At 44.5% G+C, this 72,089-nt stretch overlaps 2 protein-coding genes and 1 long non-coding RNA gene across 5 annotated transcripts; 2 read left to right on the forward strand and 1 right to left on the reverse strand.

Moving 5' to 3' along the window:
* Positions 1 to 22,085: 22,085 nt before the first annotated feature.
* On the reverse strand, positions 22,086 to 27,537 carry LOC120976598 (uncharacterized). Of its 2 annotated transcripts, XR_005772485.3 has the most exons (3): positions 23,301 to 27,537; positions 22,970 to 23,197; positions 22,086 to 22,329 (listed from the first exon to the last, which is right to left on the reverse strand). It is a non-coding gene; the product is annotated as an uncharacterized lncRNA (long non-coding RNA). The 2 variants fall into 2 exon arrangements; XR_005772484.2 differs by lacking the exon at positions 22,086 to 22,329 and having other exon boundaries at positions 22,822 to 23,197; positions 23,301 to 27,440.
* Positions 27,538 to 27,547: 10 nt separating this feature from the next.
* Positions 27,548 to 33,084, forward strand: LOC109738914 (uncharacterized). Of its 2 annotated transcripts, XR_005772486.3 has the most exons (4): positions 27,548 to 28,246; positions 30,555 to 30,718; positions 30,890 to 32,562; positions 32,769 to 33,084. XR_005772486.3 is itself a non-coding variant. In XM_040403738.2 (3 exons), exons 1-3 carry the CDS (start codon positions 27,664 to 27,666, stop codon positions 31,979 to 31,981), a joined length of 1,839 nt encoding a protein of 612 aa, XP_040259672.1. In that variant the 5' UTR covers positions 27,548 to 27,663; the 3' UTR covers positions 31,982 to 32,680. The 2 variants fall into 2 exon arrangements, 1 of the variants encoding a protein (XP_040259672.1); XM_040403738.2 differs by lacking the exon at positions 32,769 to 33,084 and having other exon boundaries at positions 30,890 to 32,680.
* A 4,534-nt stretch (positions 33,085 to 37,618) lies between these two features.
* On the forward strand, positions 37,619 to 39,958 carry LOC141042812 (uncharacterized). The gene is made up of 3 exons (XM_073511708.1): positions 37,619 to 38,176; positions 38,339 to 38,419; positions 39,719 to 39,958. The coding sequence occupies exons 1-3, from the start codon at positions 37,619 to 37,621 to the stop codon at positions 39,956 to 39,958; spliced, it is 879 nt and encodes a 292-aa protein (XP_073367809.1).
* Positions 39,959 to 72,089: the final 32,131 nt, after the last annotated feature.

Genomic DNA, 72,089 nt, shown 5'->3' on the forward strand with positions numbered 1-72,089 from the left:
CCGCAACCTTCTGTACCCGTGAGATCCCATCTTGGGGCCTTTTCCGGCGCTCCGCCGGAGGGGGCATTGATCACGGAGGGCTTCTACGTCAACACCATAGCCTCTCTGATGATGTGTGAGTAGTTTACCTCAGACCTTCGGGTCCATAGTTATTAGCTAGATGGCTTCTTCTCTCTCTTTGGATCTCAATACAAAGTTCTCCACGATTCTCGTGGAGATCTATTCGATGTAACCTTCTTTTGCGGTTTGTTTGTTGAGACCGATGAATTGTGGGTTTATGATCAAGATTATCTTTGAACAATATTTGAATCTCCTCTGAATTCTTTTATGTATGATTGGTTATCTTTGCAAGTCTCTTCGAATTATCAGTTTGGTTTGGCCTACTAGATTGAGCTTTCTTGCAATGGGAGAAGTGCTTAGCTTTGGGTTCAATCTTGCGGTGTCCTTTCCCAGTGACAGCAGGGGCAGCAAGGCACGTATTGTATTGTTGCCATCGAGGATAACAAGATGGGGTTTATATCATATTGCATGAGTTTATCCCTCTACATCATGTCATCTTACTTAAAGCATTACTCCGTTCTTATGAACTTAATACTCTAGATGCATGCTGGATAGCAGTCGATGTGTGGAGTAATAGTAGTAGATGCAGGCAGGAGTCGGTTACTTGTCGCGGACGTGATGCCTATATACATGATCATACCTAGATATTCTCATAACTATGCTCAATTCTATCAATTGCTCGACAGTAATTTGTTCACCCACCGTAATAATTATGCTCTTGAGAGAAGCCACTAGTGAAACCTATGGCCCCCGGGTCTATTTTGCATCATATTAATCTTCCAACACTTAGTTATTTCTTTTGCCTTTTATTTTACTTTGCATATTTATTTCTCTTTATCACAAAAATACCAAAAATATTATCTTATCATATCTATCAGATCTCACTCTCGTAAATGACCGTTGAGGGATTGACAACCCCTTTATTGCGTTGGTTGCGAGGTTCTTATTTGTTTGTGTAGGTGCGAGGGACTCGTGCGTGATCTCCTACTAGATTGATACCTTGGTTCTGAAAAACTGAGGGAAATACTTACGCTACTTTACTGCATCACCCTTTCCTCTTCAAGGGAAAACCAACGCAGTGCTCAAGAGGTAGCACACCGCCGCAACCTTCTTTACCCGTGAGATCCCATCTTGGGGCATTTTCCGGCGTCCTGCCGAAGGGGGCATTGATCACGGAGGGCTTCTACATCAACACCATAGCCTCTCCGATGATGTGTGAGTAGTTTACCTCAGACCTTCGGGTCCATATTTATTAGCTAGATGGCTTCTTCTCTCTCTTTGGATCTCAATACAAAGTTCTCCACGATTCTCGTGGAGATCTATTCGATGTAATCTTCTTTTGCGGTGTGTTTGTCGGGACCGATGAATTGTGGGTATATGACCAGGTTTATCTATGAACAATATTTGAATCTTCTCTAAATTCTTTTATGTATGATTGGTTATCTTTGCAAGTCTCTTTGAATTATCAGTTTGGTTTGGCCTACTAGATTGATCTTTCTTGCAATGGGAGAAGTGCTTAGCTTTGGGTTCAATATTGTGATGCTCGATCCCAGTGACAGAAAGGGAAACGACACGTATTGTATTGTTGCCATCGAGGATAACAAGATGGGGGTTATATCATATTGCATGAATTTATCCCTCTACATCATGTCATCTTGCTTAAAGCGTTACTCCATTCTTATGAACTTAATACTCTAGATGCATGCTGGATAGCGGTCGATGTGTGGAGTAATAGTAGTAGATGCAGGCAGGAGTCGGTCTACTTGTCACGGATGTGATGCCTATATACATGATCATACCTAGATATTCTCATAACTATGCTCAATTCTATCAATTGCTCGACAGTAATTTGTTCACCCACCGTAATACTTATGCTCTTGAGAGAAGCCACTAGTGAAACCTATGGCCCCCGGGTTTATTTTCCATCATATTAATCTTCCATCAACTAGCTATTTCTATTGCCTTTTATTTTACTTTGCATCTTTATCATAAAAATACCAAAAATATTATCATATCATATCTATCAGATCTCACTCTCGTAAGTGACCGTGAAGGGATTGACAACCCCTTTATCGCGTTGGTTGCGAGGTTCTTATTTGTTTGTGTAGGTGCGAGGGACTTGAGCGTGGTCTCCTACTGGATTGATACCTTGGTTCTCAAAAACTGATGGAAATACTTACGCTACTTTACTACATCACCCTTTCCTCTTCAAGGGAAAAACCAACGCAGTGCTCAAGGGGTAGCAAGAAGGATTTCTGGCGCCGTTGCCGGGGAGATTTGCGCCAAGTCAAGTCAAGACATACCAAGTACCCATCACAAACTCTTATCTCTCGCATTACATTATTTGCCATTTGCCTCTCATTTTCCTCTCCCCCCACTTCACCCTTGCCGTTTTATTCGCCCTCTCTTTTCCGTTCGCCTCTTTTTCGCTTGCTTCTTGTTTGCTCGTGTGTTGGATTGCTTGCTTGTCACTATGGCTCAAGACAATACTAAATTGTGTGACTTTACCAATACCAACAACAATGATTTTCTTAGCACTCCGATTGCTCCTCTTACCGATATTGCGTCTTGTGAAATTAATACTGCTTTGTTGAATCTTGTCATGAAAGATCAATTCGCCAGCCTTCCTAGTGAAGATGCCGCTACCCATCTAAATAGCTTCGTTGATTTGTGTGATAGGCAAAAGAAGAAAGATGTGGACAATGATATTGTTAAATTTAAACTATTTCCTTTTTCGCTTAGAGATCGTGCTAAAGCTTGGTTTTCGTCTTTGCCTAAAAATAGTATTTATTCATGGAATAAGTGCAAAGATGCTTTTATCTCTAAGTATTTTCCTCCCGCTAAGATCATCTCTCTTAGAAACGATATTATGAATTTTAAGCAACTTGATCATGAACATGTTGCACAATCTTGGGAGAGAATGAAATTAATGATACGTAATTGCCCTACTCATGGTTTGAATTTGTGGATGATTATACAAAAAATTTATGCCGGATTGAATTTTGCTTCTAGAAATCTTTTAGATTCGGCCGCGGGAGACACTTTTATGGAAATCACTTTAGGAGAAGCTACTAAACTCCTAGATAATATTATGGTTAATTATTCTCAATGGCACACCGAAAGATCTACTAATAAAAAAGTGCATGCGATAGAAGAAATTAATGTTTTGAGTGGAAAGATGGATGAACTTATGAAATTATTTGCTACTAAAAGTGTTTCTTCTGATCCTAATGATATGCCTTTGTCTACTTTGATTGAAAATAATAATGAATCTATGGATGTGAATTTTGTTGGTAGGAATAATTTTGGTAACAACGCGTATAGAGGAAACTTTAATCCTAGGCCGTTCCCTAGTAATTCCTATAATAATTATGGTAATTCCTACAACAATTCTTATGGAAATTTTAATAAGATGCCCTCTGAATTTGAGACTAGTGTTCAGGAGTTTATGAATTCGCAAAAGAATTTCAACGCTTTGCTTGAAGAAAAATTGCTTAAGGTTGATGAATTGGCTAGGAACGTTGACAAAATTTCTCTTGATGTTGATTATTTGAAACTTAGATCTATTCCACCTAAGCATGATATCAATGAGTCTCTCAAAGCCATGAGAATTTCCATTGATGAGTGCAAAGAAAGAACCATTAGGATGCGTGCTAAGAAAGATTGCTTTGTGAAAGCGTGTTTTTCTAGTTTCTATGAAAATAAAGATGAAGATCTAAAAGTTATTGATGTGTCTCCTATTAAATCTTTGTTTTGCAATATGAATCTTGATAATGATGGGACTGGATATGAGTCACCTTTACCTAGAAGGCGTTCCAAAAATTCGGAGTTTTTAGATCTTGATGCTAAAATTGGTAAAAGTGGGATTGAAGAAGTTAAAACTTTAGATAGCAATGAACCCACTATTTTGGACTCAAGGAATTTAATTATGATAATTGCTATTTGATATATTGTATTTCCTTGTTGCAATCCGTGCTAAATTCTCCACATGCTTATAGTCAAAATAAAGCTTTTACCAAACATATCGTTGATGCTTTGATGCAATCTTATGAAGAAAAACTTTGAGTTGGAAGTTTCTATCCCTAGAAAACTTTATGATGAATGGGAACCTACTATTAAAATTAAATTTAAAGATCATGAATGATATGCTTTGTGTGATTTGGGTGCTAGTGTTTCCACGATTCCAAAAACTTTGTGTGATTTGTTAGGTTTTCGTGAATTTGATGATTGCTCTTTAAACTTACACCTTGCGGATTCCACTATTAAAAAACCTATGGGAAGAATTAATGATGTTCTTATTGTTGCAAATAGGAATTATGTGCCCGTAGATTTTATTGTTCTTGATATAGACTGCAATCCTTCATGTCCTATTATTCTTGGTAGACCTTTCCTTAGAACGATTGGTGCAATCATTGATATGAAGGAAGGGAATATTAGATTCCAATTTCCGTTAAGGAAAGGTATGGAACACTTCCCTAGAAAAAAATTAAATTATCTTATGAATCTATTATGAGAGCCACTTATGGATTGCCTTCCAAAGATGGCAATACCTAGATCTATCCTTGCTATATGCCTAGCTAGGGGCGTTAAACGATAGCGCTTGTTGGGAGGCAACCCAATTTTATTTTCTATTTAAGAATAAATATTTGATCTAGCCTCTGGTTATATTTGTTTTTATGTTTTAATTAGTGTTTGTGCCAAGTTAAACCTATAGGATCTTCTTGGATGATAGTTATTTGATCTTGCTGAAAATTCCAGAAACTTTCTGTTCACGAAAACAATTGTTAAAAATCACCAGAACGTGATAAAATACTGATTCCAATTGCAGTAGATCAATAAACAAATTTTCTAGGTCGTCCTATTTTGGTAGAAGTTTTGGAGTTTCAGAAGTTTGCGTTAGTTACAGATTACTACAGACTGTTCTGTTTTTGACAGATTCTTTTTTCGTGTGTTGTTTGCTTATTTTGATGAATCTATGGCTAGTAAAATAGTATATAAACCATAGAGAAGTTGGAATACAGTAGGTTTAACACCAATATAAATAAATAATGAGTTCATTACAGTACTTTGAAGTGGTGTTTTGTTTTCTTTCGCTAACGGAGCTCACGAGATTTTCTGTTAAGTTTTGTGTTGTGAAGTTTTCAAGTTTTGGGTAAAGACTTGATGGAGTATGGCACAAGGAGTGGCAAGAGCCTAAGCTTGGGGATGCCCATGGCACCCCAAGATAATCTAGGGACACCTAAAAGCCAAAGCTTGGGGATGCCCCGGAAGGCATCCCCTCTTTCGTCCTCATCCATCGGTAAATTTACTTGGAGCTATATTTTTATTCACCACATGATATGTGTTTTGCTTGGAGCGTCTTGTATTATTTGAGTCTTTATTTGTTAGTTTGCCACAATCATCCTTGCTGTACACACCTTTTGAGAGAGACACACTTGATTCGGAATTTGTTAGAATACTCTATGTGCTTCACTTATATCTTTTGAGCTATATAGTTTTTGCTCTAGTGCTTCACTTATATCTTTTAGAGCACGGCGGTGGTTTTGTTTTATAGAAACTATTGTTCTCTCATGCTTCAGTTATATTATTTTGAGAGTCTTAAATAGCATGGTAATTTGCTTAAATAATCCTAATATGCTAGGTATTCAAAGAATAGTAAAAATTCTTATGAGTGTGTTGAATACTATGAGAAGTTTGATGCTTGATAATTGTTTTGAGATATGAAGATGGTGATATTAGAGTTATGCTAGTTGAGTAGTTGTGAATTTGAGAGATACTTGTGTTAAAGTTTGTGATTCCCGTAGCATGCATGTATGGTGAACCGTTATGTGATGAAGTCGGAGCATGATTTATTTATTGATTGTCTTCCTTATGAGTGGCGGTCGGGGACGAGCGATGGTCTTTTCCTTCCAATCTATCCCCCTAGGAGCATGCGCGTAATACTTTGCTTTGATAACTTGTAGATTTTTGCAATAAGTATATGAGTTCTTTATGACTAATGTTGAGCCCATGGATTATACGCACTTTTCCTCCTTCCACCATTGCTAGCCTCTCTAATACCGCGCACTTTTCGCCGGTATCATACACCCACCATATACCTTCCTCAAAACAGCCACCATACCTACCTATCATGGCATTTCCATAGCCATTCCGAGATATATTGCCATGCAACTTACCACCGTTCCGTTTACTATGACACGCTTCATCATTGTCATATTGCTTTGCATGATCATGTAGTTGACATTGTATTTGTGGCAAAGCCACCGTTCATAATTATTTCATACATGTCACTCTTGATTCATTGCATATCCCGGTACACCGCCGGAGGCATTTACCTAGAGTCATATTTTGTTCTAAATATCGAGTTGTAATTGTTGAGTTGTAAGAAAATAAAAGTGTGATGATCATCATTTTTTAGAGCATTGTCCCAAGTGAGGAAAGGGTGATGGAGACTATGATTCCCCCACAAGTCGGGATGAGACTCCGGACGAGAAAAAAAAGAGAGGCCATAAAAAAAGAGAAAAGGCCCAAATAAAAAAATGATGAGAGAAAAAGAGAGAAGGGACAATGTTACTATCCTTTTACCACACTTGTGCTTCAAAGTAGCACCATGATCTTCATGATAGAGAGTCTCCTACGATATCACTTTCATATACTAGTGGGAATTTTTCATTATAGGACTTGGCTTGTATATTCCAATGACGGGCTTCCTCAAAATGCCCTAGGTCTTCGTGAGCAAGCGAGTTGGATGCACACCCACTTAATTTCTTTTGTTGAGCTTTCATATACTTATAGCTCTAGTGCATCCGTTGCATGGCAATCCCTACTCACTCATATTGATATCTATTGATGGGCATCTCCATAGCTCGTTGATACGCCTAGTTGATGTGAGACTATCTTCTCCTTTTTTGTCTTCTCCACAACCACCATTTTATTCCACATATAGTGCTATGTCCATGGCTCACGCTCATGTATTGCGTGAAGATTGAAAAAGTTTGAGAACGTCAAAAGTATGAAACAATTGCTTGGCTTGTCATCGGGGTTGTGCATGATTTAAATATTTTGCGTGGTGAAGATAGAGCATAGCCAGACTATATGATTTTGTAGGGATAACTTTCTTTGGCCATGTTATTTTGAGAAGACATAATTGCTTAGTTAGTATGCTTGAAGTATTATTATTTTTATGTCAATATGAACTTTTGTCTTGAATCTTTCGGATCTGAATATTCATACCACAATTAAGAAGAATTACATTGAAATTATGCCAAGTAGCACTCCGCATCAAAAATTCCGTTTTTATCATTTACCTACTCGAGGACGAGCAGGAATTAAGCTTGGGGATGCTTGATATGTCTCCAACGTATCTATAATTTTTGATTGCTCCATGCTATATTATCTTCCGTTTTGGACATTATTGGGCTTTATTATTCACTTTTATATTATTTTTGGGACTAACTTATTAACCGGAGGCCCAGCCCAGAATTGTTGTTTTTTGCCTATTTCAGAGTTTCGCAGAAAAAGAATATCAAACGGAGTCCAAACGGAATGAAACCTTCGGGAATGTGATTTTCGGAACGAACATGATCCAGGAGACTTGGACCCTACATCAAGCAACCAACAGGGAAGCCACGAGGTAGGAGGGGCACCTACCCCCCTAGGGCGCGCCCTCCACCCTCGTGGGCCCCTGTTGCTCCAACGACGTACTTCTTCCTCCTATATATACCTACGTACCCCCAAACGATCATATACGGAGCCAAAAACCTAATTCCACCGCCGCAACCTTCTGTACCCATGAGATCCCATCTTGGGGCCTGTTCCAGAGCTCCGCCGGAGGGGGCATTGATCACGGAGGGCTTCTACATCAACACCATAGCCCCTCCGATGAAGTGTGAGTAGTTTACCTCAGACCTTCGGGTCCATAGTTATTAGCTAGATGGCTTCCTCTCTCTTTTTGTATCTCAATACAATGTTCTCCCCCTCTCTCGTGGAGATCTATTCGATGTAATCTTCTTTTGCGGTGTGTTTGTTGAGACTGATGAATTGTTGGTTTATGATCAAGTTTATCTATGAACAATATTTGAATCTTCTGAATTCTTTTATGTATGATTGGTTATCTTTGCAAGTCTCTTCGAATTATCAGTTTGGTTTGGCCTACTAGATTGATCTTTCTTGCAATGGGAGAAGTGCTTAGCTTTGGGTTCAATCTTGCGGCATCCTTTCCCAGTGACAGTAGGGGCAGAAAGGCACGTATAGTATTGTTGCCATCGGGGATAACAAGATGGGTTTTTTTATCATATTGCATGAATTTATCCCTCTACATCATGTCATCTTGCTTAAGGCGTTACTCTGTTCTTATGAACTTAATACTCTAGATGCATGCTGGATAGCGGTCGATGTGTGGAGTAATAGTAGTAGATGCAGGCAGGAGTCGGTCTACTTGTCTCAGACGTGATGCCTATATACATGATCATACCTAGATATTCTCATAACTATGCTCAATTCTGTCAATTGCTCAACAGTAATTTGTTCACCCACCGTAAAATACTTATGCTCTTGAGAGAAGCCACTAGTGAAACCTATGGCCCCTGGGTCTATCTTCATCATATTAATCTTCCAACACTTAGTTATTTCTGTGGCTTTTACTTTGCTTTTATTGTACTTTGCATCTTTATCATAAAAATACCAAAAATATTATCCCATCTTGTATTATTTGAGTCTTTATTTGTTAGTTTGCCACAATCATCCTTGCTGTACACACCTTTTGAGAGAGACACACTTGATTCGGAATTTGTTAGAATACTCTATGTGCTTCACTTATATCTTTTGAGCTATATAGTTTTTGCTCTAGTGCTTCACTTATATCTTTTAGAGCACGGCGGTGGTTTTGTTTTATAGAAACTATTGTTCTCTCATGCTTCAGTTATATTATTTTGAGAGTCCTATTAAACAGCGTGGTAATTTGCTTTAATTATGATAGGCATTCAAGATTAGTATTTTTTCTTCTTATGAGTGTATTGAATACTATGAGAAGTTTGATGCTTGATAATTGTTCTGAGATATGAAGATGGTAATATTAGAGTCATGCTAGTTGAGTAGTTTTGAATTTGAGAAATACTTGTGTTAAAGTTTGTGATTCCCGTAGCATGCACGTATGGTGAACCGTTATGTGATGAAGTCGGAGCATGATTTATTTATTGATTGTCTTCCTTATGAGTGGCGGTCGGGGACGAGCGATGGTCTTTTCCTACCAATCTATCCCCCTAGGAGCATGCGCGTAATACTTTGTTTCGATAACTAATAGATTTTTGCAACAAGTATATGAGTTCTTTATGACTAATGTTGAGTCCATGGACTATATGCACTCTCATCCTTCCACCATTGCTAGCCTCTCTAATACCGCACACTTTTCGCCGGTATCATAAACCCACCATATACCTTCCTCAAAACAGCCACCATGCCTACCTATCATGGCATTTCCATAGCCATTCCGAGATATATTGCCATGCAACTTACCACCATTCCGTTTATTATGACATGCTCCATCATTGTCATATTGCTTTGCATGATCATGTAGTTGACATCGTATTTGTGGCAAATCCACCATTCATAATTCTTTCATACATGTCACTCTTGATTCATTGCATATCCCGGTACTCCGCCGGAGGCATTCACATAGAGTCATATTGTTGTTCTAAGTATCGAGTTGTAATTCTTGAGTTGTAAGAAAATAAAAGTGTGATGATCATCATTATTAGAGCATTGTCCCAAGTGAGGAAAGGATGATGGAGACTATGATTCCCCCATAAGTCGGGATGAGACTCCGGACTAAAAAAGGCCATAAAAAGAGAAAAGGCCAAAGAAAAAAATGAGAGAAAAAGAGAGAAGGGACAATACTACTATCCTTTTACCACACGTGTGCTCCAAAGTAGCACCATGATCTTCATGATAGAGAGTCTCTTATATTGTCACTTTCATATACTAGTGGGAAATTTTTCATTATAGAACTTGGCTTGTATATTCCAATGATGGGCTTCCTCAAAATGCCCTAGGTCTTCGTGAGCAAGCGAGTTAGATGCATACCCACTTAGTTTTTTTTGTTGAGCTTTCATATATTTATAAATCTAGTGCATCCGTTGCATGGCAATCCCTACTCACTCACATTGATATCTATTGATGGGCATCTCCATAGCCCGTTGATACGCCTAGTTGATGTGAGACTATCTTCTCCCTTTTTGTCTTATCCACAACCACCATTCTATTCCACATATAGTGCTATGTCCATGGCTCACGCTCATGTATTGCGTGAAGATTGAAAAAGTTTGAGAACACCAAAAGTATGAAACAATTGCTTGGCTTGTCATCGGGGTTGTGCATGATTAAATACATTGTGTGATGAAGATAGAGCATAGCCAGACTATATGCATTTGTAGGGATAACTTTCTTTGGCCATGTTATTTTGAGAAGACATAATTGCTTAGTTAGTATGCTTGAAGTATTATTATTTTTATGTCAATATTAAAGTTTTGTCTTGAATCTTTCGGATCTGAACATTCATACCACAATTAAGAGAATTACATTGAAAATTATGCCAAGTAGCATTCCACATCAAAAATTCTATTTTTATCATTTACCTACTCGAGGACGAGCAGGAATTAAGCTTGGGGATGCTTGATACGTCTCCAACGTATCTATAATTTTTTATTGTTCCATGCTATATTATATTCTGTTTTGGATGTTTAATGGGCTTTATTATACATTTTATATTATTTATGGGACTAACCTATTAACCGGAGACCCAACCCAAATTGTTGTTTTTTTGCCTATTTCAGTGTTTCACAGAAAAGAATATCAAACGGAGTCCAAACGGAATGAAACCTTCGGGAACGTGATTTTCGGAACAAACGTGATCCAGAGGACTTGGAGTCCATGTCAAGAAATCAACAAGGAGAGCGCGAGGCAGGGGGCGCGCCTACCCCCTGGGCGCACCCTCCACCCTCGTGGGGCCCACATTGCTCCACCGACGTACTTCTTCCTCCTATATATACCTACGTACCCCCAAACCAACAGAAGCATCCACGAAAACCAAATTCCACCGCCGCAACCTTCTGTACCCGTGAGATCCCATCTTGGGGCCTTTTCCGGCGTCCTGTCGGAGGGGGCATTGATCACGGAGGGCTTCTACATCAACACCATAGCCTCTCCGATGATGTGTGAGTAGTTTACCTCAGACCTTCGGGTCCATAGTTATTAGCTAGATGGTTTCTTCTCTCTCTTTGGATCTCAATACAAAGTTCTCCACGATTCTCGTGGAGATCTATGCGATGTAATCTTCTTTTGCGGTGTGTTTTTCGGGACCGATGAATTGTGGGTTTATGACCAAGTTTATCTATTAACAATATTTGAATCTTCTCTGAATATTTTTATGTATGATTGGTTATCTTTGCAAGTCTCTTCAAATTATCAGTTTGGTTTGGCTACTAGATTGATCTTTCTTGCAATGGGAGAAGTGCTTAGCTTTGGGTTCAATCTTGCGGTGCTCGATCCCAGTGACAGAAAGGGAAACGACACGTATTGTATTGTTGCCATCGAGGATAACAAGATGGGGTTTATATCATATTGCATGAGTTTATCCCTCTACATCATGTCATCTTGCTTAAAGCGTTACTTCGTTCTTATGAACTTAATACTCTAGATGCATGCTGGATAGCGGTCGATGTGTGGAGTAATAGTAGTAGATGCAGGCAGGAGTCGGTCTACTTGTCACGGACGTGATGCCTATATAAATGATCATACCTAGATATTCTCATAACTATGCTCAATTCTATCAATTGCTCGACAGTAATTTGTTCACCCACTGTAATACTTATGCTCTTGAGAGAAGCCACTAGTGAAACCTATGGCCCCCAAGTCTATTTTCCATCATATTAATCTTCCATCAACTAGCTATTTCTATTGCCTTTTATTTTACTTTGCATCTTTATCATAAAAATACCAAAAATATTATCTTATCATATCTATCAGATCTCACTCTCGTAAGTGACCGTGAAGGGATTGACAACCCCTTTTATCGCGTTGGTTGCGAGGTTCTTATTTGTTTGTGTAGGTGTGAGGGACTTGAGCGTGGTCTCCTACTGGATTGATACCTTGGTTCTCAAAAACTGAGGGAAATACTTACGCTACTTTACTGCATCACCCTTTTCTCTTCAAGGGAAAAACCAACGTAGTGCTCAAGAGGTAGCACTGTCCTACAAACCTCTGCACTTGGAGGCCCGACAACGTCTACAAGAAGAAGGTTGCGTAGTAGACATCACCGGGGACTGCCTGCCGAGCAGCTTGGCTGCGCAGAAGTGGGGAGGCTGATATTGCTCTGACCAAGATGTCGTGTGCATGGACAACAACGACGCCCCGCGTCCCAGGCCCCTTCACTACGTCCTCGGCCCCACTAGCCTCCCCTGGCGCCCCTCTTTTTGTCGGGTGTCCCGTCCTTTGCATTCTCTTTGAGGTGGCGGGCTTACATGCCACCGAGTCGATCCTTCGGGCAGCCACCTTCATCGGATCCTCCACCTTCGCCATCTCCGGGAGCTTTTTGTACAGGTCCATGCGACGGCTGAAGAGAAAAGAGCGGGAATTGGGGTGGATGGCAGCGCGATCGGAGCGGAGAGGATGGAGAAAGGGGGTGGCGTGGAAACATTGCGGACTGCCCCAAATGTGCGGGCTTCGCCTCGGTTTTGGGCGGGTCGAGAGTGTTAGAGTCCTATGTGGTGGATGTCCGGACTCCCGCAATGTCCCTATGGTTTGCTTTTAGTTGGCGGGAAAACAAACATGTGGACTCGTCCATGCACAAGTACATGCCCTTTTTGGATGGTCTGCAACATCTGGACAGCTCGAACCAGACCCTTGCGGAGGTTTTGAGGGTCCGCGTTGAGGATGCTCTAAATCCTTCACATGTGTGTAGATGTTTTGGTTCTGTGTCTACTCACATAGATACATACTACATGTACAACTTTTCTAATGCTATCTTCCTCCCTGTTTTTTATCACAATGAATTTTCTAAGAAAGATTAGTCTAAGGACTCACCGCTAGACGGTATGTGCCTATGTCAGTCGTCCAGGGCCTCATCGTGGATTGCAAGGAGAAAACTCTCGCGACTAGGAGGTATAACGTAGCTATAGGAGTAGGACTATATTGACATTGTCAACATCTCTGCCACGCTAACGGATCATCGAGAGTATGTTCGCGTTTGCAATGAGAAAACTCTCGCGACTAGGAGGTATAACGTAGCTATAGGAGTAGGCCTATATTGACATTGCCAACATCTCTGCCATGCTAACGGATCATCGAGAGTATGATTGCGTTACCTGCATCTGGATAGTGATCTTGGTTGGATTGTGATGGGAAACGTTGCAAGGAAAACAAAAAAGTCTATGCACATGCAATGATCTATCCATGGAGATGCATAGCAACGAGGGGGAAAGCGTGTCTACGTACCCTCGTAGACCGTAAGCGGAAGCGTTTAACAACGCGGTTGATGTAGTCGAACTTCTTCGCGCTCCAATCGATCAAGTACCGAACGCACGACACCTTCGCATTCTGCACACGTTCAGCTCGGTGACGTCCTCTGCCTTTTTGATCCAGCAAGACGGCGAGGTAGTAGATGAGTTCCGTAGCACGACGGCGTGGTGACGGTGATGGTGAAGTGATCTCCGCAGGGCTTCGCCTAAGCACTACGAAAATATGACCGGGGGTGTAAACGGTGGAGGGGGGACGTCGCACACGGCTAGGCAATTGTCAGTTGTGTGCTAGGCACCCCTTTCTCATATATATATATAGGTGGGAGGAAGGGAGGAGCGGCCAAAGGGGGCACCCAAGTAGGAGGAATCCTACTTGGGGTCTCTCCCAAGTCGCGCCCCCTGCCTTGTATAAGTGCGGGGAAAGGCAGGGGAGGGTGGCGCCCCCCCCCCCCCCCTTTCCTTTCTCACTTGAGGAGGGAAAGGAAGGAGGGGCCACCACTCCCCTTTCCTTCCCCTAGGACATGCTGTCTAAGAAAGGGGCGCACCAGGGACTGGTCTGTCCCCCCCCCTTTGGCCCATTAGGCCATACACTTATCGGGGGTGTCCGAAACCCCTTCCAGTGACCCGATGACTACCCGGTGCACTCCGAAACTCTTTCGGTGTCCGAATACCATCGTCCTATATATCAATCTTTACCTCTCGATCATTTCGAGACTCCTCGTCATGTCTGTGATCTCATCCAGGACTCCGAACAACATTCGGTCACCAAATCATATAACTCATATAACATTATATCGTCAACGAACGTTAAGCGTGCGGACCCTACGGGTTCGAGAACTATGTAGACATGACCGAGACACCTCTTCGATCAATAACCGATAGCGGAACCTGGATGCCCATATTGGCTCCTACATATTTTATGAAGATCTTTATCGGTCGAACCGTTATGACAACATACGTGATTCTCTTTGTCCATCGGTATGTTACTTGACCGAGATTCGATCGTCGGTATCTTTATACCTAGTTCAGTCTCGTTACCGGCAAGTCTCTTGACTTGTTCTGTAATACATTACCTCGTGACTAAACTCCTTAGTAATTTGCTTGCAAGCTTATGATGTGTATTACCGAGAGGGCCCAGAGATACCTCTCCGATACTTGGAGTGACAAATCCTAATCTCGATCTATGTCAACTCAACAAACACCTTCGGAGATACCTGTAGAGCATCTTTATGATCACCCAGTTATGTTGTGACGTTTGATAGCACACAAGGTATTCCTCCGGTATCCGGGAGTTGCATAATCTCATAGTCGAAGGAATATGTATTTGACATGAAGAAAGCAATAGCAATAAACTGAACGATCAATATGCTAAGCTAACGGATGGGTCTTGTCCATCACATCATTCTCCTAATGATGTGATCCCGTTATCAAATAACAACACATGTATATGGTTAGGAAACCTTAACCATATCTTTGATGAACGAGCTAGTCTAGTAGAGGCTTACTAGGGACACGGTATTTGTTTATGTATTCACACATGTATTTAAGTTTCCGATCAATACAATTCTAGCATTAATAATAAACATTTATCATGATTTAGGAAATATAATAACAACCATTTTATTATTGCCTCTAGGGCATATTTCCATCAGATTGTGTGTGGTATTTTGTTTTTGTTTTAGCAACATGTTCCCCTATAGGCCGGCATGAGGCAACTCTCATAGGCGCTGTTGCCCGTGGCGGGGCGGGAAGGTGAGATGGCCGGCACAGGCGCGAACATGGACAGTGGTGGGTGTGTTGTGGGAACAAGGAGGTTGGGCAACAGTAGTAAGCGCGATGCGTGCAAGAGCAGGCTAGGAGGTGGCCGACGCCACGGAGCGCGAGCACTGGGCAGGTAGTGTGTTGGCGAGGCAGAGAAATGTGCATGCGCGGGAATTAAGAGAGAATCGCAAGAAGATATCTTTTGTTGCTAAGTGTGGCGTGTCTATGCTGAGATTGAGATTGTTGCTGCTTATGGTGTGTGCATCTGTATGTGTGCTAATTCTATAGGAGAGGAGAAGAATATTAGTGAGATTGAGATTGTTGCTGCTTTTGTGGTGTGTGCATCCGCATGGTTGCTAATTCTATAGGAGGGGAGAAGAATATGAGTGGAGAAGAAGAGACTGGGCGAGAGCGATGCATACTTCTTGTATATGCTATTGTTGGTGCTTTTTTTTCAGCAATCGATAGAAGCGTTGCCTTTTATTACCAAGGGGATAATATCTACAAAAGTGACATATTTATGGGACATCTTGGAACCCGATGGACATCACATTGCATGCAAATTACTCATGCATAAAGTTACCTCTTATTTTGACAGATTCACACAAAAAATATTCATGAAGAAGAAATTGAGAGGGATTTGTTAGGTGTGTTGGCAGAGTTTAGGGCTGCACTATTTGTAGGGTCAGTTATTCAGTTTTTTTGTATGCACCATTTTTTGTTTTATTGTAATTTGTACAAGGGGGCGCTGCTACACATCAACCGGCGGATCTTTTTAAAAGATCCGCCGCCTCGCGAGCCATCGGATCTGGCAGATGAGCGGGTGAGTGCTATCTTCTACCATTGCAACACAGGTTGTGCTGCAGAAATTTTTTGCAACAAGTGTCATGTCGTAGAAATTTTTACAATATAGGTAAAGTTGCAGATTTTATTTTTGCAACACAGGTCTTGTTATAGTTTTTTTTTCCAACATGGGTCTTGTTGCAAAATTTTTTTGCAACAGGGTGCAGGGCAATGGCGACCGGAGCCGGCCGTGGAGGCTGCATGGTAGCAGGGGCGCCCCTGGGTGAGCTGATCCAGCGATGGCATGTCGTCGGTGGTAGCACCTAGCCAGATCCGGCGACGGAGCGTTCCCGGGTGGATGTGCTTGGCCAAATCCGGCGATAGCGTGGCAGTCATCGGTCGCGTCCGGCGATGAGGAGTGCAGATGCGATCTCGGGCGGAATGAGGACGACGTAGGTGGGCCAATCCAGTAGCGGGGCGTCGCCGCTGATCATGGGGAACGAGTCTGGGGTGGGCGACCTTGTGTCTAGTCTGCAAGAATCCCCTTGTTGCGGTCAAAGGAATTGCAACCGGAGCCAAGTTGCAAACCTGAAATATGGGTTTGCTGTATTTTGTGAGGCAACTGATCAAACGAGATCCGACGACTATGAAGACGGTGGACGCGCCTAGAAAGATTAGCCGGCTAACTACAAACATTTCCCTTTGTACAATGTCTATTTTTGGGTGGAAATTTGTGCTATGTCTTTGAACCATTTGGACGATGATTATGGATTGTAATTTTTAGTCTTTTGTAAGAACATGAACTTAATTTTTTACTTCATCGTAAATCAGTCATTGCCCTACAAATTTTTATGCCCGTTACAACGCAGGGCAACTATTACCTAGTAAAAGGGAAAAAAGACAGGTGCAAATAGTAATAGAAAATAAAGACCTCAGCCAGCGAACGCTCGCTGAGAGTGATGGCATTTACGAACGCTTTAGATGACAAGTTTTGTATGGGTTGGCAGCTTTTTCAGAAGCGCATGGCAGTTTTTTGACAATTTCTTCATAGTATATTTTTCTTCTAAAAATGCCATCGTTGAGAGAAAAGCATTTTTCTTCTACTAGTAAGTATGCACGTGCAACGCACGTCTTGACTGTCATCAAATAATTATGAAAATAGTAATATTGCACATGCATGCGTGGTTAGACTAACATAAATTTAAACAAAAACATTATAAGCTCATTAATGGCAGAGCATGAAGTAAAACATCAAAATCTTTGTCAAGCCCTTGTTTTCATATATCATTTCAAGGGCCTAACATTTAGTGATGTCATGCAACTTTAGTAGAGAAGTAGAAATCATCTAGGCATCGATAAATGGAGCAAATAATCTGTCTCAACATCATGCAACATGCATCGGGAATCTTTATTTAAACACTTGCTTGATAGAAAGTAAGCAATATTTAGGATGCCTTATGTACTTTTGATCTATCGACTATTAATAACACTGTAATTCCTAAAAATGAATCACCACCTAGGGGTTGGTGACCAGTTTGCAAAAGAGGAGCAGATCACATTGTGTCATTTGAAATATCTATGGAGAGAGAAAATGAACGAATAAGTCTCTAGTAAACTCTCACAGGATGGAGACAGCAAAGTGATAATCAGATAGCGGTGTCGAGATGCGTTAAGCCGTAGCAACCCCTGTCAAGTGGAACCAGTCACACACTGAAGGGATCAGGTTGACGGTGGTGTGACGCCGCCCGTGTGACACGATGGAGAGTGAATCTCATGTGGTCATGCCCACAGGACGTGATGAAGAGGTCTCAGGCTGCCGACTTTTGGCAGCGTACACAACATCAGCGGCTACCCCGAGCGGCGGCGGGTGCCTTGTGGCTCACATCTATCGACATGGCAATTCACTTTTATGAGTAAAATACATTGGTGGTTATTATATTTGTATCAAAAGCTCATTTTGATTACTGTATTTAAAAATACGGTTAATACTGTCATTATATACATATGTCGGTGATTATACGGTCCCTGACTCCATGTATAACTTAGTATGTTATCTAGGCTGAACGGTCAAACTTCCTGTGTGGCAAATAATGTAGCCTATCTTCTCTCTACATACGTGAGTCTCATCTCTGCCGCCCATATGGACTAGCCAACTAAACCATATGGCACGCTTTTTTTATTGCTTAGTATTTATTAGTGTCAAAAACGCTCTTACATTGTATGACAGAGGGATAACCGAGGGAGTACAAGATTGTTTTTATAAAAACACACAACGTACACTAGCACGCATGCACCCATGCGCACACTAACACACACACACGCTGGGAGGCATGCACACGCTCGTACACTAGCATGCACACGCTAGCCAGCAGCCTAGCACACACCACACTCACACGGACGACGAAGCTGAGACCTCCAGTCGTGCTCCGGCAGCCACGCCATCATCATGCGTGCGCACGGCGAGGGGAGCGCCCGAGTCTGGGTGTCGTGGCAAATTTTCGTGTTTTGACCTTTTTATGGTATAAAATCGAGATCTAACCCACGTTTAAATTTTTTTCAAGATCTGATCCTTTTTCCTACCGCCACAAGGCCCGGCGGTAGGTTTCTATAGCCTACCGCCAGAACCTCTGGCGGTAGGAAACTTATCCACGTCAGCACCGGTAACGGCCTCCGTCCCATCCTACCGCCGCTGGTCCTGGTGGTAGCCTGTGCGATCCTACCGCCAGCGGCCCTGGCGGTAGGGTGTGGACAGTTATAAGCTGCAGGACGGCCGCCCCACCCCCTTCTCCCCCACCCAGCCGCCCAAGAATAGAGTTGTTCCTCTCGCCCCCTCTCTCATCTCCTCCACTCCCCACCTCTGATCTTCGTCGTTTCTTCACCGTTTTTGCGGATCGAGATGGCCCCGAAGAAAGAAAAGTAAGCTCCTTCGATCCCTTCAATTAGTTTTAGTCAAATAGGTTCCGATTCATCGCATTACTTGATTCAAATCAATCCCCTTTTTGAACTAGATTTAAAAAAATTGAACCCTAGGATTGATTTAGGTTGATTATAGATGTTATATTGTGTTAGATATGAACTCTAGTCACTAGTTGGTATGGTTATGTGAAGATGAACCCTAGTTCGTATTATTTTGGGAGTTTTTTTTTATATGGTGCATGTTGGAGGAATTTATTGTGATATGATGATGCATGTTGATATGCTATGATGCAAGTAGTGGATATAGTTGGAGAACAAATGTTGAACCCTCAACTTCTCAATTTTTTTGTTAACAAAATTTATGATATGATGAATATTGGAGTGGCAACAAAATTTATATGATGCAAGTATTGGATTTGGTTGGAGTAAATATGATATGATATGATATTGCATTTGATCCATCTTGATATATGTATTTTATTTAGTTAATGATGAACTTTTGTTATGCATCCATATGTTTAGGTCTGCAACTGTGGCGCAACCATCGCCCATTCATCTCCAACACGACCCGTCTGCCTTGCCACTTTCGTACGTGTACGAGTCCTTCCCCGAGATGCTGCAGCCGGTGGGAGCTTTTTCAGACGAGTTCCTATAGGCGACGAGGGCAGTGCGGTGGCACGAGAGGGCATAACGGATCTTCGACGATGTGAAGTGTTGGTCGTAGAGTGTGAAGGAGTTGAAGAGAGTGACTGCAGAGATGGAGGGAGATCCAACTATCTCCCGTGTCCGCCGGGAAGGGACCATTGAAGCTGCCAAGCAACACTCCAACTGGGAGCTGCGCAATTTGGGCCGGAGGATCTACTTCGAGACCAATGTGGAGCAGAGAGCCAGGATGCCGCCCCCAAGTGCATCGGCGTTTGATATCATCAGCTGGGGAAGGGCGAAGGCGAAAACTCCAGCGGGCAAGGCAAGGTGGGAGTGCTTGAACGGTCAGATGCCGACCAGCGTTCCGCCTCCGCCTGAACCGGTGGATCCACTGCCGTATTTGTCTCCACGGCCAGGCCTAACATACGAGGGGGATGTTTACCCGCCCTATAAATTTGTCTTAAGAACTTGTTGCGCCGTTTGTTGGCTTTGCGAAAGCTTTTTGCGAAACTACTTGCGTTAGTTGGGGTTGTCAAACTATGTGGACAAGTTTACTATTTGCTATGTAGAACCTTTATTAATATGTGAGCTCATATTTTGCTTTCTTTGTGTATGTGATGCCCAAGTTTAATTGTTTGAGATCTGTTTTTTAGGTTTTATATCATTGCTGTGATATTGTTTTTGAAAAGAAGCAAATAATTAAACTTGAAAATCATAAAACACAGGCCCCCACCACCAAGGATCCTGGCGGTTGGGTCAAACAGCATACCGCCAAACCCCCTGGCGGTAGGGCGAACCTACCGCCAGGGCACTTTGATATTTCGTTACAGAAACTTTGCGAGGCAAAAACCCAGCCACACCCTACCGCCAGGGGACCTGGCGATAGGATTAGACAGGCTACTGGCGGTAGCCTGTCTAATCCCCGGCGTAGCGAAAGGGTCAGATCTCAAAAAAATTTCAAACGTGGGTCAGATCTCGATTTTATACCACAAAACGGTCAAAACACGAAATTTGGCCGGGTGTCGTCGTCGTTGGCCATGTGGCCACCTCACGAAGATGGAGAACTGGTATGCGCTGCCCCGTCTTTTTTTTTTTTGAACTAAAGAGGGGTCTGGAACGACCCTGAGCTTTCGTTTAACACAAAGCGGTGGAAGTACAAAGCTCCTACAAGGACTCCAAAGTAAAATACATAACAAACAAGCCCCTGACTTTTACATGGAGGACCCCAAACTGAAAGCAAGAAACGCGATTGGGTCCCTATCAGCCACCGCCCGGATTGAACCTCATCGTCGTCGGGGACGAACCACTTGGCGTGAAGAAATCGCCATGGCCGCAACACCTGCACACCATAGCCTCCGAACAACAGCTGGATCTGCCTCCAATAAGACACGCACGCCGGGAGGAATGGAGTGGGCCGCCATTCGGCCAGAAGAAGCAGCGAACCAGCGGAGACCGGAAGCCAATCGAGGGCGCCGTCGCTCCACCATGGAATCAACTGCTGATATGCACGAACTCGATCTGCAGACTTCAAGTATCTGCAACGCCCCCGCTCCTCATCCACCACCAAAGTGACTTGAAAGAGCAAGCAGCAGCAGAGGGCCATCCTCCAGATCAGGGAAGACCTCAGGCTTATTGGGGAAAGAGAGCTCGCACCAGATCCACTCCCATCTGCCTCCATCCACCATGGATGGCCGGCCTGGGAGGCTACTGGTAACCACCAAACACTGCCTGGATTTGTTGATGGGGAGCTCAAGTACGGCATAATGCCAGACGCCACGGAGGCAAGACACAACCTACACCTAAACCTAAGACTACTATGAACAGAGGGAGACCGACCACCTAACCCATCCTCACACCGGACGGCAGAGCCGCCGGAGAGGGAGAGGGGCGGCGACGGAGTGCACGAGGAGACTCTCAACCGGAGCAGGGAAGAGATGGAGAAGAGAGACTTCCTCTTCTCTTCCGTTTACATGGTGAGCTATGTCAGGCGTGTGATGAAAGCAGCGGAGTCTTGTCTTGCTGCTCCTATGCATCAACCGGGATCGATCAGTCATCAGTGCCGCAATGCGGCGAGCGCTTGTGAGTCGGTGGCGGGCAGGACTCCATGAGCTGCATGCCGAGGCAGTGGAGGGACTAGCGTGTGGAGATAGCTGCAATGCCGGCGGGTGTGCAGTGCGTACATAGTACGTGTGTGCGTGTGCGCGCGCCCTGCGTGCATCCGTCCTAGCGGGTTCGTGAGGGGCAATGCTACACACACGGGATTAATTTTACGGGGTTCACAGAGAAGCTGAGGTGGGTTTTCTTGATTGGGTGGAAATCAAGGTGAGGGGCCCACCACAGCTGAAAATATGGGGGGGGGGGGGGGGGGGGGGCGCGGGGGCAAGTTTGATTAGTTGAAAAGAGCCCGTAATAGCCAGTAATGAGTCTAGCATTTTTCGGGTTCATGAGTGTGTGCGCGTGCACTGTATGTTGCTGCATGCTCATGTAATCATGTGTACAAAAAGAAACCACTATTGATGTTCACAATAAAACCTACATGATTAATTGGCTAGAACTCGCGGTTTGCCGACGCGAGATATTAGGTTCAAATCCCAACTTGTGCATGCTTTTTTCCCCCTTTGTTTCTTTCTACCCGCACACTGACAGGTGGGTCCTGCACAAAGGAAGACTACTTTATTTGCCACGTAGCAAGTTTGACTGGTCAGCTTACATAAAATACAAAGCTATACGAAAGCCAGTGACCGTATAATCACTGAAACATGTATATAGTGATCGTATTGATCGTATTCTTAAGCACAGTGATCAAAGTGAACTTTCAACCCGAGTATAGTGACCGCCGATGCATTTTACTCCACTTTTATTCATGCTAAAATTCATAGGAGAAATAGTTAGCTTTCAGAAAACCCAAGTGTACAAACTCTAACGAAGATGAATAAGGAGCTGTCTGCCACACTTGATTCTTGTGAGAGTCCGCAGAAGATTTAAAATTTTAAATACAAATGATAGTCCAAGATAAGATCAATAATTCAGTGTTCTTGTTTATTTAGTCAATCAAGAGGAGCAAGAAAAGATTTGTCTTCAGCATGATAGTCATGAATACTTCAGATATAGAAGAGTATGAAAAGTAGTGTTTTGAGACTAATAATTGAGATGCCAAAAAGTACCTATTTCGTCTGGAATGTAAGTCTATGCATTACCAATTATGCCTTATATAATTTACTTCACTGATGAAAATGGCTACTTTTATTACAATAAGTGTATGTAATGAGAAGAGAAAACTACACTACACTTACATAATTTAGTGTGGTGATGCAAGTGGCCACTGTTTTTACTGGAATGCTCATGGGGTTTGGAGAGAGAAAATAATATAATGTTCACGCTGGAAGATGAGACAGTTCCATATCAATCTCAATATGGAAATTGAAACCATATACATTGACATAACAGGAAGAACTGCAACAATACCCAGCAACAAATATCACATACACCTGAGAGCTATCAGCATCCATGTGACCTTGAAACTGCACAAGGAAATATCATGACAAAAGTTTTATATTGTCGGATAGGATACAACAACCATATATCTTTTTAAGAAAGTTGACAATCAGCTCGTAAACAAAGTACCTTGCTAATTGCAAAACATCCTCTAGTATCATCTGTGTATTATCATGTAGCAAAGCTCCCTACCTTATATTAGCCTAACAAACCTGCCGAAGCTAGTTGCATTTAGCAAACACAAAAGTCGGAACAAATTAAGAAAATCAATATTAAGAGGAGATGAGTAGTATGCCTACGGGGATAAAATTATAGGATGGATCGACATGAACACTGAACAAATATGCGTTATCACCCGAACCCGAAGACATTTCTACACAACTTTTTGGTCTTTTACCATGAGAATTAAATGAGCCTATGAGTGTGCAGTGTGTGTTCAACGGTTCCAAAATTAGGAAGAGCAAGATTGAGTTGAAAAAAAAACACGCATCAGTACATGCAGTTCAATAACCCAATGTCCTTAAGAATTTCTACTGCTCCTGATCCGAATGTGTTTCCAATTTGCTCAAATAGGTTGTTACTTATCTTTGGCAAGTGTATCGTGAACTAATATTTGAAACTGACCATAAGTTCAATCAAGAATTTGGGCCCTGAACAATACAAAGTTTGTATTTATCTGCAGAGATGCATCATTATTGTATTTATCTTTCAATTTTTCAGAAAAGAAGTTTGAAGGATAGAGCAGTAGCAGCCAAAAGAGTAGTTTAGAATCTAATTGAGTTTCAAACCTAATTTTCCACACAAAGCCTTCGTCTTCTCCACCAAATCATTGTATGCCTTCTTATGAAATTTTTTGTTTTCACTTATGATGTTTTCCTGCACTATCAGAGCAGGTTATTTCAAATAAGCCCTAAATAGTCTATGTGAAGCAATAAAGTGGGAATTAGAAAAAATCAACAACAAAACTATGTCTTATGGAGCTTAAAAGGGATGATATTATGAGTTTAAGCAAAGCAGTGATTGACATAGTCGCAATGGTTCACCTGCCGACTTTCTTCCTCCCAGTAGACATGGAAATTAGTAGTCACTGATTTAGAATAAAATACAGGAAAATAATGATGGAAAAGAGAGAGCGCCTGTGATAAACACGAACATCCAAGGGACTTCAGTGTCCCATTGTTCTCGTCTTGGCCGCCACCACACCTCGTCCCGGTGGCAACCTGGACAAGCGACAATCGAGAGAGCAGTACAAAAGAACACATGTCATTGATGCCCAGGGATACTGGACTGTTGCTATGATTTACTGAAGTTAGTTGGAGGCCTCGACGCTTCCATGTTTATGTAGTTCATGATGGTATATTCAGTTCACATAGATGTATGATTTATAGAAAACACATTATTTGTCCTATGAAATGCTTGTCAATACTGCAGGAGTGAGCAGTAATGAATAAGATATGTTGCACTGTCTTATGTTCCTCAGGAGTGAGTAGTTGATAAAAGGAAAGAAACCTGACTGGATAACCAACGCACATGATTCAACTTTTTGGTGGATCCAGAGCTTTCTGATCTATGTGAGTTTGAGAAAACAAACAAAAGATGAAGAGATTGAGAGGGAAAGAGATGTCAGGGGCAGACCTGTATGGATGAGACAAGAGGGCATCGCTGGGAGCAGGTAACCTAGCAGCGGCAGGGAGGAGATCCGTGCTCCGCGCCGCACACTCGCATGCGCGCCATCGTTCACTCGCGGCCGGCCGCCTCGCGTGCGTCCACGTCCCTCGCGGCGTCGACCTGGTAGAGGACATAGTGGTGTAGCCGCATAGAAGAGGTCGTTGCCATTGGGGAGCAGAGGCGGCCATCACCGAAGCTGTGTGGTTTGGCCTTAACCTGAAGGCAACAGCGCCAGTGGGCTGGGCAGAGGAGAGCTTCCTGCACGGCGACGGCTCTTTTGCCTTGGGATCTCTCTGCTCAGCAAACCCCGGTTAACTAACCTCGGCACGGGCACGCGTGGCAGCGGCGCCAGGCACAACGGCGACGCAAGCAGGACATCTGGAGCAAACGGCGGCAGCGGCGGCGACGTGAGATTTCTTTTGCGTTTTCTTTCCTTTTGATGGGAGGCGGACGCTAGGGGCTGAATTTTCCTCTGATGGCAGAGTTTTCGTCCTCGAGTTAAAATTGCTAAAGGCACTTTTGATGAGGGTTAGGTTTAATTTGATGGTTAGATCTAATTAAGTGGGTTTGATCGTGAGGCTGTAATTGGTCGGGGTTGTTATGTGTAGATTAGGCTGGGTGTACTTAGCGATGAATATGTTTGTTTGTTTAATAGTAGTAGAGATTTACTGAAGTTAGTTGAAGGCCTCGACGCTTCCATGTTTATGTAGTTCATGATGGTATGTTCAGTCCACATAGATGTATGATTTATAGGAAACACATTATATGTCCTATGAAATGCTTGTCAGTACTCCATGAGTGAGCAGTAATGAAGAAGATATGTTGCACCATCTTATGTTCCTCAGGAGTGAGTAGTTGATAAAAGGAAAGAAACCTGACTGGATAACCAACACACATGATTCAGCTTTTTGGTGGATCCAGAGCTTTCTGATCTATGTGAGGTTGAGAAAACAAACAAGAGATGAAGAGATTGAGAGGGAAAGAGATGTCAGGGGGCAGACCTGTATGGATGAGACAAGAGGGCATCGCTGGGAGCAGGTAACTCGGTAGCGGTAGGGAGGAGATCCGTGCTCCGCGCCGCACACTCGCACGCGCGCCATCTTTCACTCGCGGCGTCGACCTGGCAGAGGACGGAGTGGTGTAGCCGCCTAGAAGAGGCCGTCGCCATTGGGGAGTAGAGGCGGCCATCACCGAAGCCGTACGGTTTGGCCTTAACCTGAAGGCAACGGCGCCAGTGGGCTGGGCAGAGGAGAGCTTCCTGCACGGCGACGACTCTTTTGCCTTGGGATCTCTCTGCTCAGCAAATCCCGGTTATCTGACCTCGGCACGGGCACGCGTGGGAGCGGCGCCAGGCACGACGGTGACGCAAGCAGGACAACTGGAGCAAATAGCGGCAGCGGCGGCGCCGTGAGATTTCTTTTGCGTTTTCTTTCCTTTTGATGGGCGGCGGATGCTAGGGGCTGAATTTTTCCTCCGATGGCAGAGTTTTCATCCGCGAGTGAAAATTGCTAAAGGCACTTTTGGTGAGGGTTAGTTTTAATTTGATGGTTAGATCTAATTAAGTGGGTTTGATCGTGAGGCTGTAATTGGTCGGGGTTGTTATGTGTAGATTAGGCTGGGTGTACTTAGCGATGAATACGTCTGTTTGTTTGATAGTAGTAGAGATTTACTAAAGTTAGTTGAAGGCCTCGACGCTTCCCTATTTATGTAGTTCATGATGCTATGTTCAGTCCACATAGATGTATGATTTATAGGAAACACATTATATGTCCTATGAAATGCTTGTCAGTACTGCAGGAGTGAGCAGTAATGAAGAAGATATGTTGCACTGTTTTATGTTCCTCAGGGGTGAGTAGTTGATAAAAGGAAAGAAACCTGACTGGATAACCAACGCACATGATTCAGCTTTATGGTGGATCCAGAGCTTTCTGATCTATGTGAGTTTGAGAAAACAAACAAGAGATGAAGAGATTGAGAGGGAAAGAGATGTCAGGGAGCAGACCTGTATGGATGAGACAAGAGGGCATCGCTGGGAGCAGGTAACTCGGCAGCGGCAGGGAGGAGACCCGTGCTCCGCGGCGCACACTCGTACGCGCGCCATCGTTCACTCGCGGCCAGCCGCCCCGCGTGCGTCCACGTCCCTCGCGGCGCCGACCTGGCAGAGGACGGAGTGGTGTAGCCGCCTAGAAGAGGTCGTCACCATTGGGGAGCAGAGACGGCCATCACCGAAGCCGTGCGGTTTGGCCTGAATCTGAAGGCAACAGCGCCAACGGGCCGGGCAGAGGAGAGCTTCCTGCACGGTGACGACTCTTTTGCCTTGGGATCTCTCCGCTGAGCAAACACCGGTTAACTGACCTCGGCACGGGCATGCGTGGCAGCGGCGCCAAGCATGACGGTAACGCAAGCAGGACATCTGGAGCAAACGGCGGCGGCGACGCCGTGAGATTTTTTTTGCGTTTTCTTTCCTTTTGATGGGAGGCGGACGCTAGGGGCTGAATTTTTCCTCCGATGACACAGTTTTCGTCCGCTAGTTAAAATTGCTAAAGACATTTTTAATGAGGGTTAGTTTTAATTTGATGGTTAGATTTAATTAAGTGAGTTTGATCGTGAGGCTGTAATTGATCGAGATTGTTATATATAGATTAGGCTGGGTGTACTTAGCGATAAATATGTTTGTTTGTTTAGGTTAGTAGAGCGTTTGCTTGCCATCCTCCTCCCAGCTGACATTCGCCGGATAATATTACCGAGAAAAAAAAGAGAGGAAGACTCCGTCGATCTCCAGTGCTCCTCAGTCCACAACCGCCGCCGCCACCAGACCAGACCAATGGCGTCGCCTCGCCACCGCTCCCTCCCGCTCCGCCTCCTCATCCTCTTCCCCGTCTCACTATGTATCCTCCTCCTCCTCCGCCGCTCCTCCTACGCCGCACCTCCGCTCATACCCGCGCGTCCGGCTCCGGATCCCCACCGGTTCTCCCTCCTCATCAAACTCCTGGCCTACGATCGCCCCGCCCCTCTGCTCCGCTGCCTCCGTTCCCTCGCGGCTGCCGACTACGATGGCGACCGCGTCGCGCTGCACGTCCTCCTCGACCACCTCCCGCCCAACTCGTCCGCCCCACTCCTTGCAGCGTCCCACGAGATCCTCACCGCCGTCGACGCCTTCCCCTGGCCGCACGGGGAGAAGCGCATCCACTACCGGGCGGCTAATGTGGGGCTCCAGGCGCAGTGGATCGAGGCGTGGTGGCCTGGCTCGAACGACGAGTTCGCCTTCGTCGTTGAGGACGACCTCGAGGTCTCACCGCTCTACTACAGGTTCCTAAAGCGGGTGGTCATGCGGTACTACTACGACAGGGAGAACTACAGTCCCTACGTCTTCGGCGCGTCACTGCAGCGCCCCCGGTTCGTCGCAGGTGAGAGCTTAGTAAGCAGTGTGAACGCTTGCTGAATTTCTGGCTTGGTTAGGACTTAGGAACGATAGATTTTTGAATGCATGTTGTGTTGCGCAAATGTGTATGCTAGGTTGCAACTGCATAGACCATATTATGGCTTTGTGTATATGCGTACCAACTTTCATTGATCTTTGCTCTATAGTTAGGACATTGGGATTGTTTAGAAGACTGTTAGGTGGGAGATGGAAAGTATTTTGCATTGTCATGATCTTTTTTGTTGTGGGGATGTGTTATCATGATCGATGGGGATCTGCAGCCCCTGAGATCAAATTGGGTTCAGGGTATTCTGAAGTTAATTACCATTTTGGATTTTGTGATGCTAAATTTGCGAAACTAAACTGGTTATTATTGCTTTATAGAGTTTAAATAGAGTAATAAAGTCTGAAAAAACCTTAAACTCATACTGCTCGTCGGAATCAAACCCTGACCTTCTAATCCCTAAAATGGACACCCTATAATTACAGATCCCGATCAATCCTGATGAGTTTGGGCTAATAAGCTCTAATCTGGCCGCTAAAAGATAAAATGCCTTCTAATTGGCTTGGTAGCTGGAGCATATAAGAGCTTTTTGGATTCCCTGAACCCCATGTCTGCGGTTTTCTTTCTTTTCAGGTCTTGTCAACCTTGCTTGCTGTCGACATTTTTGGTTCTTAATTTCCCAGCAAGAAAATGCTAGGCTGAACTTATTCTGGTGCTGTTGTTTCAGTTGTTTTGGGTGACTATAGCTGGGTCTAATACAGACCTGTATTAGAGGGTGTGCAACCTGTGCATCTTCCCAGGGCCCCCAAATAACTAGGCCCGCCAAATACTTAAGCTAAGTGCCAGTACTAGTTAATGCTAGTTATTCTCCCAAGGAAGTTAGTGATGATAGTAATAATTGTGTAGGTAATATTAGTACCCAACAACGAACCTATCTATCTGGTCATTACTTCTTCACTTGAAATTTCCACCGTTTTTCATTTGGTAACAAGACCCAGTCAAATAATGTCTCATGTAACTGCTGCAATTATTATTTTCATGTGAAACAAACTCACATCTGATTGTGTTTAAGGTATAAACTTTAAATCCTTACCCTGATTTGTTTTTAATTTCGTTTACAAATAATAAACTTGGCTATTGTGGCTACTTAGTTGAAATAGCATTCAATAGGCAATACTAAAGTAGAGTAAATCGGGTTACGTAAATTGCTTACAATTGGTGATAAATTAACTATGTTGCTATTGCAGAAGTGCAGGGGTTGATTGGTTTTTTCGATGGTGTATCAAAACTGCTTTGTGTACTGTAAAACTGAATAGCACAACAAAATGCCCAGAATATATATACATTAACATACACTTTGTGAATTGGGCACCTACACTATTGAAAATGGTAGTTTGGAGAAGGTTGTTGACGAATATATAGTCGAAGATCTTGTTCTTAGATAGACTAGAAATGTGGCATATTTAACTTATTCCATCGAGTATTCCGATAGTTACACCGGTAGTTCTGATCAGTAATGTTTGCATGGTCTCTCTCCATTAGTGAAGTTGGACAATATGTACTATAACAGTGCAATGCCGTGTTATGTGGGCATAAACTTTTTATGTAAAGTACAAAGTATTTAGACTTTGAGGTGAACTTACGGTAGTTATCACTCCCTCCGATCCAAAATAAGTGTCGCACGTTTGAACTAAGGTTAGTTCAACCTTAGTACAAAACTGCGACACTTATTATGGATCGGAGGGAGTATTTCTTTACTATGTTTTTTTATCATTCATGTCTTCTATAATCAAATTGCTATGACTCTGAAAGAAACTGCCACTAACTGTTATTTATGGAAACTAGTTCTTTTGGATTTATTGGATGAGGGTTCATTTGGGGTTCAGTTCAAACTAGTATTATCAACGACTCTTGGCTGTGTTTTTTTTAAATATAATTGCTTTTAACAATACTACGAAATTTGTTCTTATAGACTATCTATACCATAGTGTCATGCAGATGCATTTTCATTAAATTAACCCGCATCATTTGAACCAAAAGGTTTCTAATCAAACCGTATGTTTGAGATAAGGGTTATATTTGGACGGTGTTATGACTTAATTTGAATTAGGTATCATGAGTTGATTTTAGAGTAAGGGAGATTTAAAGCAAAGCCTAACCCAAATCCCCTTGTGCAAACAGGGGAGATGTTACTTTCATACTTACAACATACACTGGTTAACTTGTTACTTATTACACTAAAGTGCTGGCAATGGTTCTGTTATTGACTAGTTGACCTTGAATTAAATAGGTAAACATGGAAACAAGATACAGCTGGACAGTGAAACTAGACTATTCTTGTACCAGATGGTTGGTACATGGGGCCAACTTCTCTTTCCCAAACCATGGAAAGAATTTCGATTATGGTATGATGAACAGAAAGCCAAAGGAATCAAACCTATTCTTCAAGGCATGGTAAACCTTTTTCTTAATTAAATTTTCAGTGTGCTTCCTCAGTTTATGTGTTAACATGTAACCTTGTGTATTATATTTACTAGACTAGTTTCTTTAGATTATTTTGATCTCTATGTGCTGTTGGATTAGTTAGCTTGATAGTAAATGTTGTTCCACTCTCATCCTCTGCAGAAAACTACAGGATGGTACAGAAAGATGGGCGAGAGAATATGGACTCCTTGGTTCATAAAATTTGTTCACTCACGTGGATACTTCAACATCTACACAAACTTCTTGAAGGAAAGGGCCCTCAGCATCTCTCATAGGGATGCAGGTGTGAACTATGGAAGAAGTGTTGGACCAGATTCAACATTGTTAGACAGGAATAATCTCGATTTCAACATATGGCAATTGCAGCCTCTAAAGAAGCTAAAATGGTATGACTTCTGCTTTGCTGAAATTCTTCCAGGAAGGTTTGTTAGGAAATTTAGTGAGCTTGGTTCTGTGCTCAAGTCTGTGCAATTAGGAAACAGTGTTGTACTCATAAGTTTGTATTCAGTGGAACAGAGGATTGTGAGAAACCTTATTTGCCATCTTGAGAAGACAGGCATGCGAAATTACGTCTTCCTTGGTGACAATTCAGAGTTTCTGGATGACCTTGCTCATAGAGGACATGCCGTCATTGATGCTATTGAGTTGCTGCAGGGGATCAAAATACGTAGTTATATGAATTCTGATGGTTTTGTTAAGGAAGTACTGGCTAAAGCTTACGTGATACAACATTGCTTGAACCTGGGTTACAATCTATGGGTACTAAATGGTAATATGATTTCACTTGACAGTAAGTTGGTTGAGCCATCAAATCAATCAGTTGACATTTTTACTGCAGACCCTGTGGATTTGATATTTATAAGAAGCTCACAAGGCTCTAAAAAAACATGGAACGAGCATATTATATCAAGAGTAGCAGATGGTGTGCTGCCTCCAAAAGGTGATTTTATTGCTTCCTTGAAACATGTGAGTTTTGTTCATATACTTACCAGAGCGTTGGAAAACAATGGTGGTGGTGTGAGGCTGGGGAAACTGAATGAGGAGATAATGACTATGGAATTAGGGCCTAACATGTCGAATAGATCACTGTCGGAGGGTCAAAGTAAAATGCTTTTCTGGTCTGACAGTGTGGCTTCAGATTCGGTACAAAGGCAACTCGGAAATGTGAATTTGTGGTTAATTGACTCAGATTCATCTTGTAGTGCTGTTGTTTGTAACCAAAAGCAGAAGTAGCCTCTATTATCTTACACATGTTCTTTTTACATTGACCTCCATTAACGGATCCTAAGGTAATATCGAGTATTTGGGACTTGGCCCTGCTCTGGCACTTACCCAAGAATATTGTTATCGTTTATCGATGGATGCATCTGCCATTTCTTTGTGATTTTTGTGGCCTTCAATCCTCCAGAACCCTGCAATTACTTTAGATGTTGATAACTGCTGGTCTTTGGAGCCAATATTCTGTACTTAATGGGGTTTTAAGGTGTTGATCGTTCTGATTGTTTGGTGAGGTTGAAGTATTCAGTTAGCTATGCTAGTCCTGATTGCTAGTCCCCATTCACTGGTACAATTTTTGAGAATCATCCAGAAGTCTGCAATTACATTTGATGTTGATAACTGCTGGTCTTTGGAGCCAATATTCTGTACTTGGGTCCTTAAGGTGTTGATCGTTCTGATTGTTTGGTGAGGTTGAAGTATTCAGTTAGCTATGTCAGTCCCCATTCACTGGTACAATTTTTGAGATGAACGTTTCCTGGTATGCTCGGTGTGAATAGCAGAGTTCCCTGCAGGCTCAGACATTGGAGACTGAATTGGTATGATTCTCTTATATCAAACTCTCTATTCCAATTCTGTAGCAACAATGTTTGTCTGCATTGCAAGTCATTTAGTTGTGGGCAGCTGCAATGAGAAATACTATCAGAGATTTGCCTATGCTTGTTTTATCGTTTGTTCAGTATGATTAGTTTTCCTTCAGTCTTACAAACTTGTGGTGCATCGGTTGTTGCTTGTGTTTTTATAGATATGTCCGGTGTTTCTGACCACTTGCAACTGAGGCTAGAGGCGACGCCAAGCTTGGAGGCAGCGAAACTTACGCTTGCAGTGTGTACGGAGAAAGCCTTGAAGATGTTAGAAGCAGCCTTAGAAGCCGAAAATCACAACTGCGGATGCTCTGAATAGATAGATGTAGAAAGAGTGTAGCTGAAGACAAACTGGTAGATGCAGTTGGTGGTGCAGATGCATTGATGCAATATCAACATAGTACCCCTTTTACTGTGAGATACGATGAGCATGCATCGTCGATCTGAAGAGATTTCCCAACCACAGTTGAAGATTCCTAGTAGCTCAGGAGCGTTTGGTTACCTGCATTAGGTCGGGCCAGGCCCGCGCGGGCAGAATTTGGTCCGTTTGGTTGCCTGGGTTGCATGCAATTCGTGGCCCACACGAACCCCAAAGCAGGTCTAGGCCCGGCTTTGGAGGAACGGCCCAATCGTTCGTTTTTTGCGAGCCAGGCTCGCTCGAGCCACGCGTGGCGAGGGCCTGCATGCCTGGGGACGCGTGGGAGACGATGCGACGGCTCATAACTCCCCACGCATCCTCCCGTCACCTTCCTCGCTAGTTCACACCCACTTCCTCTCTCTCACCTCATCGCCCTTTCGGTTTCTTCGATGGCCACGCCATCATCTTGCCACAGCCCACCCACTTCGGTCATCGCCGGCAGCAATCCCATCCAAGAGAGGTGGATTGCCGGCCTCTTCGCGACCGGAGTAGATCTGGTGGCGGCACTGCGAGCTCCCTTTCCGCACCATGCTGTTGTGCCGGGCCAATGCAGCGCCGGCACTGGTCGCTCCGGCTCCGCCATCGGAGCCGATGGTCCTCTTCATCGGTTCAAACCTGGCGAGGATCCAATATCCACCGGCGCCGTCCTTTGCAGGCCCCTCTTATGGGGTTATTTTTAGCCCCCCTAAGAGGGTTTTCTCCTCTGCGTCTGGTGCAAGGGGAGGGGAGCTCCAGGATGCCGGCACAGGATGAGGTGCACGGCCAGCCCTTGGAATGGCCGGGTCCTCTTCATCGGCGGTGGCAGCACCTCTTCCCACCGGGTTTCTCACCACGGCTGGCGTACGCTACACCAGCAACCCCCACTGTAAGCTCTCAAATCTCCCTCTGCTTCGTACTTAGGGTTCTTAGGGTAGTTCTACGCGTGTTAGGTTAGATTGTGGCCCGTACATTGGAGCCGATTTGATCCGATTCGACCGGATTCGATCAGAATCCACTGTTTTGGGGATGAACCAAAGTGCATGCTTACTTTTTTTTGCGAATCAAGAGCTTATATTACTCAAAAAGGGGAATTACATCAAACTGAATACAATCAGCTAGGAAAGTAGGCATATAATTAATCCATAGACATCTCCTTCTCTCCTCTGTGGCCTGTTTTGTGCATCGGTGAGCCGCTTCATTGGCTTCCCTATGTACAAAAGTAAGCTCACATCTAATAAAACCTCCCATTAGCTCTTTGATCTCATGGCAAACGGCAGCAAAGGCCGATCTCTCTGAAAAATCAGGGTTGCACATTTTTACCATCTCCTTAGCATCACTCTCTATACAGATCATGGTGTGTCCCAGATCTTTTGCTATTTGAATTCCATCCCGGATGGCCAACAATTCCATCATTTGAGCACTGGATGCAAAACGATACCATTGAGCCTGAGCTCTTATAAGCATGCCATTCGCATCTCTGATCACTAAACCCGTGCTACCTCCACCGGTATAATCGAAGAACGCGGCATCAACATTGATCTTAAGGATACCCTATCAGGAGGTACCCATTGAAATGTCTCCAACTTTGCCGGAGTTTTAACTTCTTTGCCTATGGTTGTTAGATCAACAACATTATCCAGTGCCCAACAAACAGAAGTTTGCACTGATCTTTCCTTCTTCCCATGGGTCCTATCATTTCTCTCCGACCAAACCGCCCAGCAACCCCAAAGGACAATACATGTGAATTGATCAGAGCCTAGCTTACCTTCAATCAAGTCTGATGCCCAAGTTTGCGGGTGTAGCTCTGGAATTTTAATGTGCGTGAACTCCTTCATTTCTTTCCAGAAGAGCCTTGCCCACGTACACTGAAATAGAGCATGGATGATAGTCTCCTCCTTTCCACACAATTCACAAAAAGGCAATTTCTCTATGTGCCTTTTCAACAGAACAAACCTACAGGGAACAAATTCCTTTATGACTCGCCACCAGAAATTCTTTACTTTAGGCGGCACAGCTATTTTCCACAACTTTTTCCAAAAAGAACTTCCAGCAGCTACTGACGTAGATGGAGCGTCTGACTGTCGCACCCAATTGCTTAGCGTTTTATAGGCCGAACGAACAGTGAAATTGCCATGTTTCTCCTTCTCCCAAGCCCATACATCATCTCCCAAGTTGCCGATCGGCATTGCACATATTGCCTGAATATCCGGCGCCACGAAGTTTGACTAGTACTTCCATATTCCAGGTGCCGTTCTCCTGATCGATGAGCTCTTCCACCTTAGTAGCAGTAGAGCCTGGTAGCCGAAGGATAGGTCGATAGCCGTGATTAGAAACAATCCATGGATCCTCCCAAATTTTTATACTTGATCCGTCTCCGATGCATTTAACTAGCCCCAGTTTCAACACCTCTCTGCCATGTAATATGGCTTTCCATGTGTGTGAGGAGTTCCTCTTATTTGCTGCAGACATAAAATCAGAGTCGTGAAAGTATCGTCCCTTGAGAACCTTAGCACAAAGCGAGTCAGGATTAGTCACTAGTCTCCATCCTTGCTTAGCCAGCATAGCTTGATTAAAGAGACCAAAATCTCTAAAACCCATTCCCCCTTCGCATTTTGGAATAGCTATATCTTGCCATTTTTTCCAATGCATCCTCCTTTTATTTTCATCTCCTCCCCACCAGTATCTTGCAACAATACTAGTAATCTTTTTACATGTTTTTTTTGAAAGCCTGAAACAACCCATTGAATAGGTAGGTATTGCCTGACATATGGACTTTATCAACACTTCCCGAGCTGCACTACTCATTAACTTAGGTACCCAACCATTCACTAGTTTCTTGATTTGAGCTACCAAATGTTCAAACTGACTGTCTGATGATCTACCTATTGCTGTAGGCAGTCTGAGGTATTTCTCAATCAATGCTTCTACCTCAATGCCAGAGTGAATATGAGTTTCGGCTTTCATCTCAACAGTACAGTTTGAACTGAAAAATATTGCCGACTTGGACTTGTTAACCATCTGACCTGAACCTTCCCTATAGAGCTCAAGGATTTCATTTAGCCTTGCTGCTCCATCACTTGTAGCCTGGGTAAAGACCAAACAGTCATCAGCGAAAAGTAAGTGCGAGACCCATGGGGCGTGGATACCTACCCTGATTCCTTTCCGCAAATGAGCAGAGCCATAAGATTTTAACAAGCATGTTAAACCTTCTGCACATAAAAGAAACAGATAAGGTGAAATCGGATCTCATTGTCGAATGCCACGAGAAGGTTTAAACGACTCTGAGAAAACTCCGTTCACTCGGACAGAGAATGAAACCGACTCCACACAAGACATAACTCTGTCAATCCACTTATCTGCAAATCCTAGTTTTACCTGAACTGCACGGAGATACGACCATTCTACCCTATCATAAGCTTTAGCCATATCAAGCTTTATCGTGCAAGCCCCTGACTTGCCTTTCTTCCTTTTCAGATAATGAATGCATTCGTAGGCTGTTAGAACATTATCCGAGATAAGCCTTGTTGGCACAAAAGCGCTCTGTTCCTCAGAAATAATTTCATCAAGGATGGGTCTCAGCCTAATCGCCATAACCTTTGACACAATTTTGTACAGTACATTGCATAAGGAAATAGGCCTGTACTGTGTAAGATCTTGTGGTGCTTTTATTTTTGGAATCAGTACTAATACCGTTTGGTTAATTGCCTCAGGCATGTTACCCGTATCAAAGAACAATCTTACTGCAGCACACACCGAATCCTTCAATAAATCCCAGTGTCGAATATAGAACCTCGCCGTAAGCCCATCAGGACCCGACGACTTACTGGGGTGCATCATGAACAAGGCGTTCTCTATTTCCACATCTGTCAATGGCGCACAAAGCCTCTCATTCATCAACTCTGTAACCTTGCTGGGTATAGCATATGTAACACTTTCCGGCCTAGTGTCAACATCAGCAGTAAAGAGGTTCTTATAAAACTTGATTGCCTCTTTTTCCATCTCCTCTTGATCTGTAATAATGCCACCATCATCCTTTTTCAAGGATTTTATACGATTCGTTCTCTGTCTCTCTCGAGCTCTAGCATGGAAATAATCAGTATTGATATCCTCAGGAGTGACTGTTTCGGGCTCGGACGTGAGGGGCGACCCAAAGCGCGACCTAGGGTTCCACTGGTCCGCCGCCGGCCGCCTCCTTGGCGGTGGCGGGGGGCCGGTGTTCTTTGTCCCAGGGCGGCGCCGGAAGGTGCCGTGGCTGGTTTCTTGTCCCAGGACGCTGCTGTAAGGTACTGTCGCTGGTTTTCTGCCTCTCTACTACGAGTTTCTGCTGCCTTTGCTGCTGGAATCTCGTGGTAGATTAGCTTGCCTGCTCTACTCATTGGATCGGGTGAGCATCTTGAGCATGATGTTTTGAAGGTCTCGTAAAGGAAGTTGTGCTCCAATTTTCTCAGATTAGCCGGTATCTGATCGTCGGGCGCGATGAACATCCTAAGTCTAAATTGTCGGGGTTGTGGGTGGCCCGAGACACTTGATGAAATAAGTAATTTAGTGAGGTTGTATCACCTGTGCTTAGTTTTTCTCACGGAGACTAAGCTGTCAGCTACGAGAGCTCAGGATATGCGCTTCAGGCTCGGCTTCTCCAATGCTTTTGGTGTTGGAAGTGATGGTCTAAGTGGTGGTTTGGTTTTTTTTTGGAATAATGACTCAACTGTGAGCTTGGAATCATATAACAATTCTCACATTGATGTCTCGATACAGAACGAAAATTTGGGAGAAAAAGAGTGGAGATTCACAGGTTTTTATGGGGAACCGGTGAGATCGAAAAGAAAGAACAGTTGGGACCTAATGAAATACTTAAGGAAGAAGTCTGATAACCCATGGTTCTGCGCGGGTGATTTCAATGAAATCCTGGACGCATCAGAACAAATTGGTGGGAATGTAAGAGATGAATGGAAGATGGATGGGTTCAGGGATGCTGTGGAGGAATGCAGGATGGATGATTTGGGTTATATTGGCCTGCCATATACTTGGGATAATAGACAACAAGGCATTGGCAATATAAAAGTTAGACTTGATAGAGGTCTTGGTGATGATAAATTTCAGGAACGTTTTGACAGTACATCGGTGCAGCACATACAGACTACGGAGTCAGACCATTGTGCTTTGATAATTTCAGTACAAAAATCAATGTGGTTTGGCGGAGATAAAAAATCAAGACCTTTTCGTTTCGAAAATGCCTGGACAAGACACGAAAATTATGACAAAGTGGTGACCCAAGCCTGGACTCCTCACAGGGGTAATCTAGCTGATGTGCATGACTCACTGGCTGTTGTGAAGGGAAATTTGCAGAGATGGAGCAGAAATGAATCCGGTTCAGTACCAAAACAACTGAAAATATTAAGGGAGAAACTGGAGAATGTTCGTGGCAGCTCTTTGGGGCAACGACCATCTAGGCAAGAGAGAAATTTAATGCGAAGAATCTCGGAATTAATAACTAGGGAAGAAATGATGGCTCGGCAAAGATCACGGGTAAATTGGAAGTTGAAAGGGGAAGTGCATGCTTACTTTGTTCATCCCACATGGCTATTGTTCATAATGCAGTATTAGTTTGCATCCTTTTTGTGCCACATTGTTGCTTTGTATTGCCAAATTGTTAGTTTGTAGTGCACATTGTTATTTTCTATTGTCACATTTGAAATGATCGATATGGTTGACTAGAGGGGGGGGGGGGGGGGGGGTTGAATTGGCAACTACCAATTTTTAGCTTTTCTTAACAAATTAGGTTTAGCAACAAATAGGTTGTCTAGATGTGCAACTAGGTGAGCAATTTATATGATACAAACAACGACAACAACAAGTGCAAGCAAAGGATACACCACAATAATAGCTTGCACAAAGTAAAGGGAAGAGATAACCACAAGTGGAGCCGGTGGAGACGAGGATGTGTTACCGAAGTTCCTTCCCTTTGGGGGAAGTACGTCTCCGTTGGAGCGGTGTGGAGGCACAATGCTCCCCAAGAAGCCACTAGGGCCACTGTATTCTCTTCACGCCCTCACACAATGCGAGATGTCGTGATTCCACTAGTGGTGCCCTTGAAGGTGGCGACCAAACCTTTATAGACAAGGTTGGGGTTATCTCCACAACTTGATTGGAGGCTCCCAACGAAACCACGAAGCTTCACCACAATGGAATGTGGCTCTGAGGTGACCTCAACCGTCTAGGGTGCTCAAACACCCAAGAGTAACAAGATACGCAAGGGATTAGTGGGGGGAATCAAATTTATCTTGGTGGAAGTGTAGATCCGGGCCTTCTCAACCAATCCCTAGAAAATCAATAAGTTTGATTGACTAGGGAGAGAGATCGGGCGAAAATGAGCTTTGGAGCAACAATGGAGCTTGGGGGAAAAGAGGTATGTCAACTTGGGGGAGAAGACCTCCTTTTATAGTGGGGGAGCAATTCCAACCGTTATCCCACATCTCAGCCCGCAGAGGGCGGTACTACCGCAGAGACACAACGTAGGAGCCAAGAGAGGGAGCGGATGTGGACAAGAGGGCCTCGGCGTTACTAGCAGCGGTGGTAGCCGTGGTACTACTGCTCACGAGAGACATGCTCATCATCCCGCGTAAATCCAGACCGATGATGGAACAATGGTTGGCCAGCGGCCCTCCACGCGTCGTCAGCCTCTTCGCCAACAAGTGGTGCGAGTTTTGGGTCTAGGTGCAGATGTTCAAGGGACACATGCTGCTGGGGCGCGGCTGGAAGTACTTCTGCGGCCAGCACAAGATCGTCCCCGGCGACCTTGTAGTCTTCAAGCTCTCCGACCTGGGGCTGAAGATGCAGATCTTCAATGCCAACAGCTCCAACATCTGCACGACCGGTAGTCGAAGCACAGTAGCGTCGGCGACATCACTCAGGCCCTCTAGTTCGTGTGTCAAGTCTGATCTTTCATGCTCGTAGTCTGAGCTGAAGTAGTGTAGGTTTTAACTGAAGCCCGATCGTCTCTTTTGCTGTGAACCTGTGTATATTTTGACCAGGGAGCAGCACCCTGGGGTCCACCAGGGGCATGGGATGCCCTGTTGTTTTAAACTTATGCCTAGTAGCTTATGATCTGCCTGTCCTTTGCTTGTTTTTTTGCTTTGTTCTTGCTGTTTTTCTGGTGCTGTTGATCATAGTGTGTTGTGTGTGTGTGTGTTGTCAAATGGGTGGTAAGTCCACCACATTTGAAAGGGGTGAGCAAATCAAGAACTTGCACATAACCAAATAGCTGTGCTTTACATCTGCTCACACCCGAAGCACAAACACAGGCAACCAAACAACATGCACCCAGCCGGGCCTTGATGCAATGAAGGCAACCAATCAACATGCAAATGTTGGTTTTTTGCTTGCATATGCTCAGCCATGCCCAACTAGAACAAGTATGCAAAATGGCAAAAAATGGTGCAGGTAACCAAACGCGTCCTCAATGGTTTTCCACTTGAATGAAGCAGGATTACCTGTCAATTGTATTTCTAAGGACAAATTGTAGACCATTTTTTAGGGAAAACTGAAAAAGGGTTACTTACCCTGAACTTTCCAAAACCATTTAAACAACCGGTGAAGACCTTAAAGCGTTTTTCAAGGATATGAAACATTGACCATCATTAGTTGATCGACACCTCGACACCGCGCCCAGATGGCAACCTCCTTGCTCTTTCTTCATCCCTCAACAGGTAGACCCACACCGTTACCAATCCTACTTCCATCCTTAGGGCATCTCCAATGCTGACCCGCAACCGTCTGGGCCGTGCGGCCAGGACCGCAGAAGCCATCCAACGCGGTCCTGTATCGGTCGGTGGTGCGGTGCGGACCCGATTTCTCCCGCAAACCGGAGACAAAAGTGCTGGAGGTTTGCGGGAGTCCGAACAGATCCCAAGCGCGTTTCTGACCGCACTGGCCCATCAACCACCCCTCCCACGTGTTTTTGGTTAGTGCCGCTCCAGAGCGTCAGCGCCTGCATTCATGCCCGGCCAGAGGGGATATGTGACCGCTCACTGGTGTCGGTATTGAAGCGGCGCGCCGGTGAGAGAGCGCCGCCCGCGTCGCCTCCCGGTGCAGGCGACTGCCACACGTTCAAACGACACGACAGCCGCTCGTCCATCCGTCTGTCGCCCGCATTGATGGCATGCGGTTGCCGAGGCGTCTCCTCCGGCACCACCCGTCCGTCCCTCTGCCTTCCACCTGTTGGGGAACGTAGTAATTTCAAAAAAATTCCTACGCACACACAGGATCATGGTGATGCATAGCAACGAGAGGGGAGAGTATGTCCACGTACCCTCGTAGACCGAAAGCGGAAGCGTTAGCACAACGCGGTTGATGTAGTCGTACGTCTTCACGATCCGACCGATCCGAGTACCGAACGTACGGCACCTCCGAGTTCAGCACACGTTCAGCTCGATGACGTCCCTCGAACTCCGATCCAGCCGAGCTTTGAGGGAGAGTTCCGTCAGCACAACGGCGTGGTGACGGTGATGATGATGCTACCGACGCACGGCTTCGCCTAAGCACCGCTACGATATGATCGAGGTGGAATATGGTGGAAGGGGGCATCGCACACGGCTAAGAGATCAAGAGATCAATTGTTGTATCTCCAAGGGGTGCCCCCCTCCCCGTATATAAAGGAGTGGAGGAGGGGGAGGGGGCCGGCCACCCTAGGCGCGCCCCATGAGGAGTCCTACTCCCATCGGGAGTAGGACTCCCCCCTTCCAAGTGGGAGTAGGAGAGGAGAGGGAAGGAGAGAGAGGGGGAAAGGAAAGGGGGGCGCCGCCCCCCTTCCTTGTCCAATTCGGACTGGGGGGGGGGGAGGAAGGGGGCGCGCGGCTGCCCTTCGCCCTCCTCTTCTCCACTAGGGCCCAATAGGCCCATTAGTCTCCCCCGGGGGTTCCGGTAACCCCCCGGTACTCCGGTATGTGTCCGAAACTCCCCGAAACCATTCCGGTGTCCGAACATAGTCGTCCAATATATCGATCTTTATGTCTCGACCATTTCGAGACTCCTCGTCATGTCCGTGATCATATCTGGGACTTCGAACTACCTTCGGTACATCAAAACACAAAACTCATAATACCGATCGTCATCTAACTTTAAGCGTGCGGACCCTATGGGTTCGAGAACTATGTCGACATGACCGAGACACGTTTCCGGTCAATAACCAATAGTGGAACCTGGATGCTCATATTGGCTCCTACATATTCTACGAAGATCTTTATCGGTCAAACCGCATAACAACATACGTTGTTCCCTTTGTCATCGGTATGTTACTTGCCCGAGATTCGATCATCGGTATCTCAATACCTAGTTCAATCTCGTTACCGGCAAGTCTCTTTACTCGTTCCGTAATATATCATCTCGCAACTAACTCATTAGTTACAATGCTTGCAATGCTTATAGTGATGTGCATTACCGAGAGGGCCCAAAGATACCTCTTCGACAATCGGAGTGACAAATCCTAATCTCGAAATACGCCAACCCAACAAGTACCTTCGGAGACACCTGTAGAGCACCTTTATAATCACCCAGTTACGTTGTGACGTTTGGTAGCACACAAAGTGTTCCTCCGGTAAACGGGAGTTGCATAATCTCATAGTCATAGGAACATGTATAAGTCATGAAGAAAGCAATAGCAACATACTAACCGATCAAGTGGTAAGCTAACGGAATGGGTCAAGTCAATCACATTATTCTCCTAATAATGTGATCCCGTTAATCAAATGACAACTCATGTCCATGGCTAGGAAACTTAACCATCTTCGATTAACGAGCTAGTCAAGTAGAGGCATACTAGTGACACTATGTTGTCTATGTATTCACACATGTATTATATTTCCGGTTAATACAATTCTAGCATGAATAATAAATATTTATCATGATATGAGGAAATAAATAATAACTTTATTATTGCCTCTAGGGCATATTTCCTTCACCACCATGCTATATAAACCGTTGCCCCGGTGCCCCGACCATAGCCAAAGTCATCCCTCTCCGCACCACTCCCCGCCATGGATCCCTCCGCCGCCAAAGCTCTCTCGGACGGGCTGACGTCGGAGGAGAAGAAGGAGATGGCCGCCATTGCTGCCGACTGGCATGCCGGCAGGCAACCCGAGGACGCCTCCGACGACGACGTGCAAATGGAGGATGCCTCCTCCAACGAGCCAGCACCACCCTCCTCTTCCTCCGCGGCACCCTCCTACTCCACTCCATCCTCGCCGGTGCATTGCACCATGACCATCGGCGAGGCCCGTGCTCATTATATGGACATGGTGCGGAAGACCAGTTCTGGGAGGCGCAGGCCGACGCCAACTACAATCACATCCTCCTCTAGGAGCATCTGTAGGTGGAGGAGCAGGTCACCGCCGACAGGGTGGTCGCGCTGGATGCGGACCTGGCAGAGCAGGAGGCGTTGCTCGAGTCCTACCGCTCTGCCCGCGAGATTCGCCTCGCCCGTTGGCAGTACCGGCAGTGGGTGGCGGTGGTGGTGGCCACTGGCAAGGAGTGCGACGACGAGGCAGGCGAGGCGTTGTTCGGCGAGACCGACGACGACGAGGTGATGTCTACTACACAACCTTCTTCTTGTAGACGTTGTTGGGCCTCCAAGTGCAGAGGTTTGTAGGACAGTAGCAAATTTCCCTCAAGTGGATGACCTAAGGTTTATCAATCCGTGGGAGGCGTACGTTGAAGATGGTCTCTCTCAAACAACCTTGCAACCAAATAACAAAGAGTCTCTTGTGTCCCTAACACACCCAATACAATGATAAATTGTATAGGTGTACTAGTTCGACGAAGAGATGGTGATACAAGTGCAATATGGATGGTAGATATAGGTTTTTGTAATCTGAAAATATAAAAATAGCAAGGTAACTATTGATAAAAGTGAGCACAAACTGTATTGCAATGCGTTGAAACAAGGCCTAGGGTTCACACTTTCACTAGTGCAAGTTATCTCAACAATAATAACATAATTGGATCATATAACTATCCCTCAACATGCAACAAAGAGTCACTTCAAAGTCACTAATAGCGGAGAACAAACGAAGAGATTATTGTAGGGTACAAAACCACCTCAAAGTTATTCTTTCGGATCGATCTATTCAAGAGTCCGTAGTAAAATAACACGAAGCTATTCTTTCCATTCGATCTATCATAGAGTTCGTACTAGAATAACACCTTAAGACACAAATCAACCAAAACCCTAATGTCACCTAGATACTCCAATGTCACCTCAAGTACCCGTGGGTATGATTATACGATATGCATCACGCAGTCTCAGATTCATCTATTCAACCAACACAAAGAACTTCAAAGAGTGCCCCAAAGTTTCTACCGGAGAGTCAAGACGAAAACGTGTGCCAACCCCTATGCATAAGTTCACGAGGTACGGAACCCGCAAGTTGATCACCAAAACATACATCAAGTAGATCACGTGATATCCCATTGTCACCATAGATAAGCACATGCAAGACATACATCAAGTGTTCTCAAATCCTTAAAGACTCAATCTGATAAGATCACTTCAAAGGGAAAACTCAATCCATTACAAGAGAGTAGAGGGGGAGAAACATCATAAGATCCAACTATAATAGCAAAGCTCGCGATACATCAAGATCGTACCACCTCAAGAACACGAGAGAGAGAGAGACCAAACACATAGCTACTGGTACATACCCTCAGCCCCGAGGGTGAACTACTCCCTCCTCGTCATGGAGAGCGCCGGGATGATGAAGATGGCCACCGATGAGGGATTCCCCCCTCCGGCAGGGTGCCGGAACAGGGCCCCGATTGGTTTTTGGTGGCTACAGAGGCTTGCGGCGGCGGAACTCCCGATCTATTATGTTCCCCGATGTTTTTAGGGTATATGGATATATATAGGCGAAAGAAGTCGGTCAGGGAGCCACGAGGGGCCCACGAGGGTGGGAGGCGCGCCCAGGGGGTAGGGCGTGCCTCCCTGCCTCGTGGCTTCCTCGAAGCTTCCGTGACCTCTACTCCAAGTCTCCTGGATTGCTCCATTCCAAAAATAACTCCCCCGAAGGTTTCATTCCGTTTGGACTCCGTTTGATATTCCTTTTCTTCGAAACACTGAAATAGGCAAGAAAACAACAATTTGGGCTGGGCCTCCGGTTAATAGGTTAGTCCCAAAAATAATATAAAAGTGTTTAGTAAAGCCCATAAACATCCAAAACAGATAATAGAATAGCATGAATACTTCATAAATTATAGATAAGTTGGAGACGTATCAGCATCCCCAAGCTTAATTCCTGCTCGTCCTCGAGTAGGTAAATGATAAAAGAAAGAATTTATGAAGTGTGAATGCTAGCAGGTGCACAAGTTTGATCAATGATAATTTCAATCACCTTTTCTAGCATCATCATATATCATAACAGTAACTCAACTCATAGGACTTCTCATGATCAAGTAACAAGCTATTCACATGTTTAAAGTATAGATCATAAACTTTCTTGAAAGCTAACAAATCGTGTTATTAGTCATCAAACAATTACAATTCATCTTATTTTCAGGAAGGGTCTATGTCAGAGCTTTGATTCAGCAAACTTCACATACTCAACTATCATTTAGTCTTTCACAATTGCTAACACTCACGTGATATTTATGGGTTCAAAGTTTTAATCAGACACAGAGAAAGATAGGGGCTTATAGATTCGCCTCCCAACCTTTTACCTCAAGGGTAATGTCAACAATAATAGTTCATGATGCCTTACATCCAATTGGATATATATATCAGGATCTTTCCAACACAATGTGCTCGCCAAAGGATAAAATGTAAAAAGGAAAGGTGAAGATCACCATGACTCTTGCATAAGGTATAAGACAAGAATAAAAGATAGGCCCTTCGCAGAGGGAAGCAGAGGTTGTCATGCACTTTTATAGTTGGATGCACAAAATCTTAATGCGAAAGAACGTCACTTTATATTGCCACTTCTGATAGGGACCTTTATTATGCAGTCCGTCGTTTTTATTGCTTCCACATCACAAGATCGTATAAAGCTTATTTTCTCCACACTAATAGATCATGCATATTTAGAGAGCAATTTTTATTGCATGCACCGATGACAACTTACTTGAAGGATCTTTCTCAATCCATAGGTAGGTATGGTGGACTCTCATGGCAATACTGGTTTAGGGGATGTTTGGAAGCACAAGTAGTATCTCTACTTGGTGCAAAGAATTTGGCTAGCATGAGGGGGAAAGGCAAGCTCAACATGTTGAATGATCCATGACAATATACTTTATTTCGGATATAAGAAAACATAACCCATTACGTTGTCTTCCTTGTCCAACATCAACCTTTTAGCATGTCATATTTTAATGAGTGCTCACAATTACAAAAGATGTCCTAGATAGTATATTTATATGTGAAATCTCTCTTCCCTCAATATTGTTTCATGAATTGTTCAAGTGACCAATACAATGTTTGCTAACCTTCAATAAATTTACCACCTCTACTTCTTATATGTGAAGTCATTACTCCCCATGGGATAAGCATATGAAACATATATAATTTCAGATTTATGATATTCAAATCATTCAACTATTTACTCATGGGATATAAGTGAAGCACACGAGTAAATGGCAAACTACTCCAAAAAGATGTAAGTGAAGATCAATGAGTAGTTAAATAATTATGTAGCTATGTGAAGACTCTCTCTCATTTAAGAATTTCAGATCTTTGATATTTTATTCAAACAGCAAGCAAAACAAAATAAAATGACATTCTAAGAATAGCAAGCATCACGTGAAGAAGCAAAAACTTATGATCAACCGATACTAACCGATAGTTGTCGAAGAAGAAAGGTGGGATGCCAACCGGGGCATCCCCAAGCTTAGACGCTTGAGACTTCTTGAAATATTATCTTGGGATGCCTTGGGCATCCCCAAGCTTGAGCTTTTGTGTCTCCTTAATTCCTCTCATATCACGGTCTCCCTAAATCTCAAAAGCTTCATCCACACAAAACACAACAAGGACTCGTGAGATAAGTTAGTATAAACCAATGCAAAAACCTTATCATACTATACTGTAGCAAATCACAAAAATTATTATTCAACATTGCATACTAAATGCCTCTGCATATTTAATAGTCCTATCCCTAAATAGAATCATTAAACAAGCAAACATATGCAAACAATGCAAACATAACAGCAATCTGCCTAAACAGGACAGTCTGTAAAGAATGCAGCAAGATTCATACTTCCCTAGCTCCAAAAATTATGAAAGAAAATTCCCACTGTAGTAAATTTATTAGAGATTATTATTCAAAAGGTTTCAACATTTTATCACATTCTGACTTTTCTAGGAAATTTTTGCAACAACGGTAAACTTTCTATTTTCAAACAGCAACATGTAGACTTGCAAAATAAGAAGGGTAAAAGCTATCCTTGACATTTTTATTGAAACTAGAGATGCAAAACATTATTCTAAATAACAGCAAGCAAATACTAACAAAATAAATTGACGCTCCAAGCAAAACACATATCATGTGGTGAATAAAAATATAGCTCCAAGTAAAGTTACCGATGAACGAAGACGAAAGAGGGGATGCCTTCCGGGGCACCCCCAAGCTTAGGCTCTTGGTTGTCCTTGAATATTACCTTGGGGTGCCTTGGGCATCCCTAAGCTTAGGCTCTTGCCACTCCTTATTCCATAGCCCATCGAATCTTTACCCAAAACTTGAAAACTTCACAACACAAAACTCAACAGAAAACTCGTAAGCTCCGTTAGTATAAGAAAATAAAACCACCACTTAGGTACTGTTGTGAACTCATTTTAAATTCATATTGGTGTAATATCTACTGTATTACAACTTCTCTATGGTTCATACCCTCCGATATTACTCATAGATTCATCAAAATAAGCAAACAACACATAGAAAACAGAATCTGTCAAAAACAGAACAGTCTGTAGTAATCTGTATCAAACGTATCCTTCTGGAACTTAAAAAATTCTGAAATAAATTGGTGGACCTGAGGAATTTGTCTATTAATCATCTGCAAAAAGAATCAACTAAATAGCACTCTCCAGGAAAAAGTTGTAGCTAATCTAGTGAGCGCTAAAGTTTCCGTTTTTTACAGCAAGATTAAAAAGACTTCACCCAAGTCTTCCCAAAGGTTCTACTTGGCACAAACACTAATTAAAACATAAAAACACATATAAACAGAGGATAGATAAATTATTTATTACTAAACAGAAACAAAAAGCAAGGAACAAAAATAAAAATTGGGTTGCCTCCCAACAAGCGCTAACGTTTAATGCCCCTAGCTAGGCATGATGATTTCAATGATGCTCACATAAATGATAAGAATTGAAACATAAAGGGAGCATCATGAAGAATATGACTAGCACATTTAAGTCTAATCCACTTCCTATGCATAGGGATTTTGTGAGCAAACAACTTATGGGAACAATAATCAACTAGCATAGGAAGGCAAAACAAGCATAACTTTAAAACTTTAAGCATATAGAGAGGAAACTTGATATTGTTGCAATTCCTACAAGCATATGTTCCTCCCTCATAATAACTTTCAGTAGCATCATGAATGAATTCAACAATATAACCATCACATAAAGCATTCTTTTCATGATCTACAAGCATAGAAAATTTACTACTCTCCACATAAGCAAAATTCTTCTCATTTGGAATAGTGGGAGTATCAAAAGAAACTCGAATACTATAAATTGTTTCCACATTGAAAGAATAAAGTTCAGAAAAAGGGTAATCATAATCATGACAAGTTTTTTAAATATAATCATCACTACTTTTTATAGCATAAGTATCATCACAATAATCATCATAAGTAGCAACTTTGTTCTCATCATAATCGATTGAAACCTCTTCCAAGATAGTGGAATCATTACTAAATAAATTCATGACCTCTCCAAATCCACTTTCATAATTATCACAATAAGATTCAACACCCTGCAAAATAGTGGGATCATCACTTCCTAAAGTTGACACTCTTCCAAACCCACTTTCATCAATGTAACCATCATAAATAAGAGGCATGCTATCATCATAATAAATTTGTTCATCAAAACTTGGAAGGCTAAAAATATCATTTTCATATAACATAGCATCCCAAGCTTGGGACAAACATTAATTGCTGCAAATATATTCTCAAACATGTCATTCTCATCAAACATAGCATCCCCAAGCTTGGGCCTTTTCCTATCATAAGCATCATGGGTATTCAAAGAATTCATACTAACAACATTGCAATCATGCTCATCATTCACATATTTTATGCCAAGCATTCTATGTAATTCTTCTTCTATTACTTGAGCACAATTTTCCTTCCCATCATTTTCACGAAAGATATTAAAAAGATGAAGCATATGAGGCAACCTTAATTCCATTTTTTTGTAGTTTTATTTTATAGACTAAACTATAAACAAGAAACTAAAAGATTCGGTTGCAAGATCTAAAGATATACCTTCAAGCACTCACCTCCCCGGCAACGGCGCCAGAAAAGAGCTTGATGTCTACTACACAACCTTCTTCTTGTAGACGTTGTTGGGCCTCCAAGTGCAGAAGTTTGTAGGACAGTAGCAAATTTCCCTCAAGTGGATGACCTAAGGTTTATCAATCCGTGGGAGGCGTAGGTTGAAGATGGTCTCTCTCAAACAACTTTGCAACCAAATAACAAAGAGTCTCTTGTGTCCCCAACACACCCAATACAATGGTAAATTGTATAGGTGCACTAGTTCGGCGAAGAGATGGTGATACAAGTGCAATATGGATGGTAGATATAGGTTTTTGTAATCTGAAAATATAAAAACAGCAAGGTAACTATTGATAAAAGTGAGCACAAACGGTATTGCAATGCGTTGAAACAAGGCCTAGGGTTCATACTTTCACTAGTGCAAGTTATCTCAACAATAATAACATAATTGGATCATATAACTATCCCTCAACATGCAACAAAGAGTCACTCCAAAGTCACTAATAGCGGAGAACAAACGAAGAGATTATTGTAGGGTACAAAACCACCTCAAAGTTATTCTTTCGGATCGATCTATTCAAGAGTCCGTAGTAAAATAACACGAAGCTATTCTTTCCATTCGATCTATCATAGAGTTCGTACTAGAATAACACCTTAAGACACAAATCAACCAAAACCCTAATGTCACCTAGATACTCCAATGTCACCTCAAGTACCCGTGGGTATGATTATACGATATGCATCACGCAGTCTCAGATTCATCTATTCAACCAACACAAAGAACTTCAAAGAGTGCCCCAAAGTTTCTACCGGAGAGTCAAGACGAAAACGTGTGCCAACCCCTATGCATAAGTTCACGAGGTACAGAACCCGCAAGTTGATCACCAAAACATACATCAAGTAGATCACGTGATATCCCATTGTCACCATAGATAAGCACATGCAAGACATATATCAAGTGTTCTCAAATCCTTAAAGACTCAATCCGATAAGATCACTTCAAAGGGAAAACTCAATCCATTACAAGAGAGTAGAGGGGGAGAAACATCATAAGATCCAACTATAATAGCAAAGCTCGCGATACATCAAGATCGTACCACCTCAAGAACACGAGAGAGAGAGAGAGAGAGATCAAACACATAGCTACTGGTACATACCCTCAGTCCCGAGGGTGAACTACTCCCTCCTCGTCATGGAGAGCGCCGGGATGATGAAGATGGCCACCGGTGAGGGATTCCCCCCTCCGGCAGGGTGCCGGAACAGGGTCCCGATTGGTTTTTGGTGGCTACAGAGGATTGGGCGGTGAAACTCCCGATCTATTATGTTCCCCGATGTTTTTAGGGTATATGGATATATATAGGCTAAAGAAGTCAGTCAGGGGAGCCACAAGGGGCCCACGAGGGTGGGGGGCGTGCCCAGGGGGTAGGGCGCGCCTCCCTGCCTCGTGGCTTCCTCGAAGCTTCCCTGGCGTCTACTCCAAGTCTCCTGGATTGCTCCCGTTCCAAAAATTACTCTCCTAAAGGTTTCATTCCGTTTGGACTCCGTTTGATATTCCTTTTCTTCGAAACAATGAAATAGGCAAGAAAATAGCAATTTGGGTTGGGTATCCGGTTAATAGGTTAGTCCCAAAAATAATATAAAAGTGTTTAGTAAAGCCCATAAACATCCAAAACAGATAATATAATAGCATGAATACTTCATAAATTATAGGTACGTTGGAGACGTATCAGGAGGCCGCGCCCCGGCACCACAACCACGAAGAAGCCGACACGTCCGCGGGCGCCGTCGACAGCGAGGAAGAGTAGTGCACGGTAGGGCGCCGCCGCTCGTGTCCCAGGAAGGCCACCGCTCCCCCTCTCGTCGATGCCATGCTTGGTGGGCTGAGCATCTTTGGTCGATTGGTCGCTTGGCGGCGACGTGGAGGCCGACAACTTCACTTCCCGTGCCTCCGGAGGCGATGGTTACATAGGCAGAGCTGGAAAGTGTTGGGGAACGTAGTAATAATTCAAAATTTTCCTACGTGTCACCAAGATCAATCTAGGAGATGCTAGCAACGAGAGAGAGGGGGTGCATCTTCATACCCTTGAAGATCGCTAAGCGGAAGCGTTACACGAACGTGGTTGATGGAGTCGTACTCGCGGCGATTCAAATCGCGGAAGATCCGATCCAAGCGTCAAACGGACGGCGCCTTCGCGTTCAACACACGTACAGCCCGGGGACGTCTCCTCCTTCTTGATCTAGCAAGGGGGGAGGAGAAGTTGAGGGAGAGCTCCGGTAGCACGATGGCGTGGTGGTGGAGCTTGCGGTTCTCCGGCAGGGCTTTGCCAAGCACTATGGAGGAGGAGGAGGCACTACAAAAAAATAGACTTCCGTGATGATACGTGTTTGTCATAGTAGGTCGCGTTTTTTGTCATGCGTGTACATCCATGACAAATTTATGACAGCATCAAGATAGTCATACCTGTGCTGTCGTAGAAGTGTTCCATGACATTACCAAAATTATCATCACGGAAGTGTCCACTTCCATGACGATAAATCGCGCGTGACAGAAGTGCTTTCGTCAAGGGTGACCGACACGTGGCATCCACCGTAACGGAACGCCGTTAAGCTATCGGGTCCGGTTTTGGATCCGATAACCCGTTAACAGCCCCGACCAATGGGGATTTCCCAGGTGTAAAATCATCATTGGCTGGAGGAAACACGTGTCGGCTCAACGTTGGGACAGATGTCATCCACTCATTGGACCCAAAGCGCCTATGATACGTCGACACTTGGCACGACCCAATAGAGGCCCATTCATGTGAAAAGGCCGGCCCGTTTGACTTGGTCAAAAGGTGGCGGGCCGGCCCACGGCAAGTCTGTTAACGGCATGTTCGCATATAGCCCATTTACAGCCCGATAACCCAGGGCCCGTTTACGGCCTATCAGAATTAGGCCCAGTAGCGTCATCTGGGCCGTCCAATATAATTCTAGCCCGTTTTAACTTCGGCCCATGTATGGCCCATGACGTCTTTTGGCCCATCTGAGGCCCTTAGTAACCCTCGGCCCGTCAACGGCCCGTGGTAAAACCGGCCCGTAATGAACAGTGTATCACTTTATACCCATTAACGGCCCATTATTCCATTGGGCCGTTTCCAGCCCATGTTATCTTTCGGCCTTCTTAGGGCCCATTTATTCTTGGGCTCATTTCCAGCATTCGGTTACTTACGGCCCGTTACTGTCATTTTCTGCTTGTGGGCCAAATTCAGCCCGTGCTTACAGTCGACCCGTTTGTGGCCCGTTAATACGTTGGGCCGTTTTCATAGCATCATCAAATACAGCCGACTAACGACGACCCATTATGGTCGGCCCATGAACGGACGATTCCAACTCTAGCCCGTTTACGGCCATAAAGTGGTATGTTATTGGCCCATGTTTGGGCAATCGATCATACGGCCCGTAGAAGGTCCATTGATAATACGGCCCGTAGAAGGCCCATTGATGATACGCCCCGTAGAAGGCCCATTGTTTCTACGCCCCGTAGAAGGCCCATTATTTCTACGGCCGGTAGAAGGCCCAGTGTCACTACAGTAAATATGTAGCCCATGGTTATTGTGGCCTAGTTAAAAAAAAGGTTATTGCGGCCACTAGCAAACCGCAGAAAAAGAACAGCACTGACTACAAGCAAACAAATAAACAAGACAACAAGGAAATAAATAACCAAGCAACTTACGCTAGGCTATCACGGCTATTACACATATTACATCCACTGGGTATCAAATTTTGCCACCAGTGCAAATATAGGGAACAAAGCAGCATATCATATACACTAGTTGTCAAAGTTGGCGACCAGTGCAAATAAACGCCGTAGCAAAACATGTCCAGGACTGAAACCACTTCAGAAGATCTCAAGAAATAATATCCTAGGTACCCATAATGCTGGCAAGATGCTTAGCAAGCTTATTAACTTTCTCTTGTTTGGCGCTTAAATCCTCCAGCGCTTGCTGTTGCACCAGAAAGTATGCATCTGAATTCTGCAGGGACTTCCTCAGCCCTTCAGCTTCCTGTTGCAACACATCTGATCGATGTCTTTCAACTTGAAGCTGAGACTCAAGAAGACGAACTGATTCAGGCAGCGAGTTCGAAGAGCTTGTGCCAGCGGTAGTGGCCAGTAACTCGAACACTACATCAAGACAGGACTTCTGGGTTCTCTCACTATCGTCAAGGTAGTTTTTATCAGCTTTCTTGGAGACCAACAGGGATGTCTCACTATCTTGAACCTTATCTGCTTTACTTCCTTCACCATTGCATAACGGGGTACTGTTCGCCAATATTTTGTCCGCATTCTAAAAGAGAAACAAGCAGACACATCCCAGGTTTACCATGTTGTATATGAAACTCATTTTGGTAAATCAGTTCAGTAGTAAAGTGCACAGGATAACAGCATGAAACAAACATATATCTATGTACCATGGTCACTTTATGGTCTATATCATTCTAGTGTTTGTTGCCAAATCAAGATAGAGACACAGTTCAAATAATATTTGTTCAAGACAAAGCAGAATAGACAAAATATAAGTGTGGGAAACTATAGAGACACTTGTAATGTGCATGACATGAGAACATAACTGTTTATTCAATTGAAACTGAAATCAATATAGAGCAAGTTACAACAGCAAACCAGTTAAAGAAACAAGTTTAAAACATACCTGTTGCGCCATTGGAGTTTCAATTCCATCCTTCAAATTTGAAAATAGTTGGTCTGAGTAAATACAGTGATGCAAGAGCAAAGGAGTATGAACCATAGCTACAGAACCTGACCTGAGAACAATTCTTCTTCTCCTTTAAGCGTTGAGTTGGGATTCGGAGTGGTGGTCCTCGTGCTTTGGGCACTGCAGTTCCCTTACTAACTGCTCGTGTTTGGGTGCTCTGTGGTGGAGACGGTGCTGTGTCAACTGGAACTGGGTTACTATCTGCTAGGGTTGGGGTTAGAAGGGGTGTAGCTAGTTCTCTGTCCAACTGGGTAGGGGTACAATCTGCGAGAGTCTGGGTTATGTGTGGTGGGGCTGGTTCTTAGGAAAGTACAACCGTGGTTCTATCTGCATCAACTGGTAGCACTATCTTTTCTGAAGACCGTGTTGTTACTCCCTTAGATACTGCCATCACCCTCTCCAATTCAAATGACTGAGAAACAAGAAAAGTAATTGAATGTAAAGACATTGTATGATAGACAGGTGCAATGGATAGTGGGGAATAAAAGAGAGCATGAAATAATTCACATTTATGTTGTCTAACCAAACAGGATAGCATGACACAATTTCACATATATGATGGCTAACTAAACATGATAGCATGATACAATTTCACATTATGATGGCTAACTAAAACAGACGGAAAGACATAGTTCAAAATATGATGACTATGTAAACAGGATGACATGATATAACTATATAATGTGTTTATTAAATAGGTTGGCATGCCATAATTCACATACATGCCGCCTATGGAAACATGATAGCATGATATAATTCCCGGATAGAATGACATAATTCAAAATACGATGACTGTAAACACTAAACAGGATGAGATGATATAACTATATGATGTCTTTATTAAATGGGTTGCCATGCCATAATTCAGATAGATGTCGTGTATGTAAACATGATGGCATGATATAATTCAAATATATGATTTATATAGTAAGCAAGTAAGCAGATGGCAATCCATATATGATGTAAAAACTAAGCAATGCAAGACAACATGCATGACATGGGTAATATAACCCTGCCAAGTTTGAGCATAGACCTCAGGGGGGAAATAGGACTGGTCATCAGTCTTTGAATCCTCCTCTGAGGAGCTCTCTGTATCCAGCAAGATGTCTGCTTCAGCAGGTAACATTGTCTGCTCTGAATACCTTGTTTTCACTCCAGATACTTCCATCACCGCTTCAAATGGCTGATGCACAGGAAGAGTAGTTGAATATACAAACGTTGTTGACAAATGGAACACGTAATACAAAAAAATGATAGCATGATATAATTCACATACATGATGATTGGCTCAACAGCATGGCATTGCATAATTCACATATATAATGCCTTTGCAACAAGATAGCATTGCATAATTCACATATATAATGTCTTGCAACAAGATGGAAATGCATAATTCACATATATGGTAATTAGACACTAAACAGGTGGCATTCACACAAAGCATGTCTAAACTAATCAAATGACATATCAATGCAAGACACCATACGCACGATATGAGCAACATAACCCTGCCAAGTTAATTAGAGCATACACCTCGGGGGGGGGGGGGGAATAGGACTGGTCATCTGTCTCTGAATCCTCCTCTGAGGAGCTATCCGTAACCAGCAAGATATGCGCTTCGTCAGATAGCATAGTCTGCTCTAAAGACCTTGTTTTCACTCCAGAATTTTCCATCACCGTGTTAAATGGCTGATGCACACGAAGAGTAGTTGATTGTACTAACATTGTTGACAAATGTAAGACGTAGCGAAAAAAAGGATGGCCTGATATAATTCACATATAAGATGACTGGCTAAGCAGGATGGCATTGCAAAATTCACATATATGATGCCTGGCTAAACAAGATGGCATTGCATAATTCACATAAACGATGAATAAACTAAACAGATGGCATTCACACAAAGCATGTCTAAACTAAGCAATTGACATATTTGATGTATAAAGTAAGCAATGCAAGTCACCATATGCATGATATAACCAACATCAGCATGCCAAGTTAGAGCGAAGACCTCATGGGGTAAATAGGAGTGGTCTTCTGCTTCTGAATCCCCCTCAGAATAGTTATCTTCCTCTTGATTACGATCCGAAATGGGTGGAGGGGGGCTGCCTTTGCGCCCACCATGGAGCGACGTCTGCATGAAATTTTATTGCTACGCAAGGCTCGTCTCTTTTGCTCTACATGTTCAGTTCCCTCGTGTACAATAACCGACATGCATAGGAATAAAACATAGTGAGATTATGTAAGGAGTGCATGCACAAATCCAGAGTGATGGTAGCAAACTGTGGATAGACCCAAAACCAATGATAGTAGGCAGATAATAGCTTTAGTTAAAAAATACAGATAATGGCTCCTTTAATGTTTGTTTGCACCCAACATGAAACTCATAGTAGACACCCGAGATTAACCAGATAGTAGACAGATAATACTGATTGCTGCCCCAATATGTACCCCACAACCATTTAAAAACTCAAGTTTCAGCATAAGTTTGGACCTGACTCGGAGTCTAATAGGTGAACACGACGATAAAGTAGCATGTCATCATATTAAGCGATGCATAACGTAAGCAGAAACGGAAGAGTGCGACCTCTCTTGCGTGTAGTCCTCAAGGTCATCTGCTCAGTTGATGATGGTAATGCAGTTGTTGTGACTGCCGGCGGTGGGGAAGAAGATCTAAGGCGGCGAAAGACAGTCTGGAGAGTGGATCCCTGCTGTGGTGAACCCTTCCATCGTTGGAGCAGCTGAGCTAGGGTGGAACACAACACCGCAGGAGCAGGACAAACCACACAAGGTTTTCTTTGACACATATCTGTAATAGAAGTAATTGTGTAAGGGCTTGTTTGAATTTGAGGATTCTAAAAATGCAAGGATAGGAAATAGACAGTAATAGGATAAGAATGCACGTGCAAAACAGAGAATTTAAAAACACAGGATTTCTGCCAATTTGGGTGTTTGGTTCACAAGAATTGGAAGATCACAGGATGCAAAGAAGCATGGTGAGATTAAGTCAAACCACAAGAAAATGTACGGTTATAATGCTATTATGCTACTATCTCTTAGTCTTGTGCTTCACGAATAGGAATTTGAAAAGGAGGACAAGTGAAAATTAAAATTCCTACGGTTTTTCTTTCAAGGAGACACTAAAGGAACAAATCCTACAGTTTTCCTTTGCTCCATTCCTTTGCACCAAATTCATGAAAAGTAGTGCCATACGAAACTTTCCAATTCCTATGTTTTTCATTCACTTTTACTTTCAAGCACTGGCGATTCCAGTAGGCAGGCTTGAGCAAGGAAAAGCCTACACTAAAAAATGTTTTTGTGCTACTTCTATTACTTTGGACCCAGGCCACTGCCCTACTAGCTCAACTCCCAGGGCCATCGACAAATGCACAGCTCAAACGCGCAGAGATAAATAATGATGGCGTTCAAGAGAGTCCATCACGGATAGCTAAGTTGCCTGGTACCTCACTGCTTGTTATATAGTAGGATAAAATAATCGTACTTCCCGTTACTCCGTGTGCTCAGTGGACAATATATATAACATGTAGAGTAAAAAAGATATGCAACAAGTGTACAACCTCTTTGGCGAAGCCATGTCGATCTTAGCGTGATTGGGTTGGCCGGTGAGGATGCTTTGGCTGACTTGGCTGTCGGAGGAGGGGAAGAAGATCTTAGGCGTCTGGAGATGGAGCCCGAGGTATTGCTCCGCTGTGATGGAGGGTTTCGTCGTTGGAGCAGCTTCGATGAGTTGTACGACGCCGAGGCTGAAGCAGGACAAGAGAGACAACGTTAACCTGAGTGGAATTCTAATAGCATCTACAATAGGTGACGTAAAATACATAACCACAAAGTGCTAGATGTATACATCAGCCGCTCATCTTTGAACTTAACTGTCAAAACTGAATTTAACTGTCGAAACTGAACTTAACTGTCGAAACTGAATTTTCCTGTCGAAACTGAATTTTCCTGTCGAAACTGAATTTTCCTGTCGAAACTGAATGCACTAGAGGTGAGGCTACACGTCAGTCGACTGACTTTTTCATCTCTGGTCAGTCGATTTTGTAGCCGTTGGATACGAAATCAAGGGCCTGCAGTTCATCTTCAACCTCCACCCCCCTGAGCCGCCAGCCACCACCGGCCAAACAGCCGCCCCCCGCCGCCCGCGGCCGGCGGTGCGCCGCCCCGCCCGCCCCAAAAACACTCCCCACCGCCGGTCCGCCGCCGCCCCGGCGATCCCTCTAGGCCCCCCCGTGCCGAGCTTTTTCTCCGGCGATCCTCACGCCACCGCCCCACCACCGCCGGCGACCACCGCCCCCACCCTGAACCCTAAGATAGATAGTGGGGTACTTCTCCGGCGAGCCCCCCTCCCCGCTGCGGCTGGTTCTTCCTTAACTCCGGCGAGCCCCCCACCCCCTGAAAATCGACTGACCCAAAAGTCGATTCAGTCGACTAAAGTGTAGCTAAATCGGAGCAGCATCGCAAGCAAGAGCAAGAACGAGAGCAGCAGCGCGAGCAAGAGCTAGAGCAAGAGCAGACCAGGCAGGGGACCGAGAGCAAGAGCAGAGCAGCAGCGCGAGCGAGAGCTAAAGCAGCAGCAGCTCCTACTGATGTGGATGTCGCCGCCGAGGGAGCGACGCCGTGGAGGAAGTGGCTGGCGACACCGCGGTGGATGGAGCCACGCCGTGTTGGCTCGGGACCGAGCGCCGGCAGCACTGTGAGATCGAATCAAGAAGAAAATGCGGCGATTAGTGTACAACTTCTTTGGTGGCGCCGATTAGGCCGCAGCTTCATCCGAGGAAACGGTGATGCTGATGCTCTTCCGGTGGTGTAGGTGAAGACGGCGGTGTGGGAACGGAGGTGGTGCGAAAGACGAGGGGAACGTCGGGGCAGCTCCTTGGAGGTGGAGGACGGGGTGGCTGAACCGGCGGGACGACCAGATCGACGACGGATCCTCATCCGGTACGGTGGATGAGGGACGTCGAGGTGTTGTTGTGGACGACGTCGTCGGGGAAGAAGCTCCGGCTGGGTGGCGGACGGAGGAGGGTGTGGGGTTTCGCGGGTTTTCCCGGCCTCGGTGTACGAATGGGTGGGCGGATGGGATGGGAGTGGGGAACCATGGCTTAGGGACGCGCTTGTCCGAAATGTGGGGTAAGTTACGAAAGTACCCCCACCGATTTGAGGCGGTTCTTTCGGTTCAGGGGTATCACGGGCATTTCACGTGTCGGGATTTCACAAGAGGTGGGAGTTTTCGCGCGCGTTGTAATTTTGGTATAGCAAGGCGCGGTTGCGATGGAGGTAGTTGTCGGAGCACAACGAGACAAAGATATATCTTAAATATTTCGGGCTAACAAGGCGCGGGTTGAAGAGGCGGGAGTTTCGCAACACGATAGACAGAGATGCTAGCTTGAAATTTCGGCATAACAAGGCGCGACTTGAAATTTTGGGAGAACAAGCTTAACGTGTACCCAAAAGAAAAAAACACAATTTAGACTAGTATGATATACTACGTACAATGTGTTTAACACGCACAACACACACACACCATTTAGACTAGTAAGGTACACGTGCATTGCACGCACGAGATTTGGCAACCAAATTATGAATAAATACCACATTATAGCACGTAAGCTTTGAGTCATATATGCATGATGTAGATGTTCGTTTAATTCTTATAGTTCATTTCATTCAAAATCATCTAGTTTTTATAAGAAAGCTAATCTATTTTAAGATTCATGGAATTGTGCGTTGTAAGGCATAAAGTAAAAGCAAATCATGTAGAAAAACATTTGGGCAATTATGATATGGAAGATTCCAGAACAAAGAAGAAGCGCTTGTGTTTTGAGGTTTGTGCATTATGCTTAAGTTCAATCATAGAGTCTTCTAGATTGTACATGTGGCAAAATTTGGTGGAATCTAGATGATATCCAACGGCCAGTAGTGCTCAAATTTGCCAGCTTTGCACCATCGGATTGGCCTCATCCAACGACCATCTTTCAAAGTTAAAGTTATCCGCACACTATATAAAAAATATAAAATATAATATATATAGGGGGTATAGATATAGATATGTGATGCGAAAGCCACCCATCATCTCCAATTAGAATAGTTTGTCCATGCACGGATGCAATGTGGCCAAACGATGTCTGCCATCGGTATCTCAAATTCAAACCAATCTGACCTTGTTCAATGTGTATACATTGCAACATGCTCGTTTCCAAACCACACCGCGCAGATCTCCGTTATATTCATGCATGCATGGGTTTCAAACATCATGATCTCTTATTCAAATATTTGAATTCAACTTTACATTGATTATGACCTCACCTAGTCTTTTACACCCACACATTGGTCTTCTCTTTATAATTGTACCACTAACTTTCTCTCGTGCATGCATGCACACACACTACCAGTCGGCATTATCCATCGCACACATGCAATCTTTTTCTTCAGGTCGGTCTCCCATGAAGGCACACACACACATCCCCCTCTCCATCATATCGGGCATTCTTTATCTCTGACGTGCATGCGAAGATCGATGTTCCTCTATGTGTGTGTGTGTGTGTGTGTGTATAGCTAGGTCTTTCATAGTTTTCCACATAAACCATCAATCTATATATCTAGTGAGGTCTCACCCTCTTTCCCACGTCCACATCGATCAATCTATACCTCTCTATATAGGATTACATATATAGCTAATACACCCACATTAATTATATATCCAACGCCCCCCCTCTCATCATCCATGCCTTCCGCTTCATCTCTCAGGCGCGCGCACAATGGCCAAGACAGGGGGCAGCAAGGCCCCCCCTAACATCACTATATATCGAGGCTAATATGAATGTGATCACTAGACAATTGCTGGTAAAAATGGTTTAAGTTGATGAATTGGCCCTCCTCGTAAAGGATTAGCAATGCTTGGCCCCCTAGCTCATGGGACATTTTTTCATGGCTCCGCCACTGCGCGCAACAGCGCACGTTCTCGCCCCTCTCTCTAAATATCGATCTCGCAGTTGTGCACTCCTTCATAGTCTCCCTCCACTCGGCCCCTCGCACCATCTTCTAGCCCCCACCGGATTTTGCCACATGTACAATCTAGCAGACTCCATGGTTGAACTTAAGCATAATGCACAAATCTCAAAACAACAGTGGTTCTCCTTTGTTCTAGAATCTTCCGTATCGTAACTGCCCAAACTTTTTTTCTAGTTGAATTGCCATTCTTTGTTTGTACTTTATGCTTTACAACGCACAATTCCATGAATCATAAAATAGGTTAAGGGCTTCTTTGATTCAAAGGATTCTCGAAGGAATTTTGGAGGATTCTAATCCTTAGGAATTTTTCCTATCTTGGTTGTTTGATACGTAGGATTGTAAACCATAGGAATTTTTCCATATGATTCATTTGCACTAGATTTCATAGGAAACATCCCATACACTCAAACCTCTTTGAAAGAATTCTGCGTTTTTTCTATGCACAATCAAACACTCGTACCATCCTGTAGGATTCAAGACGACATTCCACTCTAATCCCATGTTCTTCCTATTCCCGCGTTTTGGAAATCCTACAAATCAAAGAGGCGCTAGGTTTTTTATAAAAACTAATTGATTTTGAATGAGATGAACTATAAGAATTAAACGAAGGTCTACATCAGACATATATGACTCAGAGCTTACATGCTACAGTGTGGTATTTATTCGTAATTTGGTCGCAAAATCTGACACGTGCAATGCACGTGTACCTTACTAGTACTTCGAGTATGTGCAAAACACAATGGCACGCTACACAGTGTCTTTCTTACAGTTCATGAAGCCACGTGGGCACGTGGCACATGTGGAGGCGTTGTCGCGACATCCTTGTGTGGATTGATCACAGTGACGTGCTGCTGGTTCCAGAAGAATGTACTCGTCCTCCCTGAGCCGCACTGGGGGTACATGCACGAAGCGAAGATGTGCACGCACGCCACGCACACACTCATTCCCTCGCACGCACACGCGGGTACACGGGCGGATGCAATTTTGTACCAAGATCCACCCCATGTGATAATTTGACGTGTGTAAAGTCCTTCACTTCATTGATGGTCAATTAATACAGCGCATGCAAATTGAGTGGACGTGAGGGCGGAAGAAAGACATTACTACTCCACTGCGCGCATGCGAGTAGTTAAATCATGGGTTGCTAGTAGTACTTCCATTGGTCTCCTTCGTATTTTGTGCCATTTTTTTTACAGTAACATAATATTTACGCATCTGAGCAGTGCAGTCTACTTGAAATTTATGTTCCACTAAACTCATCGGGAGCCGTTTCGGGCCTCGAAACCAAAAACCATCAATTAATCTTTACCTTGTTCCCATCACATTCGAAAGTACTAGTGCTACAATTAAGTGCAAGCCTGCTCACACCTACAAGTACGTACCAAACCTGAACATGTTCCCACTATGTAGGTTTTAGTACTAGTGCTAGTACTTAGGCTATAAAAAGGGGAACTACCTAACCGAAAATTACTCTACCTTCCTCCTCATAAGTCCTGCTTCTTTGTCCGTCCTTGCCATGGTCAGTGTGCAGAGCTCTAGGTCGAGAACTACTCGTAACAAGGGAGCGGCAACCAAGGCTGCGGAAAAAAGAGGGGGCTCGCCGCCACGCAGAGACCTCGAAAGATCTCTCACGGGCAGGCGATGGCTCCCAGGAGCGCCCTAGACGCGGAGGCGAACATGCCGAGCTGGCGGCGCTGGAGTCGTTATGCCTCGACGGCATGCCCGATCAGCTCAATAAGCACCTCAATAAGCAGAAGGAGTTCATCCATGGCTTGGTGGAGCTGCTGAAGGAGAGCCTCGACGACATGCCCGCTGAGCTCAATGAGCAGGGGGAGTTGACCGCCGGCTTGGTGATGCTGCTGAAGAAGAGCATTGCCTCGGAGAAGAAGGCGACCGGCGAAATCCTGCAACTTCAGGAGGACAACACAAAGCTCTGCCACGAGCTCGACCTGCTGAAGGAGGAGAACGCCGGCTGGAAGAAGCTGCATGAGAATAGTAGTTCCTCGATGAAGATGTTGCAGGCCCTCGTCATGGAACAGAAGGAGGAGTTGGCGAAGTTCCGCATCGAGCACCCGGCTGCTGTCAAGGTACGTAATGCGGCCGTGGAACAGATGATGAAGGCTCGCGTCGAGAAATCCCACGTCATGGACACAATGATGAAGATGGCGGAGGAGACGCGCAAGGAGATGGAGATCGTGGAGGCGATGAAGAAGCAGTTACGATTCCGCGGCCAGCAACCCTTCATGTAGTGAGAGCAGCGCCCCAGACTTGTGTGTGCGTCTTCCTTCTTTTTTGGGGTGATAATCCTCCTTCTTCTTTTGCTCATGTGTTTCTTATTTTGCTTCGGGTGTTTCGCCGCACGTGTCACCTTCTCTGCGAGGCATGAATAGAACAATGCTAAAAACGAGATGACTAGCAAATTAGATCATTCTTTATCACCAATAGAACAATGCCTCTTGCTAATAATATATAATAAGAGTAGAGAGTAGAGGATATGGCACTGGGCTGCCGTGTTTCGTGCTCCTCTGTCGTACTCCAGTGGAAAACTTGAGTGTACCGCACGGTTCTTTGCTCCTCCTTAGGTCTTCGGCACATTTATACGAGCAGTCAAATCACAAGGCCCCGCCTTCCAGCAGTAATGAGCCATCAAATCACAAAGGCCCTCGCCTCTCGTGAAAAGGACCATGCTAGACTGCCCCGCCCTCTAGCCTTTTAAAAAATGTATACATTTGTATAGTAGTAGTATCGATGGATTGTGCCATGGAGCAAAACTATGCATATACTATATGACACTACCCACTATGAAGGTACTAGTAACATAGACTAGTAACAACGAGGGATTGACATGGATTGCTGATCTCTCCACTATGACCAGCCAAAGTCGAGGCGCGGATACCAAGGAGGGCCTGGTTGTGTCTATACTTGGACAACTCACCCGACTGCATGCGCACCAGGCAAACGAAGCTCGTGTCGTGTTGGTGCCGTGTGCGGCCCGCATATTAACCAAAACCTTGCGCCTCCATCTTAGCCTCCGCGTTTAAAACATCTCAATCTCAAGGCCAAGGAGCAACGTGAAACCTATGATAGAGCCAATCGGATGGTTGAGAACACTACAATTCGTAGCTACAGATGCGTGTGTGAGAGAGGACGAGTGCGTGCGTGCACCTCTTCTCAGAGTACAACTGTATGTGGGTGGCATCGGCCTAGGGAGCAGTGATGGTGCGTGCGAGAAGTCCCAAGAGATAGGTGTAATGCGTCTGAAAAAAGACTAGTCTATAGCTCGCCACGAGGCTATTCCTGTCGATCGCCAAGCGTAAGATATGTATCGGACGGTGCCAGTTTTTGCATGTACACAGCACTAGAAAAAGAACTAGTAGTACCATGGCATATGCTACACCACGGCCGAGAAAACGTGCCAACATTACGCCATCTGGGGATAGTGCCGCACTTCGAAACTAGAACCGTCAATAAATCTTGAGTACGTCTCGTCACATTCCAAATTACTACTACTACCACGCTATATTTAATTGCAAACCTGTTCACACCGATCACAACCTAAACGGTTTCCCACTTAGGAGCGTATTAGTAGTACTCGGTTATAAATACTACTATGCTAAGATGACTGCACATTCCTCCTCAACTCCTCATCCACAAGAAACAATCAAGCCATAGCCAACGTGAGTTCTGGGTCGAGAGATTTCCACCAGGGAGAGGTGAGCATGGAAGAGGAAGCACGAGAGATGTCCCGCCTCACCGCGAAAGCAGCCGACATGTCCAGCCGCGTAGCAGTAGCAGCACAGAGGTCCCGCCGCGCCGCCGAAGCAGCACAGAGGTCCCGCCGCGCCGTCGATGTAGCAGACTGGTCCGGCCACACGCGGAAGCAGCAGAGATGTCCCACCGCGCCGCCGAAGCAGCAGGGAGGTCCAGCCGCGCCGCGGCGGCCTGGGAAAATTTCTCGCGGGCAGGCGAGGACTCTTACAGGCGCATGCATGCGATAGTCCATAGCCAGATGGATCAGATCTCCGGCTAGGCGAGAATGCAGGACGAGGCTACCGGCGTCATCCGGCAACTCGGGGAGGGCAATGCGAAGCTCCGGGGCGAGCGCTCCGCTGAGGGCGAAGATCGCCAGAAGGGCGAAGCAGGAGGAGGAGACCGCTGCCGTGTTGCAGAGGACAGGCGTCATCATCAAGAAACTTATGGACGAGAATGCCATGCTCCGCATCGAGCGCAACAGGCTGGTGGAGGAATCCATGGATGCTGCCAAGCAGCGTATTAAGGACATGAAACTGATGAAAGAGATCATAGCCCGCCGCGAGAACTAGTCTCCGCGACCTGCAGCGCATAAAGAAAGTAGAGATCAGCGAGCCAGATCGTTGTATGCATCTTCCTTCTTCTTTTGCCCTTGTGTATTTCGGGCGTAGCCGCATGTGGCTTTTTAAATTATCTTCCTAATTATGTAAGGCAATTATTATCCACTCTCGTCGTCCTTATATATATTCATCAGTCTTGCTATAAGTCACAGTAGATGCTATATAGGTCCGTCGGATCTTACATCAAGATCCGCGCAAAATTTTCTTTTCAGATTTTCTTTTTTCTCTCTTAAATCTCAGTCAAGTGAGACATTGCCACGCCATTAAACAGAGGCTCGGGCGCCATTAATGGTACCTTGGGACAGAGGTGGACGGCAGATGGAGGTCAAAGGGCTCTATAACGCCCCGGATGTAATTTTTCATAATTGTAACTCTAACTCTTGACGTTTCCGGCTATGTGATATGATATTTCCTTCGTGGTTGGGTTTTTGTCTTCGTTTTGCATTTTGTTCATGTCTTGCATTTCATCATGCATATTGCATCCGCATGTTTTCATAAAACCCGTAGTCGTTCGCAGTTGCCGCTTCTTCCTCGTCTCCGTTGACCGTTGTCCGGCCCCTTTGTCTTTGTCGACCTCTCTTAGGCCCCCTCTTGTGCGCGTCCGAAAACTGCTCGGAACCCGAACCGGGCTATCGTGACCGATGAGTCCAGATCATTCCCAACTATCTATGAAACATCTTCGGTTTCTTCTTTGACTCCCCTAACCTATTTATTCTCGACCGTCCGATTTTAATCGGATGATCCAAATACCCCTTCCTTCCATATATAAAGACCACTAATCCAAATATGGACAAACCCTAACTTCTAGGGAGATGTCCCATCCCGCCGCCACTCCACCAAATCCTCTCGGGATCCCCAGCCCTCGATCCTTGTAGCCTCCTCCTTGCTCGTTCCCGAGCAGGAGAGCAGCCCTCCGGCAGTCAGGCCACCGGAGCTCCCTCCGTCGTCGAGCATCAACAACAGATGAGCCCCGCGCCGCCCTTCCTTCCTTTCCCGCTCCTCCCATTTCCCTCTCTGAAACCTTTGCTTTGTGCCCATCTGCTGCAGGAGCAGCTACGCCCTGGCCAGGAGCACGCCAGGCGCCATGGCCGCTGAAGGAACTCCTCCGCCTCGCCGAATCCACCCCTCCACCTATCCCCTGCGTCAAGGTCGCCATCCCTGCCAGACCTGCAGGACGCCAAGTCCAACCCCATGGGTGCCTCCTCTGCCCGACCCCGCCTCTGTCTCGACTTCGCCGTGCTCCTCTGCCCCGAGCCTCTGCCGCGACCAGCACCCGACCAGCAGGACAGCCGTGTCCCTCATCTGTTTCCTTCTCGTCCTTCTCCTTTCCCTGTTCCCTCTCTGAATCTCTCTCTCCCTCTTTTCTTCAGATAATAGCAGTTTCCACTGCCCTCGTGGAGCTCCCACGCAGGTCCTCGCCGTCGTTCCGCGCCAGATCTGGCCGGGGACCGCTGGATCTCGCCGCCTCCGCCATGAACCCGTCCATCCCCGACCTCCTGTGCGCGTCGCCGCTTCCCTGCATCGCCTGAAGCCGCCCCGCGTTTTGCCTCCTCTGTGTGTTTCCTCTGCATCGAGCGGTAGCTCGGGAACGAGCACCCCGCCCCGTGTTGACCGTGCCTTCGCCAAGCCGCCAAGTCCCAGCGCGCCTCCAGCCCAGCGCCATGGCCCAGCGCGCCTCCTCTCACCCTGGCGGCCTCGCCATCTCCACAAATCGGGCCTTGGCCCATGGTGAGAACCCCAGCCCAGCACCCAGCAGTTTCAGCCTAGTGTTGTTTTTTCCCGTCTGCGAATTTGTCTAACTTTTTCCAGAGATGACAGATTTGCAAAAAAAGCCTCATGTTCATGCATTTAATATCTCACAAACCATGCATCGGATTAAAACAACTTATATATGCAAAATGCTTAGAATTTCATCTAGTTTCATAATATGCAACTTTCATCCATGTTAAAAATGTTTAACTTGCTGTTTGCATTAATTTGCATAAATGCCATGTTAAAATGCTTTATTTCATAACTAAATAACCGTAGCTCCATTTTAAATAAACTTTATATGTAAATGGGGTAGAAAAATGCATAGAATAACTTGGTTCACTTTATTTTGATGTTTAACAACTTTAAAATATGATTTAGGGAAGAACAGTAGCTAATTCAAAATATGGACATGAGGATTTTCCGGAATTGTTGTTTGTTGTTCCGGCCTCATTTAAACTTGCCTAAATAGTAGTTTACTTATGCTTCACCTCTTGCCATGTTAATAAACATTTAATATTGTTGGGTACATAAACGAGAGCGAACTAAATAACTTGAGTGTGGTGTTTCGTCAATATGCAACTCGTTGCATATTGAGCTCCACTTAATTTGTAGTGTTGTTTGTTGCACTTTGCCAGGCCATGCTCATTAAATCGGACATGCATCATACTTGATTGTGCATCATGCCATGTTTATGTGATGGTTGTTTACTATGTTGCTTGCTTCTTTCCGGCTGCGCTTCTCCTTGATAGTTCCGGTTACGTTGCGATTGTGAGGATTCGTTCGACTACGTCCGTTTGTCTTCTTCATGGACTCGTTCTTCTTCCTAGCGGGATTTCAGGCAAGATGACCATACCCTCGAAATCACTTCTACCTTTGCTTGCTAGTTGTTCGCTCTATTGCTATGCCGCGCTACCTACCACTTGCTATATCATGCCTCCCATATTGCCATGTCAAGCCTCTAACCCACCTTTCCTAGCAAACCGTTGTTTGGCTATGTTACCGCTTTTGCTCAGCCCCTCTTATAGTGTTGCTAGTTGCAGGTGAATATGAAGCTTGTTCCATGTTGGAACATGGATATGTTGGGATATCACAATATCTCTTATTTAATTAATGCGTCTATATACTTGGTAAAGGGTGGAAGGCTCGGCCATATGCCTGGTGTTTTGTTCCACTCTTGCCGCCCTAGTTTCTATCATACCGGTGTTATGTTCCTTGATTTTGCGTTCCTTACACGGTTGGGTGTTATGGGAACCCCTTGACAGTTCGCTTTGAACAAAACTCCTCCAGCAAGGCCCAACCTTGGTTTTAACATTTGCCACCTAAGCCTTTTTCCCTTGGGTTCTGCAGACTCAAGGGTCATCTTTATTTTAACCCCCCCGGGCCAGTGCTCCTCTGAGTGTTGGTCCAAACTAGAGCCCTTTGCAGCTCCACCTCGGGGAAACTTGAGGCCTGGTTTTAGTTGTACGGATTGCTCATCCGGTGTGCCCTGAGAACGAGATATGTGCAGCCCCTATCGGGATTTGTCGGCACATTCGGGTGGTCTTGCTGGACTTGTTTTACCATTGCCGAAATGTCTTGTAACCGGGATTCCGAGTTTGATCGGGTCTTCCTGGGAGAAGGAATATCCTTCGTTGACCATGAGAGCTTGTGATGGGCTAAGTTGGGACACCCCTGCAGGGTATAAACTTTCGAGAGCTGAGCCCGCTATTATGTGGCAGATGGGAATTTGTTAATGTCCGGTTGTAGATAACTTGACACTTGACTTAATTAAAATGCATCAACCGCGTGTGTAGCCGTGATGGTCTCTTTTCGGCGGAGTCTGGGAAGTGAAGACGGTTGTTGTGTTATGGTTGTACGTAAGTAGTTTCAGGATCACTTCTTGATCACTTCTAGCTTCTCGACCGCTGCGTTGCTTCTCTTCTCGCTCTTATTTGCGTATGTTAGCCACCATATTTGCTTAGTGCTTGCTGCAGCTCCACCTCATTACCCGATCCTTCCTATAAGCTTAAATAGTCTTGATCTCGCGGGTGTGAGATTGCTGAGTCCACGTGACTCACAGATTCTACCAAAACAGTTGCAGGTGCCGTTGATACCAGTGCTGGTGACGCAACCGAGCTCAAGTGGGAGTTCGACGAGGACCTTGGTCGTTACTATGTTTCGTTTCTAGATGATCAGTAGTGGAGCCCAGTTGGGACGATCGGGGATCTAGCATTTGGGTTTATCTTCTTTTCATTTGGTTTGGTCCGTAGTCGGACTATGTGTGTACTCTGATGATGTATGTTTAATTCATGTATTGTGTGAAGTGGCGATTGTAAGCCAACTCTCTTTATCCCAGTCTTGTTCATTACATGGGATTGTGTGGAGATGACCCTTCTTGCGACAAAACATACAATGCGGTTATGCCTCTATGTCTTGCCTCGACACGTGGGAGATATAGCCGCATCGTGGGTGTTACAGGCTCTCCTCCCGATAAGCATGCGCAGGGGTCTGATCGCACGCCTCCCGTACTCAAATAGCTACCCTGCACGACGCCTCCTAGCTAATAAAAAAAGGGGACGCGTGGCGGCACGTAAATGGTAAATAGAATGCCCACGGTTTCAATAATACTTGTGTTTCCGATCGTAACGTGACAGCACTTGTTCCAAAATGACTTTGTTGATTGTTAATGTGTGCGCCTTCGCAAATCGGACATCAAAATTACCTCAACATGTTGGTGCCATGTTATGGCACCAAGCCAATTTTCATGATTTTCATGCGTGTTTCGAATTTACAGGAATTAAAAAACCAAGTTTCTCAATGTTTCCAGCCGAGCCATGACGCCCAGATGTTTGAATTTCATTCCCACTTCTGGCATGGGACCTAGAAATTTACTCGAGGACACACATGTGATTTTTCAAACAGCTTTGGTGCACTGGAGCATGTGCTTGTATTTAAAATTTGAATTATGCACACAAAGGTGACACGTTCCCTCTCAGAACCACGAGCCTTCTTGAGAGAAGCTCCGGTTTGCAAGAAACTTATACCAAAACTTGTTCCTATTCTGCATTTTTTTACCACAGCATGGTAGTACCATGACATGACACCACGCTTCTCAATGTTCTCGGCCGAACCACGATGCCCAGATGTTTGAATTTCATTCCCATTTCTTGCATGGGACATAGAAATTCACCCGAGGACACACATGTGATTTTTCAGTCAACTTTGGTGCACGGGAGCATGTGCTTGTAGTTCAAATTTGAATTATGCACATTAAATGACCAGAAACTCAATTAATGTATAAAAAAGGCCAAACGAACCCGGAATAATTCCAAAATTTAACAGGGCACTCATATAGTTCTATGTTGCCTCTGTAAAGAAAATCTGGCGGTAGGCAGCGTATATTGTTTCGCACACAAAGGTATAAAGAAATAAAAAATAAAGAAATTAGCCCTATTTAATTCTTGGGTTCTTATTATTTATGCCACTAGTTGTGTATCACTACTCAGTTTTGCCATTAGAAGTTACAACTACTCAAAAAATGCCATCGATCCGTGAGATGCCTGCTCAAAAATGCAATTAGATATCTAAAAAGATGCCATTGTTAAGTTAGATGTTTGCTCAGAAATGCCATTAGACATTGTTATTTTCACATCAAACCCCGTTGACCATGTTACCTGACAAAAATAAGCCGATTCTCACAATGATAAGTTAATGGTGTCCAGCACAACACACCCCTCAAATAAAACTAAGCACCCTGGAATTCTTTGACAGAACTAAGCACCCTGAAATTCTTTGACAACTAAACTGCTGGCTATATGATGTTGGCCATATATATTGTACGTATATAATGTCAAGAAACGAGTGGTAGTACTATACCAACTAAAAGATGAAATGTACGAAATATAACGAGAAGAAACATAACATAGTTCTGCTGGGGGCTCCGCACAACACACCCCTCAAATAAAACTAAGCACACCAGAAATTAAACTAAGCAACTAATCCGGTAGACACTCCATTAGAACCACCATGAGCAACGAAACTGCCACCTTACTCGGAGTCCTCGTCCACGTCCTCGACTTCGTCCTTGTCCCTCTTCCTCTTGGGCGATACTTCTTTGCTTGAACCGCACACTTGGCTCTTGCTCTTCATCCAACCCTTGTAGATATTGAAACAAAGGTAGCCATCCATTGCAGCGTAGTGGATGTGGTCCATATCTAGTACATTCCACTGCCATGCATGACGATGAAAAGTGTACGGAGGTTTCTCTAGTTTACCGTACGAAGGATGAACCATGGCTCCTGCCAGGGTCAGCATTGAAGGCTGATCAAGGGAGGGCACCAGCCCTTCCTTCTGGAGGTCGAAGGGGTCGCCTATAACGAGGCCTATCTGACCCAGGATTTCCTTGTCGTTCGTAAAGTCTACAGTAACGAATTTGACTCGGCCACCCTTGAGGAACTTCTTAAATTCCTCGCACTCAACGTCGGCATGGCATATGTGGTAGACCAAGCATAAGTCATGCACGCAAACCTGGATCACGGCGGGCTTCTTCTTCTCTGCCTCCTTTAGTTTCTTATCGCTTCCCAAGACTGTGGTGTACTCAACATCTAGCCCAGTGACCCACTCATCATTTGAGTTTTCGAACATGCGTTTGAAGCGAGCAAGGCATTCTTTCACCGTTGCGGAAGAACGGGTGTAGATCACGTCGAACTCATCGCCGGTGATGG

The sequence above is a fragment of the Aegilops tauschii genome, chromosome 3 (assembly GCF_002575655.3).
Source record: "Aegilops tauschii subsp. strangulata cultivar AL8/78 chromosome 3, Aet v6.0, whole genome shotgun sequence".
NCBI lineage: Eukaryota > Viridiplantae > Streptophyta > Magnoliopsida > Poales > Poaceae > Aegilops > Aegilops tauschii.

Excerpts from the sequence above, each read along its gene's own strand:
- LOC109738914 (XM_040403738.2), top strand. The coding sequence starts at position 27,664 with ATGGCGTCGCCTCGCCACCGCTCCCTCCCGCTCCGCCTCCTCATCCTC. Across the intron at positions 28,247-30,554 it reads GCGCCCCCGGTTCGTCGCAG|GTAAACATGGAAACAAGATA; the intron begins GTGAGAGCTTAG and ends TGAATTAAATAG. Across the intron at positions 30,719-30,889 it reads AACCTATTCTTCAAGGCATG|AAAACTACAGGATGGTACAG; the intron begins GTAAACCTTTTT and ends CATCCTCTGCAG.
- LOC141042812 (XM_073511708.1), top strand. The coding sequence starts at position 37,619 with ATGCGCTTCAGGCTCGGCTTCTCCAATGCTTTTGGTGTTGGAAGTGAT. Across the intron at positions 38,177-38,338 it reads ATTGTGCTTTGATAATTTCA|GGAAATTTGCAGAGATGGAG; the intron begins GTACAAAAATCA and ends GCTGTTGTGAAG. Across the intron at positions 38,420-39,718 it reads TAAGGGAGAAACTGGAGAAT|GTGCAGATGTTCAAGGGACA; the intron begins GTTCGTGGCAGC and ends TTTTGGGTCTAG.